The following is a 63,818-nucleotide window of genomic DNA, read 5'->3' on the forward strand; positions in this document are numbered from 1 at the left end:
CATGTCCGATAATTAAAAAGGTACTTTCAGAGTCCCGATAATTAAGGCGGAGGCTCGTGCACATATCTTTATTCGAAATGTTGAGACAAAAAAAAAAATTAATTTAATTTTGGATTAAGATATTTTAAATTTCAGCAACAGACCTAAGGTCCTTAAATAATTGAAGCTGCCTGTAAATATCATAAATTGTTTCTTCGCCATCTAAAGATTATAAATTATTATATTGCCAGGGATCAAGTTTTGGAATCAATATCAAATCATTATATTTTGGTGTTTTAGTAAAACAAATTAAATTTAAGGTGTGTTTCGCTCAGAAGAAGAGAATTTAAGATGTGTTTGGTTTAAAAAAAGAGAGAGGGATTTTAATAGAGGGGAGAAAATTTTTTAATATTATTTCGTTTCATTCAGGAAGAAAAATACTTTTATATGAACAACTTTGCTCTTATTTTATTTCAGTGGTTTTTTGAAACTTTGTATAATTGCATTGAATATTTTTAAGGTGCATGAATTAATCCTAGAAAAATGTGATCAGCCATGAATATCTTATTGAATTAATTGTAGGAGACAAGTAAACAACCAGATAACTTCTTAGAAGCTATTAGCCATAAAATATACTCCTCCAATTTTTAATGTAACCTTATTTTATAACACAAATTACATTATAAAATAGGTTTTATATTAAAAACAAAAAGAGTATGACACTATAATTTACGTGGAGACCACAATGTTACATCCCGACTACGGAAGACTCAAATGACATTTCGTCTTGTGGTTTTGTGAAATGGGCCTTTTACTAGTTGCATTGGATTATTTGGAAGTTTTGGATTTCTTGTTAGGTTTCTATGTAAGTTTAAACTCTGAGGATTGGACATTGGGCCATTTAATGGTTGAATTGGGCCCATTTTCATATAATTATACAGAACTAGTGAATGAGGAACTGTTTTTTTGTTCTATTTTGCCATCAGAATTAGTGAGCAATGTTCTTGTCATCGGCATATACTTTCACCGTCCTCATCCTTTGGCGTCAAATCAATGTCGCTAACGGAGGATCATCATCCTTGGTAGAGGGTTAACTAGTGAGCAATCAGTGGAAGCGTGGAAGTCAATAGATAGTACCAATCGCCTTCAGATGATTGGCACCAATTGCCTGGCGGCCTAATGATTCTTGAGTGAGTGAGAGATCATGAGTTTGATCTTCTTTGTAATCTCAGTATATAATACTCTTTATTCTCTAAATTTAAAAAAAAAAAAAGAGGAAGAAGGAAAAAAAGAAGAAGCAGAAAATAAGGATAGAGGTGTCTGATTGAAATATGGAATTGAAAGTCAATTTTCTAAGTCGGCGTATTCAACTACTATTTGCTCTCTTTTAGTGAGTGACTTTCTAATTTACTTTTTCAGGCAAATAAAAAAACAAGACTTTCTAATTTCCTTCTATTATACCAAATAGTCAAAAATATTCATATTGATTCTACCTCACGTTGACTCCCTTCTTCCACTTCCTCCCCCCAACTTCTTATGTACCAAACAAGACCCAAAGAAAAATAAGACAAAAAGAACCAGGTACTAAATTGCTAATGGCAAATCTTGGGTTTTACACGGAATACTTCCGTTAAGTGCAGGATGTGCTATATGTATGAGAGCATGTTCAGCATCATGTCGTGTGATATAAAACTGACAGTAAAGCGACTTTCATCTAACACATGATGCTCGAGATAACTTTTGAAAAAAATGAGTTTCAAGATCAAAAGTCAAATTTTGCTACTATTATCTCTTAACCTTTCTTTAAATTTAAACTTCCTAGAATTGATTTTTCAATACATCATTTAAATAATTTTATGCCAAACTGACTTTTTTTTTCCTTTTTTTTTAAATAAAAATTTATCTAGAAATAAATTATATTATACTATTCTGATCCTAAATATAATACTGATTTTGTAGTACAAATTACACTACAAAATGAGTTTCATATTTAAGACCGAAGAAGTACTAATTAACTTTCGCCCAAACTTTAATTTACAAAAGTCAATTACAATAAAAATCACTTTTTCCAACGTTAACCTTAAAAACTCGTAGTATGGCGGGGGGACGCTTTCCAAACATCAGACGTGGCAAATATGTTGTTTCGTGTGAAATGGCAACTCTGGGCCCAAAGTTTGTATTTATTTATTTTTTCCATTTTACTTACTCCAGTGTTTGGATCAGAACGAATCCGTTTTTAAGGGTTGGGCCAGTTTCTAACCAATTTAGCCGATCTATGACCAGTTCCTCTTTTTGTTTGATTCTGGGGGAATTTTGAGCCAGACAATAATCTAAATTCCTATCCAATTAGTTGACCAGCCAATTTTCCAAAGACTGGAGAGTAATTAATTTTATTTCTGCAAATATTAGAAAGTGGAGCACCTAGACACGGTCGCAAACCATGTTCATCACTGATCACACCATCGATTTAGGTCCAAACGGGGAAGTGGAAAAGGTGGGTAAAATAACAAAGTGACCCCTAAATTTGTATAGGCCGTCCCCACTGCACCAAATCCACCTGCTTTGTATAGAAATGATGTTACGCTATATCTATCAATTCTTGTTCAGAAAATGTTTCTTTGTTTTTCGCCCCTCATATATAAATGAAGAATGCTTCGTTTCTTCATGGGGAAGATTTATTAATCACGAATCCTCACAAAATTAAAAAAAAGAAATCTTGGTTGATTTCTGGGTGAAGAAATCTTATTCCATGCTAGAAAAAACATGCACGTTCGAAATCAATTATATGTTTTTTTTATTATACACATATATCCTCATATTGAAGGCTTGTTAGAGGTATTGTCAGGTGCGAAACATAGGTACATCTTTGTCAAACCAAAAGCAACCCATAAAAAAATACATTAATTCCTCATGACAGGCAAGGCCAAGAATTTGCTTAACGCAATGGAAAGCCTAATATACATGTGCGTTATAACAAACTTCCCAAAACTTCGTTGGAATCCCTCTAATTTGGATCAAGTAAAGTAGGCTGAATAAAATTATAAAAACAAGACCAAAAAGAGTTAGTTCAATTGATAAAGAATTAGCTCATAACTCACAAGATCGTGAGTTTAAATCTCATTGTCGATGTGAAGACGTTATTGATAGGCGATCTGTAAGTATTTCTGTAAGCGCTCTTTAAATATGGAGCTCCCAAAACCAAACTCACCTAAACTTTTTATCTCCAAAAGAAAAATTATTAAAACAAGAATGGAACTCAAAAGTCAAAACCTTACTTAAAGGAACCCCCCTCTTAGATAATCAAACTCTAATTCTACATTGGATAAGAAAAACAACTCTGATGCTACATCGTTTGAAGTCAATGAATCCTCCACAGGAAAAGTTTTCGTTATAAAATTCTGAAGTTAATTAAATTAAATTCAATTGATTTGTTGATTGAGCTAACTTGTATTATACGAGTATGAGATACCTTATGGCCCTACCCCCAAAAAAAAAAAAAAACATTACGGACCCGAGGTGGTATTGTACTATCAAATAGTATAGCTTCTCACCCATCCTCCATGGATTCACCACTAGGAACTATACCCTTTCACTTATAAGGGAGGGGTTCGATTTCTCGTCATGAGCTTAAGGAGGCATCTACCCAATATTGATATGAAAAAAATGATATTGTTTCCCTTAAATGATAAATTAATTGAAAATTCTAATTAGTCAAATAATTGTGTATAATAGAAGTATATTTGTTTGGGGGTGTTTATATGGAGATTTGGGAACCATATACAAATAAAAAAATTTCTTTTAACATCTGTTTAGTATGAGGAAAATGAAGAGGAGGGAAGGAGAGAGAAAATTTAGTGAGCTCATTTTAAAAAGTTGAAAAAGTAAGCTTAAAAGCTTTTAATTAATTTTTATTACTTTTTTATTTTATATATTCTTTTTATTAAAATTTCAAAACCCACTTCTCTAATTTTTTAAATCAAGTTCATTAAAATTCTTTCTCTCTTTCTTTTTCCTCCATTTCTCTCATATCTACTAATCATAGGGTTACAGATCTACGTATAATAATATTCCTCAGAATACGAAGTAGAAAGAGAATTTGTTTTTGTTATAAGTCGCTTCATCGAATTTGTTATATAAATCTATAATTTTATTCTTAATTTATTGCTTTGTAAATTGTTATTTTCTTGTGATGTACTCTTTTTTATTGTTATTATAAGAACCCACAAACTAATTTAGAAGCATTAATAAAAACAGTTAAAATTATTAAATTTGTCATCAAATTCAAGTAATTTTTAATATTATTTTTATTAACTACACTAATTTCTATCATCATATTAATTTTTATTCTTTAACTACTACTCCTTCCAGTTCAAAATATAAGATCAACTTTGTTGGAGGGACTTGATTTTGTTATAAGATAATATTCACTTTTTTTAAGCATTTAATGAGTTTTTTTTTTTAAATTTTACCCTCAATATATTCTCTTTTCTCTTTAATTCATTTGTTGCATCTTTTTACGTTATTTTCTTCATTAATAATGACATATTTGGAAAAAAATACATGCCTTATATATTTATTATTTTAAACTGATTTTAACTAATTTTTTAAAAAACGTAAATGCATATAATTTATCTTATATTTTAAATCGGATGGAGTATCATTAAATATAGACACACACATATATAATATTTAATGCTCAATGAAACTAGTAAAGGTATCAAAAACTTATTTTAAAAGGACTCTTATAATGAGAATCAAATAGAGTACTATATATACTAAATATGAATAAAGTTAAAAATTATTCATTAACTTTTAAAACAAAGTCACTGAGATTTAAAATTTCTTAGTTTCAATAAAACATATTAAAAATTTCTTATAAATAAGATCATACCAGTGTCAAATAAATTGACTGATGGAGGGTTGGATAAAGTGATAACAATGCAAAAACATGAAGATCTGTGAATAGAATTTAGTGTGCTTATATAATCATATGCTTTGCCGTTAAGTTCCATTCTGCTGCTATAATAAATAGGGAGAATTACAATCAAGTCCATGGAAGAAAAATAATTATCAAAAGGCCTCAATAACAACCTCAACAGCCTATAATGACAAGTCTTATAGTGAGAATGATAACCTATGGGATTTATTTTTCAATTGTTTTCTTTGTTTAGGATTTCATTGTAATTCTCCCTAATAATATCTGCATTAATTGCCCGCATCTTTTCTCATGAACTTGAAATATATTTGGGAAAAAGACAGAAAAATACTATCTTAACTTCATAATGACCAGAACATTCGCTAAATTTGTAAAATGCCATTTTGGTCACATGAGACCAAAATGGCATTATTATATCAAATGAAAAGACCAAATTGCCCTTCCTTTTAAATATTGTTTTTAAAGTATCATAGCCCCAATGGCTGGCCGGTCACCGGAGCTCCGGTGATCGGTCGACAATTGGTCACCGGAGCTATGTCGGTCGGAATTTTTTTTTTTTTGAAAATTTTTACAACTTCAGTATAACGGTTAACAACTTTTGTGACGCTATTAACAACTTCAGTATAATAGTTAACAACAGGTTTTCTAAAAAATTCAACAAGTTCCGGTGGCTAGAAATACATTTTTTGAAAAATTTTACAACTTCAATATAACAGTTAACAACTTTTGTAACGCTATTAACAACTTCAGTATAGCGATTAACAACAGGTTTTTTGGGGAAATTCAATAATTGGGCGCCGGAGCTCCGGCGGTTGGAAACAATTTTCTTGAAAATTTTTACAACTTCACTATAACGGTTAACAACTTTTGTAACGCTATTAACAACTTTGGTATAACAGTTAACAATAGGTTTTTTGGGAAATTCAACAAGCTCCGGTGTCCGGAAATAATTTTTTTGAAAATGTTTACAACTTCAGTATAACAGTTAACAACTTTTGTAATGCTATTAACAACTTTAGTATAACGGTTAACAACAGGTTTTTGGGAAAATTCAATAATTGGATGCGTGGAGTTCCGGTGGTCGGAAACAATTTTCTTGAAAATTTTTACAACTTCACTATAACGGTTAACAACTTTTGTAACGCTATTAACAACTTTGGTATAGCAGTTAACAACAAGTTTTTTGGGAAATTCAACAAGCTCCGGTGTCCGGAAATAATTTTTTTTAAAATTTTTTACAACTTCAATATAACGGTTAACAACTTTTGTAACGTTATTAACAACTTTAGTATAGCGGTTAACAACAGGTTTTTCAGAATATTCAAAAAATAACATTTTTACAACTTCAGTAATGCCGTTAACAAACTCAAAAACTTGTTGTTAACTGTTATATCAAAGTTATTAATAGATATACAAAAGTTGTTAACCATTATCCTAAAATTGTAAAAATTTAAAAAAAAAAGTAGTTGTTAAAGTTATAAAAATGCCATTTTTTTGAATTTTTAAGAAAACCATTTGTTAAATGCTATACTAAAGTTGTTGATAGAGTTACAGAACTTGTTAACGATATTATTGAAGTTGTAAGAATATTACTTTTTGAATTTTTTTAAAAACTTATTGTTAACTGCTATACTGAAATTGTTAATAACATTATAAAAATTGTTAACCGTTATACTAAAATTATAAAAATTTTCAAAAAAAAAATTGTTTCCAGTCGCCGGAGCTCTGGCGGCCAATTGTTGAATTTTTCCAAAAACTTGTTGTTAACCGTTATATTGAAATTGTTAATAGCATTATAAAAGTTGTTAATTATTATACTGAAATTGTAAAAATTTTTAAAAAAATTGTTTCCGACCGTCAAAGCTCCGACGACCAATTGTTGAATTTCTCCAAAAACCTGTTGTTAATCACTATACTAAAATTGTTAATAACATTACAAAAGTTGTTAACTATTATACTGAAGTTGTAAAACTTTTAAAAAAAATGCCGGAGCTCTGGCGACCAATTGCTAAATTTCTCGAAAAACTTGTTGTTAATCAGTATACTGAAGTTATTAATAATGTTACAAAAGTTGTTAACCATTATACTGAAATTGTAAAAATTTTCAAAAAAATTATTTCCGAATACCGAAACTTGTTGAATTTCCCAGAAAACCTGTTGTTAACTACTATACTAAAGTTGTTAATAGCGTTATAAAAGTTGTTAACCGTTATATTGAAGTTTTAAAATTTTCAAGAAAATTGTTTCCGACCACCGGAGCTTCGGCGTCCAATTATTGAATTTTCCCAAAAACCTATTGTTAACCGCTATACTGAAGTTGTAAAAATTTCCAAAAAATATATTTCCGGCTGCCGGAACTTGTTGAATTTTTCAGAAAACCTGTTGTTAAATGTTATATTGAAGTTGTTAATAGTGTCACAAAAGTTGTTAACCGTTATACTGAAGTTGTAAAAATTTTCAAAAAAAAATTTTTCTGACCGATGGAGCTTCAGTGACTAATTGTCTGCTAATCGCTGGAGCTCCAGCGATCGACCGGCCAGTGGGCTATGATACTTTAAAAACAATATTTAAAAAGAAGGGCAATTTGGTCTTTTCATTTGATATAATAATGCCAATTTGGTCTTATGTGACCAAAATGTCATTTTGCAAATTTAGCGGATGTTCTGGTCATTATGAAGTTAAAATAATATTTTTCTGTCTTTTTCCCAATATATTTTGCCTTCAGCTTTGATCAACTATCGCATCAAATCATACACACGCATGTGCATTAATATTTGTTTGTATTCATAGAGAATGGCAATCATGATTCGCTCATATAGAAGCCACAAGTTCACCAGGCAAAAAAATCAATTGATAGCATAATTAAAAAATGACTACTTTTAATAATTTTCTTAAGAATCAAAAGACAGTTTTTTTTTTCCTTGTATTCCCTCCCGTCTATAATATAAGTTACTTTAACTAATTAATCAAAATCAAAAAATGACAATTAACTCGTTAAATTTGTTTCAAATTAATTTTTTTTAATTTTACTCATATTAAATGAGATTGTAAAGAAAAAAAATATAAAAAATTACATCTAAACATTAATTATAGAGATAAAATTGCTAAATAAGTATTATTTACTCTGTAAGCGATTTATATTTTGGATCAGACTATTCTTCACTTCTTCTAGAAGCGATTTAAATTGTGAAAGGGAGGGAGTGTATGAAATCAAAGAGCGTATTGTGTTTAACATGCCAAAAAAACCGGATCCTCTCTATACCACAAAATGTGCTTCACCACACTCTAGGAGAGATGGGTGATTGGATTTGATGTTCATCTCTGCGAACATTATGTTCATTATTTTACTATATAACTATTTGATCATTCTCTCTCTCTATATATATAATGGGACTCATCAATTAAAAATAATCTCTCAACATGATTAGTTTGTAATAAAGTTGCAACCATGGTCCACCTTATCATGCTACTGGTTTCAACAGGGTCCTATTTAATATACTTGACAATTATAGTGCTCATCTACCAAATTTGCACTCGCCTTTCCACTACGCTACAACTTTAATATATAATTAGAAGTTGAGCACTTTCATATTCAATATGACAATATATATATATATATATATATATTGAACTTTTGGGATCTCCAATTCCATTATGAATTGGCTTATATAAGATTCATACAGGAACCTTAATTATCTGCGTGTATATAGCAGCAAAAGCACATGCTCTTGTGTGTGTTTGTGTGTTGCGGTTATCCATCCAAATTAATATTGAAGGAATTTAAGGGCACTAAAGACCCGATTTTTCCTATTTCTCAGATTTAACTCATTTCAAACCTAACCATGCGGACAGAAAATAACTTTAGGAAAATTATAATTTTTATTTTATAAATTCATTCAATTTTTTTTACCATTTCCCTTGTATATTCAATGCTTTTTAATTAGTCCCTATAATATAACAGTATCTTTTAGGTAAAAAAACATAGTAATTAGTTACGTCAGAGTTTTAACATGAAGAAAAACTACATACAAGGACATAACTACACATTATTTTTAATTTATAAAGACCAAAATAAAACTTAATCAAAACAATACAGATCACAAGTAAACTTTCCCTATAGCTTTACAGTTTTTTCAATAAACTGTATCACAATAAGAGGATTCAAATTCATTAGTAAGTGAACTTGTTCACGACTGAGAGAGCATTGCTAACCAAGTCTTTAGCTTTTGTGACTCTGCTTGAGATCGTCTTCTGCAGGGAAGCTCTCACGATCTTCTCTCCGAACCCGTCGGTGCAGGTCGTATAACCCGTAATGGCGGCGCTCATCCACGTCTTTATGTTACTCCACTCGAACGCCTCGTCGCCAGATTTGTCACCGCCGTTCAAGCCCTTGACGGACATGGCGGATTGCTTGACTCTGTAGAGGGAGCTATAAACGTTCTCGAGACAGTCCTTCATAACTAGGGTTTCGTTGTGAGTGAGATCCTTGACTTTGGAGAGCGATTTGAGGGCATAAGATGACTTGCTGGTTTCTTTCAGAGCAATATAAATGGAGGCTCTGGTGAGAATAAGAGGGCTTGTTTTGATCACAGAGGCATAAGGAGAGAGAAACTTGTAGCAATTTTTAGGGTATGTGGTGGAACTACAATACCCTTTAATGAAAATCTTGTAGGTATTTAGGGTTTTGGTGGAGATGGAGGAAGACGAAGAAGAAGATGATGAAGCAGCAATGGCTGTGTGTAAGGTTGACATGACTAATGAAAAGGAAAGAAGAATTGAGAAGAAAGTGCTGCGATATGAAGCCATGATTGCTTGTTTGTTTCTATATTATATTTTTGCTTTGGTTTGTTCGATGAGTGGCCCTTTATATAGGCAAATTGTGCACATGGGAGTTTGAGATTTAAAGCAATTGAATTAGGAAGGGGGGGGGGAATAGATTGGGAAAATAAAAGGGGAATTATATTTTCTTGGGGCCGAAAAGGGAATTAATTATGTTTTAATCCTTATTATGTTGCAATTTTAATTTTAATTTAATTCTAATAGTTTAAAAAAATTATAATTGAATCTTTTAGTTTGAATATGTTTTATTATTGTCGCTATCGCTTTATTTTTTATTCATATATATATATATATATATATATATCCTCTTTATCGACATAAATAATATCAAGGACACTTTCGTACTTATTGATGATTGACCTAATAATTAATACTAGTTTATTAATTTTTTTATGATTGCAAATATAACTGTCTTGTTTTAGGTCAGAAAACACCGTTGACTTCTTTTAAAATGTTCCTTTTTTGGTTAATTTAAAATATTTCTTTTGAATAACAAAACTCTAACTTTTATTTCTGAGCAAAAAAACGCCAACCTGAATAAAAGTTTCTCATATTTCTATAATTAATTAGGGCATGACTTGTATGATAACACAACCGAATTATGGTTATTATATTATAATCTATAAGTACGTAAGAAGCAGTTTGATTCCTTAATTAAATTATACATCTTCAAAATTTTATTAGAGATTCGTACAATTACTATACTTTAATTTTAATTGACAAATTTAATATTAAAGATGTACTAATAAGCTACATTATATCACTGGCCCTTTGAAGATCAATCCCCCAAAATATTAACTTAATTCGCAAGTTCCATATAATTATATTGGAATTTGCTGATTATGATGCTTCAATTCTACGTACAGCCAGCGTGAACCTCGAAATTGGTAGTGATTTGTAATTGAAATCTTTTATTTCTGATCTGTCATGTTTGAAGGCGGCAAGTGGCCTCTTTTTCATTTTGCGCATGGAGAGAGATAATGTCAGAGACCAATAAATGTTAGCCCAATTAGTAAGGATTAGTAAGGAGGTTACTCATATAATAATGCATAATATCATGAATTTAAATCCTACTATTAATATAAAGGTCTTGTGATGGGTGATTTATAAATAGCTCTATAAATGTTTTTTTATCTTGGAACCACACCTTAGTTCTGGTAAGTCTCTAGACCTAATTTCCTTTTAAAAAAAAACAGAAAATCTAAGAGGGGTGATTAATTATTGAGGTTGGATATGATGTTGCAAAAATACACTTTTATTCTTTTTATTTTATACAAGGTTTTATTTTAGTTTTTTAATTTTAAAAAATATTTCAAACTTTTAATTTTAATACAATTGATATAAATTTTTTTAACAATCATATTATTTTAAAAAATATATTTAATATGTCACTGCTAAAATTTAAAATTTCAATATTAGTATTGTTTTTGCTAACAATGCTAGAATTAAAAGATTGAAAAACACACTTTATAAAATTAAGAAATTAAAACAAAATTATATATATAGTTAAATGACTAAAAGTATACTCTTGTGCTTTAAATATTATGACTTAATTAAAAGTAGCTCTCTGACGTGTATCTGTTAGTTTCTTTTAACTCATGAAGTTCAAATTCTTAATACCCACTCCAATCCTATGGTTAAGCAACAATTCTCTATATAGGACTAGTTCTATATATAAGTAATAATTTTTATTTGTCTAAAAAATTTGATGCACTTTCTCTATTTTTACTTTGATCAATTACACGTTTTTCTAATATCTTTTTCTCCCTCATTCTTTTTCCTACTCACCATGCAAATAAATAATGATATATTTGAAAAAATTTATATTTCTTATACATTTATAGTTTTAACTAATTTTAATCTATGCGATTTGGTTAGTTGCTATTTATACGTAAGACTAGAGGGAATATTGAAAAAGACAAAATTACACTTTTAGTCATTTAACTTTATGCAATGCTGCATTTGCTTCTTTAATTTTATAAAGTAATTTTTAATTGGGAAAATCAGTGAAAAATACCCATTTGGAAATTTATTTGGGAATTGGTCCTTGCGAATTTTTTAGAAGCTGAGGTCCTTTAGTACAAATAAATTTAATAAGAAAAAAAGATCAAAATACCTTTTAATAAATTAGAAAGATGGAATATTAGTAAGAAACAATTGAGCGCGAACTTTTGCTCTCCCTTGCATCCTCCTAACCATCCATCGATTACAGTAGGTTTTGCCCAAACTCCAATCTATCGGTGAAGGTTGGAAGGTAAGTTGTTTCTATGCTCTTTCCATTTCAGTGCCAGGAGGAGATGGTTGTAGTTCTATTCATCATTGACCTAGCTTGCTTCAATGGTTTGTTGCTTTGTGCATTTGGCGACAAACTTGTAATTATGCATGTGGTTTTGTTAGCTCTTCCTGCCTCCTCCATTATCTTCCTATCATTAGATGCACTTTAATGATTGTTGCTTTATTCATTCTTGACATGATAATGCAGCTAATGAGAGTATAAATGAAAATGCCATCATCAAATATACTGTGGGATTTGGATTTTGTATCATATTGTAATAAAAACTGTCAAATTCTGAATATTTCACTCCATTGTATTATTCAATATGAGATGATTACAATATATAGGGTCTGGACGGTGATAATAATCCGGTTAGAATCATTCAGCAATAACTACAATTAATGACAGCATACAATCAGGGATATTATTCTCATGCATAATGATAGGCGGGTATCATGGGCTTTCTAACACTCCCCCTCAAGCTGGAGAGTAGATGTCAACCATCCCCAGCTTGCTTCGAAGCCCTTCAAACTTGACTCCGGCTAAAGGTTTGGTCATGATGTCAGCAATCTGATCAATCGAACGCACATAGCTTAAGCTGATGATACCACCTTCTACCTTTTCTTTGATAAAGTGCCGATCAATATCGACATGTTTTGTTCGGTCATGATACACTGGATTCTTTGTCATCTCAATACTAGCTTGGTTGTCACACCAGAGGTTTATTGGCCCTTCATAGGGAATTCTCAATTCCTTCAGGAGTCTGATCACCCACATTCCTTCACACACCCCTAGAGCTACAGCTCTTAGTTCAGCTTCAGCACTGCTTCTCGAGACTACGGTCTGTTTCTTGCTTCGCCAAGTCACAAGGTTTCCCCAAACATAGGTGCAGTAACCTGTGACAGATCTCCTGTTATCTATAGCTCTCCCATGGTCTGCATCAGTATAAACTTCTATGTTTCTTGTATTCCCCCTTTTAAAGAATATTCCCCTTCCAGGATTGAGTTTGAGGTAGGAAAGGATTCTGTACACAGCCTCCATATGTTCTTCTTGAGGTTGGTGCATGAATTGGCTTACCACCCCAACTGCATAACTAATGTCAAGTCGTGTATGGGTCAAGTAGATCAGTTTACCCACAAGTTTTCTGTATCTTTCTGAGTTAACTAGTACCCCTTCTGGTTTAACCTCCAGATTGCATGACTCTTCCATAGGTGTTCCATTCGGTTTAGCCCCAAGTATCCCTGTTTCATGGAGTAAATCAAGTGTGTATTTCTGTTGTGACACACTTATACCCTTTTTGGATCTAGCAACCTCCATTCCGAGAAAGTACCTCATTTGACCTAGGTCCTTCACTTGGAATTCCCTAGCCAGGGCTTTCTTGAGTTGAGAGATCGAAGCTTCGTCATCATCACCAGTTATGACTATATCATCCACATACACAATTAGGATCGTTACCTTTCCATCATTGTGTTTGACAAAAAGAGTGTGATCAGCTTGTCCTTGGTTGTAACCAAACCTTTTGATTGCTTTGGCAAACCTATCAAACCATGCCCGTGGAGACTGTTTCAGGCCATATAATGACTTCTTCAGTTTGCAAACTGAATTAGGTGGAGCTATTACTCCATCTGGAACTTCCATGTATACTTCCTCCTCTAAGTCTCCATTTAGGAAAGCATTCTTTACATCCAGTTGATGTAGGGACCAGTCAAGATTAGCAGCTAGGGATAAGAGTACTTGGATGGTATTGAACTTTGCCACGGGAGCAAACGTTTCTTGATAATCAATCCCATAAGTTTGAGTGTACCCTTTTGCAACTAATCTCCCTTTGTACTTGTTGATGCTTCCGTCAGGGTTGAATTTTGGTGTGAAGATCCACCTGCAACCCACTGCTTTCTTGTCCTTAGGAAGTGTGGTTATATCCCACGTGTTATTCTCCTTCAGGGCTTTCAACTCTTCATATGCTGCATGTTTCCAGTTAGGATCTTTCATGGCCTGTTGAAATGTTTCTGGAATTTTCACCTGTGAGCTATTCACCACAAAGGTTTGCATTCTAGCAGATAGATTGCCATAAGAGACAAATCGTTGTATAGGATGCTGAGTACAAGACCTTACCCCCTTTCTAAGTGCAATAGGCCATCCTAGTTCTTCAGGATCCAACTCCGGATTGGAATCATGTTGCTGCCTTGGAATGGAAGGAACCCTACTACTATGTCTTGTTCACTTGATTGAGATCTTGAGTGCTCTGTCACCCCTGCATCAATTTCAGCATTCGTTTCCATTGTGTGAGTATTGTTTGTGGGGGTTTTGGACTGTTCTGGTTGAGGTGTAGGCTTAGGGGTTTCCGGTTCAGGTTCATGGATTTCTTCGTGCGGTGTATAGAGTTCTGGAGGATTAGGAGGTGCGTTGGTCTCAGGTTCAGGGGTAATTAGCCATTCTACTCCACAATTCTCCCCCTGAATGGGTAATTTGGGATAGTATGCATCATCTTCATAGAAAACTGTGTCTTTGGAGATTATGAGTTTTCTGGTAGAGGGACAGTAACACTTATAGCCTTTGTGGGTTGAGGAATACCCAAGAAAAAGACATTTTTCGGCTCTAGCACCTAGTTTTTCCCCATCATGTTTATGGACAAAGACAACACACCCAAAGACCTTTTGTGGAATGGTATTGATGATAGGTGAGGCGGGGTAGGTTTCAAGGAGTTTTTGAATAGGGGTTTGGAAGTTGAGAACTTTGGAGGCCATTCGGTTAATAAGATAGGCCGCAGTGAGCACTGCATCTCCCCAAAACAGGCTCAGAACATTTCTTTCCATCATAATGGCTCGGGTTACTTCCAAAAGGTGCCTATTTTTCCGCTCGGCAACGCCATTTTGTTGTGGGGTATAGACACATGAGGTTTGGTGATGGATTCCCTGTTGCTCAAGAAATTCCCTAAAGGCTCCACTCACATACTCTTTGGCATTGTCACTCCTCAGTACTTTGATGGGAGTCTGGAATTGGGTTTTCACAAAGGAGTAAAAGTTTTTGAAAATTTGTAATGCTTCGGATTTCTCTTTCATAAGATAAACCCATGTAACCCGTGTATGATCATCGATGAATGTGATAAACCACCTTGTGCCTGTTCGGGTGTTGGTTCTGGTAGGTCCCCAAATATCGGTGTGGATCAATGTAAAAGGGTTAGTGGGTTTGTAAATATGCTTGGGAAAAGATGTGCGAGTTTGTTTGGCAATTTGACAAGTTTCACATTGGAAAGGAGAAGAATTTTTATTGAATAATGTTGGAAACACATGCTTCATATAATCAAAACTGGGGTGGCCTAATCTTTGATGCCACAACATTACATTTTTATTTCGAGAATTGGAGCTAACCATAGCCTTCCTTGCTCCTTTTGTCTTCATGTCCTTTCCTTCAAAGTAGTAGAGTCCATCCCATTCCTTAGCAGTCAAAATCTTCCTCCCCGAGATCGAATCCTGAAAAACACAGTTAACATCATCAAAGATCACCCGACACACTTGTCCTTTAGTCAGTTTGCTAACAGATATGAGATTGCAAGTGAGAGCAGGAACAAACAAAACATTATGAATTTCCAAATCATCAGAGAGGGCCACAGTGCCAACACCCTCAACTTTAGTATATAGTCCAGTTGCTACTTTTACTCGGAGGTTCTCATGGCAATATTTGAGAGTTTTGAAGAGGGATTTATTACCAGTCATGTGGTCTGTAGCACCAGAGTCAACAATCCATGTCTCATCACTAGTGACCATTGCATTAAGAGCAATAATAGAATTACCTGACTGAATCAAGTTTACGTTGGGAACCTTTTTTGATGAGTTTTGCCTTTCAAGCATCTTTCGGAGCAGTTGAAGTTCTTCTTTGGTTAAGCGATCTCCATCATCGCCTCTTTCCTCAGAGGAGGTGTGGTGGCTTTTCCATCTCGACGCTGTTGCTGTTTCCCATGGGTTGGCTTTCCATGTAGTTTCCAGCATTCATCTCTGGTGTGGCCTTTCTTGTTACAGTGATTGCACCACTTGTTCCCTTTTCTTTCAGAACTCTCTGATGTCTGGGGTCCCCTTGTGACTAAAGCTGAGCCATCAACTGGGGTTTGGTTACCCTGGGTGAGGTGTCTCCGACTTTCTTCGAACTTAACCATACTGAAGACTTCAAATAGGGATGGAAGGGGCTTTAGACCCATAATTCTGCCTCTTACTTCTTCAAAAGCATCATTCAGGCCCAACAGAAAATCATATGTTCGTCCCTTTTCAACTAGCTGTCTGTAGTAATTAGCATCATCAATATTCTTCCAAGGATGCACTTCAAAGAGATCCAATTGCTGCCATATCTTTGTCAGAGTACTGTAATACTGTGTTACAGTCAAGCTTCCTTGCTTCAGTTCTTTGAGTTGCCTCCTTAGGTCCAACAAAGCAGCAGTGTTGTCCAATGTAGAGTAAGTGCGCTTAGTTGCATCCCAAATCTCCTTGGCTGTGCTTGCAAGAAGATATCCCTCACTGATTTCGAGAGTCATTGAGTTACATAGCCAAGACATCACCTGATTATTTTCAGCGAACCAGGTGTCAAAATTGGGATCATTGTATGCCGGTTGTTTTGCTTCTCCATTGATATATTTCTCCTTATGCTTCCCACGTAGATACATCAATACACTCTGGGACCATTGGAGATAGTTGCTGCCATTTAGTTTGTGAGCCACCATCATAGGTTGCTGTTCAGTGGCGGTTGTCAAATCTGGCATCGGATCAGAAGTTTTAGAGGGGGCTACTGCTGAAGGAGTACCTTGAGTATTTGAGGATGTGCTAGACGTAAAAGCCATTGGAATGGTGCCTCTTGTGACAGGCATATTGCAAACAGACCCAAAAAGTGGTGGAAAGTCTGAAGGATTCATCTTCTGGACGAAGTACTGTACTGGGATGGTTCTAGCGACGGCGCGTGGGCTTCACGCGCGGCGGTTTGTGACGGCGCGTGGGATTCACGCGCAAAGGCTTGAGACGGCGCATGAGCTTCACGCGTTGCTCCGTTGGACGCCGGCTTCTGGGGACGCGCCGATCGGAGGATTCCGGTGAGGATTGGAGGGGTGGTGTCGGTCACGTCCTTCTCTGACCTTCAGATCTGAGGACGCCAGCATTTCTCTCTCTCCCTCACTCTCTCTCCTCGCTCTCTCTATTTACAGCAAGGGTTTGGGATGGATCCAACCCCATTGCTCTGATACCATGTCAAATTCTGAATATTTCACTCCATTGTATTATTCAATATGAGATGATTACAATATATAGGGTCCGGACGGTGATAATAATCCGGTTAGAATCATTCAGCAATAACTACAATTAATGACAGCATACAATCAGGGATATTATTCTCATGCATAATGATAGGCGGGTATCATGGGCTTTCTAACACTTCTCTAATTTTATAACAGTAGTCTATGAAGGAAGAAGCATGAGGAGATGAGTTTTGGTTTAATTTTATAAAACACTAGAATTTTATCAAAATTTGGTATTTAATTAATGATAAAGGCAAGCATTGTAGTCACAATGTAAATGAAATCAAAGTTTCCTTTGTTTTATCTAATACATGAGTTCAAATACTAGTTAACAACATAGTCAGCAAATAGATAAGAAGCATAATAGTTCAAAGTTTCCTTTGTTTTATGTAATACATGTTTTAAACTATTTTAGTTGAAAATGAAAAGTTATAAATAGATGGTTATGGGTTAAAAATATGTAGTACTTTGGTTAGGTTATAACTGCTTTTTATAAGCTATTATAATTTGAAAGAGCCAAATGAAGCATCCAATTTTGGTAGTTTGGCTTCAAAATACTTTGGTAGTTTTGTTGGTTTTATCCAAATTTTGCATTGGCATTAAAGTAGTCTTGGCTTTTTCAAAATATGGTTGAACTCATACTGTAACTCTATTGAATATCGCGTAATTTATATGGTTAAGCATATTGTAAAGTTTTGTTTATTTGACACTGAAGCTATATTATTGTAGGTGTAATGTGATGAGTAGATTGCTTAAAGAAATATATTGCTTCTTTCACATAGGTGGCAAGATTGTCATTATTGAAGGGAAGATTCATCATATTGGTGGGAGAGCAAATAGAGGAATGATAAAAGAAGGAATGTCACTTAATGAGCTTAGAAGAACAATATCTTCATGTGTTGGTGTTCAAGATAAAGGATATCAGTTGAAACATATATTATCAGAATTAGATCAAAGCATTGTTATGGGCATAGAAGATGATGAAAAAGTGCAACAACTAGTACGATTTAATGATAAATGTGCACATTTGTATATAGTTGAAGATGTAAGTGAGCTGGTAAATGAAGGACAACCTATGATAATTTCACAATGGTAAGTTACATGAAAGTTTAAAAGTATTTTGAATTGGTTGGGAAGAATTGGTTATTAATTGACAATAAATGTTGATGCAGGTTAGAGACCTTAGAAGGATCATATAGATCATCTATTATTAAGTGTACATCAAGAAAGATATCAGAAGACATGTCGTGTTTAATTGAAAGTACACCTACACCATGCTTGACCATGGTTCTGAGAAGTAGAAGAACTTGCTTTACGGTCCTCCTTAGAAGTTTGCAAATGCCATTGAATTCAAAGAAGCACTTTGGCAAACAAGTTCGTGTACAAGTTTATGAAAAATTGTGTAAGTAAGATGATTGTAAGGTGCAAAGTAGATGGGTGTCCATGGAAGATTACCTCATATCAAGTGGGGGAGAAGGAGCCAAACTTATTGCATGTCTGCAAGTTTGAGAAAAAAACATAATTACTTAGCAAAGGACAATCTAATCATACATCACAAATTAGCCTCAAACTTGGTTCTTCTATAATCAAAGATGGTTTGGGAAGTTCTTTAGATAAACCATCTAATAAGATGAGATGTGAGATTTATCCATAATATTGTTTATCTATATCTTATGATCAAGCATAGAGAGATAAAGAGAAGACACTGGTAGAGATACAAGAAGCACCAAAGCAATCACATATGTTAATTCCTTGGTATTGTCAAAGACTAATGGAAGCGGACTTGAAAACAATGACAAAATAGGAAGGGTGCCTTAACAATAAGTTCATCAAGTTTTTTAATTGCATATGGATGTTGTATAGAATGATTCTTGGGAGGATATTGGCCTGTTTTGTTTGTTGATGGAATTCACCTCAATGGGCCATATTAAGGGACCATGTTATCTGCATCAATGCTTAATGCTGATAATTAGCTTTATCCTATTGCATATGCTATTGTGGGAGGGGAGAACAATGATGATTGGACATGGTTTATATATAATATAAAAGATATAGTAAGGTTTGTTGAAGTGGTGATTGTATTAGACAGAAACATTGCAATAACACATGCTATCCAATCTGTGTTTGGGGGTAATAAACATGCCTACTGCTATCGGCATGTGAAAGAGAACTTCAGTTCAAAATATTCAAAGGCTTATAGAGACCCAAGAAGAAATACACTAAGTAGAAAGGATAATACTTTGAAGATCTTAAATGTGATTGCTTATGCTAGAGTTGATCGTGACTCTGAAAGAGTAATGGCCAATATGCAATGTTTTAGTCCTCAATTGTCAAGCTGGCTTGAAGATCATGGTGATATTAATCGTTGGGCATTGTCACCGTTCTCATTTAGGAGATAGGAGAATATAACAACTAATTTGACCAAACCATATAATGCATGGCTTGTGAAAGAAAGAAAACATCAAGTCTTTACAATGATGAATGAGTATAAAGAGAAGCTACCAAAAAAAAAATATTTGCTAGCAAGAATGCAATAAAATTTTGGATTAATGAAGTTGGACCTAACATAGAAGCAAAGTTGAAGGAAAATGTGTTGTATGCTGAGACAATGGAGGTTATTCAACATTCTGCCCATACTTTTCAAATATTAATAGGACAAGTTCGTGTTGCTATAAATCTTGCATTAAGAGAATGTGCTTGTTGTGCTTGGCAAATATCTAGTATACCATGTCCACATGCATGTTCATGCATTAAACATGTGAATAGTAATGTTTATAGATACATTAAAGAACACTACTTGAATGCAACACAAGAAAAGATATATAATAAGATAATAACTTCAAGTAATATGCATGACATGCCAAAGTTGAATGAGTTGCAATATAGTGATTATGAGAATGAGCCTTTCTTGTGGCAATTAATCACAAGTCGTCACTTTCTTTTTGTTCTTCGACCGTCACATTAGCAATAAGGGCCATGACTTGTAATGGTACTTGCTTAGTGGTTTCATGTAGGGTACAGTCAATGTTAATGTCAATAAGATGTAAATAGAATAATTACTTCCAGCAATACAACTGACACAATTATTTATCTATGCTCTAGGGCAACAACAATACAGTTCTAACCTTCTGACAAAGAATCCCAAAAAGTCTATGATGGTTTTGATTACCTTCTAATGGGTTTGTTCTTTATGTACAATAGTGACACAATCACTCCTTGTTGGTAGGTCGACCTACCAACTTTATTTTTGACAAAAGGTGAATATATTACAGGTTTTATTACCCTCAATTGCTAATGAATGTGCTTTTTATGCCTTCCAGTTAGTTTCTACCATTAGGGGAGAGCCTTTTTTCATGATATTGCTTCTTTTCTTACCTTTAGACTTAACCCGAACATGACTTTCACTTTTATTATGGTTAAATACAATATTGACCATGACCTTACTATCTCTTCACATATCTTGTCCCGGTCCTCATTCCATTTTTAACAATTTAGTTGCAATACTTTAACCAATCCTTGTCATAATGCGACAATACATTTCTCTAATTTTCTGCAACAATGATTAGAGGCATCACATTAAGTTGTAGCAGTAGATATACATTAAAAACCATAATAAATTGTTTAATTTGCAAGTTCTCAAATAATTAAAAAGAACGAGAACAATTGCAAAACTATAGTACTTATTAATAAAACTAAGCAAGCAAGCAATAAAAAGTGGCTATAATGCTTGTAAGCTCCTAAATTTACAAGGTGCCACATTCATGTTGAAAGTTTAATGAAAAGAACAAGCACATCAAAAGTTTAAGTAAGTCAAGATAAATTACTTCATTAATGTACGAAATAGATAACTACAAGCAACTAATACTAATTAATTTTCTAATTTACTCCTATTACTAGATCTACTTATAGGTTCCTTAAAGATCATGACCTTTGGAAAATCAAGTATGCATTCAATGTCACTTTTAGGTGGATTGTACTCTGGGTTTGGGGGAGGTCCTGCATAGTCTGGGATTGTTGTGACATGTGACAATAGAATCCGTTTCTCTCTCTCCTTCTCTAGCCTAATAATTTTATAGATCTTCTCATCATTCTAATATTGTGGTGCATATTCAATTGATGAAACACATTCACCATCCAATAGAAACATTTGAAATAGCATTATTTGTCACCAAACACAAGATATTAATGAAATAAGATAATCATAATTTTCAAAACACTAAATTATAATACTTACCATAAAAAAATGTAACCACTGACATATTTGCTTCCCACTCCGTTGTTTAATGCATTCTTGTATTGTCTAACCTCCTTTATTCATTCATTAACCAAAAGATTGCATCAATTATAAGAACCTAAATCTATCGTATCATAACAAATCATCCTCAATAATTGTGGGCTCACATTTCCATTTGCAGGACATAATAATGTCCCCAAGGTGTATAGAACCAACCTTAGCTCAAACATATCTTCTTCTTTTCTTGAAATGGTTGGTTTTTTCATGTTAGAGAACCTTTTGACCTTAAACTTCTCCCTCAATCTTTTATATAATTCACTTTCTATATTAGCTTCATTTAAGACCTCCCTTTCTTAATTTGGCATTACTAGAAAAAAGCCTTTTAATGGCAGTTAAAATGAGTTTTCCATAGCAGTTTTAGAAGTAATGTGAATTCCGTCGATGTTGTAAGGAGAATAAAACATAGCGGTTTAAAACTGCCATGAAAAATAACTTTCCACAACGGTTTTTAATTAAAAGACTGTGGAAAGTAAACTTTCCATGGCAGTTTTACTGACCAAACTGCCGTGGAAAGACTATTTTTAATGGCGATTATACAAATAACCGCCATTAAAAATCCCAATTTTTTTTAATACTGCGTTAATTTCTTTTACAACCTCCTTGCAATTTACAGACCCAAATCAACCAGCAGAGACAGAAGAATATGTAGAACCATTTCAAGATGTTTATTCTAACACTAATACCCAATTCTTATTCAATCACCTAATATATCAACAAATACTCAACTAGTTAATAATCAAACAGTGAACTAAAATGTGATGAATGACTTGACTATTTCACATTTTCAAAATTCTCTGGCAATGTTGTTAACAAAGTATCCCTCATCAAGTTAATTTCCTCCATGTCATATGGCACACTATCTTGAAATGCCTGTAAATTAAAAATAACATAATCAGTAGTCAACTTGATCAAAAATGTGAAAAGAATTGAAGAATTGCATGCAATATAACGTATATTTACCTCGTGTAATTTCTCAGTCACTCTTATCTCAATGATATCATTCATATAGCAGATGATATAATATCCACATTCAATGCTCTCAAATTAACAATAGTACTAACAAAATGATATATAAAATTGAATATCTAACTTTGATTATCTAAAAAAAATTATAAATATTAACTTTGATTATTGAAAAGATTTGTAAGCATATATTTAGACAACAAACTTGTGGGAGAATCCATCTTGGTGGTTGCCTATTTTTCTGCTTGGCCACAATATTGAAACTATGAAAAGCCCTATCAGTAATTCAAAAAAACGTAATATTAGAGCATGTTTTTATAAACTTTACACGTAATAAATATATAAACATAAACTAACATGTCAATGACATCTCTGGTTTCTTCTTGTGGACCTTCACAGAGGAATCGAACCAGTAAACTTTGTTATCATAGGGGGCACAAACAATCAAGGTCCAATAATAACTGCAAAATATGAACCATACTAATTATAATCCTATATATATATATAACTTATATATATCTCAAATACAATAATATACTTACCCTTTCATGTAAGGTGTAAAATGTAATTTTTTTTTCATCTGAGTCATTGTAGTCATCATGTAGATCAACCTCACTTCTATAGTATTGACTATTTTCTACACCTTTTGAGGACACAAAAAGATATTTGTGTCCTCAAGTCCTTTCTACTGACAGACTCGAGTAATGCCTATTGTTCAAATAAGAAATATTAGGACACACATAAGTATAACATAAAATAAGAAAATAATATTGTAACTTACAAAATAGCCAACTACATGAAGATTATATCTAGCTTCTCAAAATTGAGGAACTAAACGAGGTCCTTCTTGTCAATGGTGAAGTCGTATGTTACATTTGAATCTACAATCCCAACGGCATCTTGAAACTAAAGGGGTTCTTTATGTTTGCCACCATGGAATGAAGAAGCACAAAACTTCCATATATAACCCCAACCTGATCAGGAAGAGGCTGGAGGGCAGGATCTGATACGCTCTTTGCAACCTTCTTTGCTGTCGCCTTCTTCTTTGGTACTGGCTTTCCAACAAGTCTCTTTGGTCACAAAATGAAATTTCCTTTAGCTTAAGCCAGTAGTCAAACTTTATCAGCAGGGTTGGGTACTAGTGTACCACCTTGAACACTACGGATCCTATCCACTGTCACCCTCACTTGATCCTTCGAAACTTTCTTGCTGTAAATTGTTGTGCCCGAGAATGCTCAACCATTAGCCACATAAAGAGATGAATCTGTAAGGTTTACATATAGAACACACGACATTCCTTTGTCTTGGGCAAGGTTAGGGCTAGGGTCAAGGTCAGACACTGTCAGCTGTTGTATTTGATTATTACTGCCCTTCCCACTTTTAATTATAAGTGAACCCTAAAACATAGAAAGAAATTACTTAAGTCACGTTAAATAAGTTTAAATGGATGAAATGAACCTTGAAAAGATTTAAGAAGATGTGTCATTATTACTTGTGACAGTTCATACACTTAGGGCATCTGGAATCCGGTCGTGCCCATCATTGTCATAGCTTGTTGAAACTTGGCATCAAACTCCTCATGCATCTTTTGCATCTCCGCCTTCTGTTCTTAACTGAGTTGAGCTCAAACTCTCTCCGTTTCTTCTTGTAATCGCTGGGCAAGCTCCTCTATAGATACCATGTTAGCGGAGGATAATCCAGTGCTTCTTTGTGAACTAGGGCCAAAGAACTGTTTAATGCCAATCCCTTTAAGGGCCCCTCTAACTCTATCAAGATGGTCAGCCTTTCCAATCACAGTAACGAAGATATCTATCCATCCATGAGGAATGAATGTACCTTGGGATAATTGCTCCTCAAGTGTATCCTGTAACATTAAAGCAACAAATTCAATTTAAGATAATTGAAAAAAGTAATTAATGAAGCATAACGCATAAATATTACTTACAATCCTCTCAATAATAGTAGAAGTCTCTAGAGTGATATTCTGACCCCTTTTAACCCTCACCACCTTCCATTTTTCTTAGCGAGAAGGATGCTCGATGAGTGGAATGACCCCAGTAGGATCTGAAGCAGTAGCCATCTGTGCATTCTTTTTCCACTCCTCCATCATACTTCTTTCCAACCCACTATGCCCTACACGAGACATGGTATGTAGGTATACATTCTGCTCAGATATTTGCTTGTTCTTCCTACTCAGTGCCTATGATAATGAAACAAATTCAACAAAGTTAGTTTAGTTAAATAAAATATAAATTGATTAAAAAGTAAGTTTAAAGAAACCAAACCTAAAATGTAGGGTCTTCCTGTTGCTTCACAAACCTCTCCCATGCCTCGTCACTAATAAAGGAGTATCGATCCTTAGGATGCTCACCCTTTCTTTTTTCACGGAGATAGTCCCTTGTAAGCATGGATTTAAAATCCCTCCACTATTCATCAGGTTGCTTTAATAGACGATGTTTTATTTCCTCAGTTGCGGGAATATCAAATGTTAGCTGTAATACAATACAATATAGTTATAAGTAAATAATCAATTATAATTGAAACAAATAGAGAAAAAAATTCGTAATGTACCAAAATATCCTCCCAAATGTTGTTCTTCAAATCTTCGTCTACTATCCTCTAATTAGGAATGTTAATCCCAATCTTACTGCATGCTAGATAACCTATATAACTAGTAAACAAAGCCCTTTCAGGACCTATAGCTTTCAAATCATCATCAAACTCTACTATAATCATCATGGGTTGTGTGCTCTCATCACATAAAGCCAACTTCTTCATACAGGTTGGCCCTCTACTCCTCACTACTACAAAATTAGGAATATTTGACTGTTATTTTTTTTAAAAGAAGGCGTCAAATATTCTCAAAGCAACTAAGAATATTTGACGTTCTTCATGAAGAACCGTCAAATAAGGTTACAAAAGTATCAAATAAGGTGGCTTTATGTAATGTTATATAATTATTTTCAATTATTTGTTTTTATTTATTATGATACACAACATAATCATTGAATAATAACAAGAGAATAATATTAAATCAAAAAATTATATTTATAGGATTTAAAATCCAATACATTATATATAAACATTATACAATTTGAAAGAAATTAATTACTTGAGCACTCAATATTCTCTCATAAATTTTTTGATTTCTAAAATAAAATTCTATTAGTAAAAAATCCCTAAAAACTAGTTCTTGATTAAACACCATAATCCAAGCTCCATACCTTGCATATGCGTCCATAGCTGTAATACTTAATATAAAAGCAAAAATTGTGATGCCCCCCAAGAAATCAGACTTTTGTTGCCTCAAACTGCCTGAAAGAGATAAATTGGATGCATGAGGAAAGAAGCATTACAATAAGTTGAAATACTTAAAAAATAAGTTTTGTACTAGATTTAAATTGGTCTTTTTCTAAACTTAACTATCAATTCTTCAATTTCTTTATTTATTTTGTATTTGCCTAAATACATGCATGATTAATAGACAAAGAAATACAATGCAGGACAAAACTATAGAACATGGTATAAAAGCAAACTAATAATGCCAAAGGGACAAGAATAAAATACTAACATCACACATAATACCTTTTTTTTTTAAAACCAGCATCAAACACAATACCTAGGGGATGTTTGGATAAAACCAAACTATAGTTTGGAGAATAGCTTCTGGAGAATAGATTTTGGGAAGAATAGATTTTGTGAAAAATAGATTTTGTGAAAAAGTGATTCTGAGAAGTGAGAGTGTTTGGATAGTTGTTACCAGAAGCACTTTTTACATTTATAAATTACTAAAAAGGGCATAAGTTAATATGATAATTATATAAGGGATAGATTTTATAATATATTTTAATTTGAAGGAATAAAATTGTTAATAAAATAATTTTTACTAACATAATTAATAATATATAAGATACTATAATTAATAAATAATTAATATGTATACATATATCTATAAATTATAAGATTAAATATGTTTATAGAAAAATGATTATTTTTTTCTAACAGAAAAATATTTATATGCTTTAAATATTTTCTGGTAAAAAAAATTGAAAAAACAATAAATAACAACGTACTACCTCTTTTTTAGTCCCAAAAAAAAAACAATATACTACCTTTGAACAGTGAAGGACCGCATATACTACCTCTGAACAGTGAAGGACCGAAGGGGTATATATGTCTAGTCAAAATGCTCCTCTCTAAAACTAGCTGACGCTCTCCCATTTTTTTCCCAAAAGCATATGCAAAATGCTTCTCACAAAACCATGGTTTTTGGGCCAAAACTAGGGTTTTAGCCCAAAACCATGGTTATTGATTTCTGATGGGTGTTTGGGCAAATTTTTCCTAAACCATGGTTTGGGATGATACCCAAACACCCCCTAGACTACAACAAGTGCTATCAGTACTAGCATGTTCCTCAATATTTGTTTGGTGTTTTCAGGCATAGAGAACTAATTTTCAATTGTAAGCAGAGTCTATAAGGATCAAGGGGAGGTGTATTATTTAGAATTATTTGAATTTGCTCTCTCTTTTATTTGCCTCTGAATTTTATGCTTTAATTTCTATTTTTGATTAGAACAACCTGCGTGTATAATAGTATAGGGGTACATGTTAATGGTGACATTCATGGAGTCAAAAATGATGAATTGATGAAGATAGAGACATCAAAGATCAGTAATACCAAGAAAATTAGCTATGTCATTCTTCATAGTCCACAAATACACATAAAAGCCAATAAGAGATGCATGGAGTTTTGTTTGGGGGGTCTCACTTGATTACCAATATAATATTTTGTTTATACACAGAAGGCAAGTGCTATAAGTTCTACAACATGTCTAATTCCAGGCACAGTAGAATTAGTTCTCTGCATTTTCATAATTATCTGGAATAAGTTACAATATTTTAAATATTATTATTGTAACAAATGAAGCAAGAAAATTCATCGCTAGAAGTCATACTATAATCGTTGGATGATAACAAAATGATACACTTACAAACTTACTACTTCCCCGTAAACCTCTGCAACTTCATTCCTGCATCAGTATAATTCTACTACAACATAACCGCCTAATATAAATGCCAGTATAGTCCATGAAGAAGAATAAATTCCATAGCTATTCAAGAAGTGTATCTTGATCCGTCATCAAGATAAAATATATTTAACAAATGCATCTTCAAATGACATTAATAAGTTTTTATCTAAATTTCTTGTTCTTCAAACTAACAGAGCATAAGTTTGTATCCAAGAAAGCATAGATTATGAACAATCAAGAATTAAAGATCACAAAACATTTACTCTGAGAGCCCTATTGATTATTAATCCAAGAATTAGAACAAAAAGATCCTCACTTACAAGTAAAATACTATAACATCAGCGAGAACCAACAAATTGTCAGGCAAGTTCAGATTTCTATGTAGACAAGACCAAGAACGATCCTCACTCATAGGGACCTCTACCATTCGAACAGGTAGCATCAAAAGCCTATGGTTACGTTTTGCTTAATCATAGACTCCAAGCACAGACACTCAATATATTAAGCAAACGATCAATATCTACACTAAACAAGCCCAAGAAACTAAAAAAAAAAAATTATACAAAGGACTCAATCCTAAGCAAATTTAAAGAAAAAAATAACAAAAAATTGCTTACTGAGTAACATAAAAAGTAAAAAATAATGCTTATCAACAAAGTGATTTAAGAGCATAAGCAAACCTAGATCTGAAAAATGAAATCAACAAACAAAGAAATATAAAAAGAAATAAACTTATAGACGCAAGCACTGTAATGAGATTGAAATCTATGGGTCACTCTTGGCAGTAGATCAAAATCGCAAGCAAAGCTTCTTCTTCCACACCTAACAGATCTAGATCACGAAACTTTTTGTTTAAAGGAGAAAACATAGATTTGATAGTCAGGAGTCTTCAAAAGATGAACTTCTCACTTGATGATGATAATGGAGCGAATGCCAGTGATAAAGGAGAGGGAAGGAGTAACAGAGTGGCTAAACGATTGGCAAGGAAAGAAGAAAGGGGCGGAGGTTGGATCTGAAGGAGGAAGGAGGCGAGGCAAGGAGAAGTAAGAGCATACTAAGGGTTCTCAAAAAGCTTTGACCGATTAAGATATAAAATATTGAGTGCAAAATTATATTTGATGGTTGGTTATAAAAACTGTTAAACACTCCTTATTTTATTTAACTGTTTCTTAAAAAAAACCGTCAAGTAAATTTCTAATTTTTAAAAAATAAAAAATAAAAAAATTATTTGACAGTTTTTACATTTAACTGTCAAATATTTTTACAGTTAGTATAATAACATCAAATATTTATTTTTTTTAAACTCCGCCTTATCTTATTTGACGTTAATCTCTATAACCGTCGAATATTGAGCGTCAAATATTCCTAATTTTGTAGTAGTGCCTTTTCTTGCTAGTAAAGGAGCTGTTGTCACCAGAACCCTATTGACCAGAGCCGTTCATTTCTTGTTGAAAGAACAACTAATAAATGTAAGAATAAGAAACATCAAGTAAATTTAACATAAAACATCAAGTATATTTAACAAAAAACATCACATTATGAATAGATGATAAATATGAAATGAATTTAATAAGAAACATCAAATAATTTATTTAGGCCTTACAACAATTATCCTCCCAAATTCCTTCACAATGATCATCTCTAACAGCGTAGTCATCATCTACCAAATCTAATTAAGCTGTTTTAGGTTGGGTAGCTGTGAAAGGTGGGGTTTCGTCAAGATTAAACTCTGACTCACTGTCATCTCCACCAATTCCTTGTCTCTTACCTTGGAGCACGATAGACAATTTTTTCTTTGCAAGATCGGTAACATAAAACACTTGTTTTACTTGACTTGTTAAAATAAATGGCTCATCTTCATATCCAACCCTCTCAAGATCAATTGAAACAAATCCAAATTCTTCATCTACTTGCACAATATTACTATTAACCCACTTACATTTAAAGATGGGAACTTTAAACTTGGTATAGCTAACCTCCTATATATCTTCTATTACCCCATAATAGGACATTGATGTCAACATCAGGTTTCTATCTTTTGAACTAACAAAATGTATAGCCTCAACTACTATTATCACCCCACTATTCTGCATAGTACTCTTATCATCTTGGATTTTTGTGTAAAATGAATAACCATTTATGTCATATTCGCCCCAACACACAACCTCAAAATGAGGCCTTACAGCTAGCCTCTGTATTGTCTCAAAAGGATTGCCATCCTTTAACACTTTTGCTTGAACCACTCTGCAAATGACTTGTTATGCTCATTAGCTAGTTGCATATCATTCTTTCTTGGATTCAAGTTCTTCAGCATATTCTTGTGAGCATCTAAGTAAGGCAAAACTTCATTCTTGTTGTTGAAAATATATAGCTATGCCTGCATTACAACTTCACGAGACATGGACCTCACTATGGCATTTTGTGTTCCCTTGCTTCTCTCCTAATCATGTTAAGATCAAGGCAGTCCAACTGGCTTTACCCTATTAAGACATGTGTCACAAAACTCAACCGCCTCCTTAGCTACATACCTCTCAACAATTGATGCCTTAGGCTAATGAGGATTTTTAGAGTACCTTTTTAGGATTTTCATGTATCTCTCAAATGGATACATCCACCTTAACTACACAGGGCCATAAAGTCTTATCTCTCACACAAGCTGAGCTATCAAGTGGACTATAATGTCAAAAAATGATGGAGGAAAGTGCATTTCCAATCAAGAGAAGATCACATAAGCTTTATTTTCTAATTCATCTAACTCAACAGAATCAATGACTTGCTGAAAATAGTATTGAAAAACATACAAAGTCTCGTAATAGTGCTTCTCACATCATTTTTCATAATACCTCGAATAGCAATTGGAAGTAATTGTTGATCAACACGTGACAATCATGAGACTTCATCCCCGTTATCTTCAAATTTTACATTGAAACAAGTTTTCTCAAATTAAAAGAATAACCTTATGGCACCTTAATGCTATTCAAAAAATCACAGAAACTTGTTTTCTAATAATGTGTACGCAGCTAGATGTAAATAAGCCCTTTTTACCCTTTGTTTCTTGTGGGTGGAGGATTTTTCTTATTCTGATTTTGACTGAGTCCCATCTTGTATTGATTTCATCCTTAGTCTTTCTACTTATATGTAAAAGTGTACCAATAAGGCTCTTATACACATTTTTCTCTACATGCAACACATCTAGATTATGCCTCACATCAAGACTTTGCCAATACAGAAGATCAAAAAAGATAGATCTTATTTTTCATATATTCATCTCATTGACAGTCTTCTTTTTTTTTTTTACCGAAGACCACATTAACTACCTCTACCCGTTGATAAACTTCTTCTCTAGTTAATGGTATTGGAGCCATTTGATATTCTTATGAGCCGTTAAATGCCTTCTTCAACCTACAGTAAGAGTGGTGTCGACTAAAAAACCTTCTATCATCAAAGTAGACCCTCTTCCTTTCATGTTTAAGTTGCATATAGTAAGTACCTTCTTCGCATGTCAGACATACTTTATGCCCCTTAACACTATATCCTAACAAATTTTTATAAGCGAGAAAGTCATTTATCATGGTGAAGATCATGGCATGTAAATTGAAAGTCTTTTGTTTATCTGCATCAAACACATCAACACTTTCCTCCCATAATTTCTTCAGGTCCTCAATCAAAGGTGTCAAATACACATCGATATCATTTTCCAGCTGTTTTGGCCCTGAGATCATCAAAGATAACATGATATACTTTCTTTTCATACATAACCAAGGAGACAAATTGTAAATTACGAGAAGCACCAGCCAAGTACTATATGTGCTACTAAAATTACCATATGGATTAATTCTGTCCTTACAAAGCCCTAACCGAAGGTTGAAACATTCTTGTTTTAACCCTCAAAGTACGTGTTTAGAAGTGTTATAATTCAAGCAATTTACAAAACAAGCGTGTAGATTTCTTGGGTTACTGTTCACCGGTTAAATTCTAGATTTTTAGTCCAATTTGGAAAATTCATAACTAAATATAGAAAAATTGTATTGAGGTGGTTTAAAATTTTATTTGAATCTCTTTCAATTCTCTATAAGAAAAAAAATATGAAACTGGACTTATCCTTGCCTAATTCGTATAGTTTATTCCTTAAACTTTACTGTTTATTTAGTCAAAACTGTACGTTCTAGTTTCTCTGTCCTAATTTTGACCAAGCATAACTCTTAGCACACACATCCATTTTAGGTGATGTACCACTTTTTTTAAAGCTCAGGATGTTTACTTTAACCATACCAAATTTTATGACTTAAATCATACATGTGATAGGTCAAAATGGAGCTGGAATCTGACTGCTCCAGGACCTAAGTTTTATCTATTAGACAATTCTTGCTTTAATTCTTTTTATTGTTTTGGCATGCATAGCTTGGCTTTATTCTTTCCCATTCATTCTATAAACATTCTAAATAAATACGTTACATCATTGGCATTCATATACGTAATTTACGCAATAAGAGAATCATACATTAACCAATAGCTTCATTCATTAGCGTGAATAATTCTCCACTTTCTTCTCCTTCCTTCTTATGCTCTCCTTCATACAATCATTGTCCATCATACTTGACCTAAATGGTTGGTTAGAGAGGGGTGAGATTTAGAAGAATCTCAGTAGCAAACAATAACCACCCAAATATACATGGCAAGCTTGGCATTCATAACATGCTTGTAACTTAGCATCTTTATAACATAATGACATGTTTAGAAATCATCATGCATTAATCATAAAACACATAGGCCTATGACACATTTAAAACATATTCACAATCACAATACATGAGTTCATAAAACCATATAAACACAGAACATGTCATACATGCAAGCAAATACCAAGCACATAAGAATAAGGTAGAGTTTGCTACCTTGTGTCTTTAAACTTTCTCTTTACTTCCTCTTGCTCCCTTTGCTACCAACCATTAAGATTGCTTGCTCAAACTTTTCCATTCATCTTCCTCAATGTCTCATGACCCTAAATACATCAACATATTATTTCCATTTATTCATTAGAGCCATGGTAATCAATAATATCAATACTTTGTTTTCTCTGAACTATATTAACTTCTCACTTTTGAGCTTGATTTACAATCTTTCTAAAATTAATTTCACATGCTATTCCCACACAATTTTGCATGTAGAATCCATTTCAAAGCTCAAAATAATCAAAATCAAACTCCTTTCCTATGAACCAGCCTTGATTGAATAGTATACCTTTAGGGTCCAAAATTTTCATTTTCAATTCCAATGCTTTCAAACTTGTTTTCTCACCTTTACCCCACACAATTTTTCATTTTAAACACATTGGAAGCATTAAAATCATCAAAATCACATCCTAGGAACAAAAACCAGGTCTGGCCGAAATATTTTCTCAAGTTACACAATCATGAAATTCAACCAATTTTAGTATAAAACCACTTGATTCGTGTTCCTTTCGAGCCTTTGAACATTATTCTAACATCAATTTCATCTTCCCCTTAACTTAGACATTTCATGAAGCATGTCCCTCTAGAGTTTCAAGCTTCAAAAATTATTAAAATCCATAACCAAGCTCAATAACAACAAGAGTAGTGAAAACTACATCAAAAACCATGAACATACCTTCTTTTAGAGCTTGATCTTGCGTGGGACCACTTCGTCTTTCTTTCTCTCTCTTCTTTCTCTCTCTAGAAACCATTTTGCCAGAGCTTCCCCAAGGTTTCCTCTAGGTTGGACGAAAATGAGGGAGGGGAGGGAGTATTTATAGAAAATAAGACTGAATCTGGACCGTTGATCTTAAAAATGTGTGGCTTGATCTGGACCATCCATTTTCTCTTTTAATCTTGTGGTGACAAGTGCCCCATGACATCATGATTACATCATCTTGATGACATCATGCTTGTATCATCAATCCACATGCTTTTAATCCAACCGTCCAAGTGTCTTGCATCCGACTGTACATGTGTCTTGCATCCAGCCGCACACGTAATACCTTCTTTTCCTATCTAATCGTACACTTGTCTCCTCCATATTTCTTCATCATTTTGGCATTAAAATAGGAATTAAATTAATATAAAATTCGTGCAAAATACAACCTTTAGGTATTCCTCCACCTATCTTGCTATTTTGCACCGTATTGGGTACTTTTTCGGGTCCTGACTTTTCGGGACCACTAGGATATGTTATGGCACCATTTTCTCATCTTAAATAAATCCACATGGCATTATATAACATGCTAAAAGAGGGAGTGGTGCTCTTCCCTTGTTCTTCCATTAAAATAATTAATCATATTTATTTTGGAGTGAACTTAACTGAATTCTTTCTATTAGTCTACAACTCCAAAAATTTGTCTCTAGGTACCAATATTATCTATTCATCACAGGGAATTCCTCTAATTTTTCTTAAGTCAAAATTCAATCTCTAGATATTTGACTTTGACTTTTCCCGGATAGTGTATAAATAGGCTGGAAATTCTATTAAAGCCAACCTCTTTGCTTTTTTGAGACGGAATTATTTTTAAAACCTGTGATAATTTGTCAAGTATTTTTTTCTCATTTTCTTCCAATTATCTAAGGCCTCCCTATACTTTAAATAATTTATTTTTGAAAATATTCCAAATCAATCAAAACCCTGGGAATTCCACAATTTCCTTCTAGGGGCATTTTCATCATTTTCAGCCTCATACAGGCCTCTAAACCTTATTCTCATTTTTCTAGAATTTTTTTGAAGTGTTCAGGCTTTAACCTACCATTTCCCATTTTTAGGGATTTTTCTGGGATTTTCGAGTATAATTTTTATTTTTGCCCTTACTAGCCCAAAACTTTGTAAAATTACGATTTTGCCTCTGGTTTGGCTTAACTTCAAAATTCACCTCATTGAGGCCTTTAACATAACTATTGACCTACATTCATCTATATTTCTCATTCTTGGACCTCGAGACTTTACTAGAGTCTCTAACTTTCTCTTTCCTCAGTCTTAGAAAACTTTTCCTTTGCGAGTTAGTCCCTGGGAATCCTTTTATCCTTCTAGGGAATCTCTGGGACCTCTGCCAAAAAAGGTCTGGTAGCCTGCCTATTTCAGGCTAATTTCGGTACTTCTAGGCCCAAAATTCGGGATGTGACAAAGGTTTCTTGGCTCACTACCAAATTGAGAAAATTTTTGATCTATTACTTTCCATTGAGGAGAATTTGCTGGGTGACGAAGTTTTTCATCACATATTTTCTCATTGAAATGCCATCTCAAGTTCTTTGCTTCTGTGGCATTAGCAAATAAACGCTTAAATCGTGGTATTATTAGAAATACCATAGAACCTTCAAAAGAGGACCTTTAATCATCTCCTTATAATCACCATCGCCTTTTTTAACTTTGTATCTTGAAGTCTCACATTTAGAGCACTTATTCAATCCTTCATACTCATTTCTGAACAATATACAGTTATTAGGGCACGCATGTATCTTCTCATATTCCAAACCCATCAGACACAAAATTTTCTTTGCCTCATACATTCGTTTTGGAAGTGAATTCCCTTTTGAAAGAATATCACTTAATAGTTCAAGCAATTCCGTGAAACTAGCATCGATCCAACCATTTCTTGCCTTTAAGTTCCTCAATTTTAACACAATTGTCAACCTTGTGTAATCATCTTTACACCCTCACTACACAAGGTTTCACATGTGGGAGAAAACTGTGTAAAAGACTCAGACCTTATGTCACGAAACATATATGAAATTCTATCACCAAAGTCATCATTCACAACCTTCTCCTTTCCAAACAGTGTAGTTTTTTTAATTTCTCTATGTCATATCCAATTTGTATACCTCAAATTTATTTCATCACAGATAAGATGCTCTCTTATCCTAGGAATACTCTGCCAACTATTGTTTAAGCATTTGACAAAAGAACAACAATACAATCCATCTTTTACTAGGGGCATTTCTCTGAGCAAACTCAAGAAACCTTTCAACCCCATGCTCATATTCTTTGTTAATTCTCTTAGCTTTCATCCAACTATGATCCATTGTTCTACAAAGTCAATAAGCATAGTTGTACTGTCAAGCTCAATTTTAACTCCCTAATTCAAATATTCAAATAAATAAAATAATTAAGTGTTAGTCAATAAATTAAAATTGACTAACACTTAATTACAAATTAAAAAGAATGTCTTTTTTATTTTATAAAAAATTTGACAAAATTTCTCCTTAAATATAACAAATCCCAAATTATTTAAAAAATAGACAAATCAATCAATCAACCAAACCAACAATGTAATAAACAAAGACAGGATAAATGTGAAGAGATATAACAAACAAAACAAAATTAATAATTCAATCTTAAACCAATTCAATGAATAAAGATTCTTAAAGCTAAAACTTCTGAATCTAAAACGGGAATACAAATATTATCCATTTGCCATGAAATTTTAAACAACACTTTACCACCAATCAAAGTGCATAACGAAAAAGAAATTTGACAAAACACTGAACAGATTATTTACTAGTAAATTCTCAAGTTTATTACAAAAATATACCAAAAATTCAAAATCAAATATCAAAAACTTAAGAACTAATCAACTTTGAACATTTAGACATGTTTCTAATGCCATGTATAGGAAGGAATTGAGGTCTTCTAACTCCAAATGGCACCAACCAATATCTCAAGCACATAAAAAACTCAAAATAAACAATGCAAGATATCCAAAATGTAAAACTAATCAACCCATTTGAAATACAATAGTTTTTTATTGTTAAAACATCTAAGAAACTAAGAAAAAAATGAAAAGAATGAAAGAAGATGAAACTCACTCAGTGGAGACGACTCAAATGCGAGAAGATGCAACAGTGGTGGGGCAAGACAGGAGAAAACAACTGCAAGTGAAATGGAGGACTTTTAATAGCGGTAGATAAGGGGGATTGGTCGGTATTGCAGTTCGGTGGTGGTGAGAGAGAGGGGGACCACGACGCACTGATATGAAAAATAGAACGTGCGATAGGGTTAAGTTTAAATCTTTCCATAGCGGTTTTCTTAATAACCACCGTGGAAAGTTAACGGTCACAACACTTATTTATAAAAATGTCACCATCTTTTTTTCCATAGCATTTTTCAATCTAGCCGTCATTGTTTTGCGTCATTATATGTCTTTTTTATAGTAGTATGGTAAGCCCATTATATTTGTACATCCTTCCCTTCTATCTTTCGCACACAATTCCTAATACATATTAAACATGTAATGGGGTCAATTGCTCTAATCAATTCGCCTTAAAGTGCATGATGTATCTTTGTACAAGTAAACTATAATATCTGACGAAAGCCAGTTTCATTAGTCGTGGCCCTCAACCTTTCATTCTCTCTCACATGCTCTGCTACTTCTACACATTGTTTTTGTGAGTATCATGTTTGCAACTCTCTTTCTTTAATGAATGAGGAACCTGCATTATAATCTAGGGATCTGCGTTACAATCTCTTTTCTCCTTTTCTTTGCTTATATATCCACTCCTCTTTTCCTTTTATAACTTCTTCCATGCCTTTCTAGCATTTTCATCTAACTTTTGTATGTTAAACTTGCCTTTCCTTTTTTTGTTTGACCAATAATCTTTCTTAAACATATGCAGTCCAGTGACCCTATTCCTTGCTTTCTTCTTTTCTTTCCCTTTAACCATGCTTCCCTCCAAATTTATGTAATCTCAAGATATATCTATAGACTAAATCATTGGAAATATCCATTGGACATAAAACCTATGTCAAATAAAACACAATATAAATATTAGAACTAATGATTAAATAATAAAACAATTAAAGTTTAAGAAGGAACTAGCTACTAGCTTTACAATTTATCCACAGCCTTTCTTTAATCTTTTTAGGTTTTAGATTTGGAGTTTATCTTGATAAGAACAAGCTCAAATATACCTGTGTATTACACAAACATATAATGCCAGTCCCAAAATAAAGACAAAACAAGCAAAATATAATCAACAATGTGCAGACAAATTAGAGGTGAAGTCTTTCTCTAACCAGTCTTTATTGATTCTTTCATCATTCTAATCTCACGTTGCAGCAAGAAAAAACAAAAATTTAATTTGGTAACAAATAGTAAACTGTTTCAGTTTCTATTAGTTATATAAATAGATATATATATATATATATAGATATGTATTCATCTAATGGCAAAAAGCACCTTCAAGTTTAAAGAAGCGCATATATATATATATATATATATATATATATATATCACTAATTTGTGCATTCTTCGAATAAACAATATTAAGCTAGTAGATAATGACTTCAGCAAAATTATTAAAACAGTCAGATCCCCCATGGACCCAAAAGATTTAAAACCCACCAATATTACTCTCTTTAACAATATATGATTCACTACCAGTCTGTGTTTCTTAAGGTAGAGAGGGGGAAAACTAAATGGAAATTACTGCAACAATACGAAGACAAGAAATCAAGAGTTTGCAAAAAATTATTGAAGCACCCTTCCCTTGCTGAATGGAAGTGAAAGAGAATGGCAATATGCTGAAGGATTACCAAGTTTCCGTCTATCTACTCACCGACTCAAATATGGCGAACTTTGTCACTTACTGTCGTCTCTACAGTGGCAATGAATCAAACCAAACTCCTTCTCTCCCTTACCTAGCCGTGCAGTCGCTTGATTCCTGTTCATTCGTGTGTGGCTTGCACTGATTTCTCTCTTCGACTTCGTCTTTCTTTTAAATTTTAGTTTAAGAAAATATAGTAATTTCATCTAAATATTTAATCTTCCTTAAGGACCTCAGCCTCTCACAAATTTGCAAGGACCAATTCCCAAATAAATTTTCAAATGGGTATTTTTCACCAATTTTCCCTTTTTAATTCTTTTAACCCTATCATTGTTAACAAAAATGCTTATATTGAAATTATTAAAATGTTGACAAAACATTCTCAAATAAACAAACACTATTATTTTTAATTTTACTTTTTAAAATAATAATGATTGCTACAAAAAAAATTATCATTTAAAGTTAATGGCATAAGAATGAGAAAATAAAAAATATATTTTCTAAAAAAATTAAATATTGTATAAAGTTAAAAGACAAACTACACTTTTTTTCTATAAAAATTGAGCCCTATTTTTAGCACCACTGTCACAAAACTACTTTTTCACATTAGTTATTATTAATGTTAGCTTATGTACGATGGTTCTCAGAAAAAGGACGTAAATACTAGGGATTTAAAACTTGACTGATCGTATGTTGTTTCAGAAGACCGACGATTTCGGTTTCCCCAAAACAACAATGTTGAAAGTGGCACTTTTAACGCTGAAAGCACCACTTTCAACATGTAACTTCACCCTTTATATATAAATATATATATAATATTAGTGTAAAATACTCTAACTATCCTTCTGTTTTGCCTTAATTACACGAACCTCCCTTCTATTTTGGTAACATATATTTTAGTCCAAACCATTAACACTGTTAAGGAATATTCTGAAAAGATTTTTTATATGCATTTTTAGTGAAAAAATATTAGAATAAACCTTGTTTCCTACTTTACCCCTCATTATATTAAATATGTAGTTTATCTTTTAATATTAATATTTATTAATAATCTATTTAATATTTTACTAAATTGAATAAATTAAGACATAACTTTATAATTTTATTGAAAATACATATATACAATTGCAAAACATTTTTTTGCTAATATATATTTAAAAAATTACATCACAAGTAAGTTTAAATAAATAGACAAGATTTATTGTAAAATAAAAATTTGTATTTATAAAATTAATAAAATTTAAAATATATTAATCAATTCAATAATATAACAAAAATATTAAAATATTTATTAAAATTATTTTTTAATTTCAAATAAAGATGTATGATATGTCATTAACTAATAATTATTAAGTAACATTTGTATTAAGAAGGGGCAATTTGGTCAAAATAATAGGTTAATCCTATAATTTAACTGTTAACTAATGAATGGGTAGATGAGAGTTGAATCTCAAAACTAGAAAGGAGATTTGTGCAATCTATATTTTGATTTTAAGGGAGGTTCATATAAATTTTCAAAATAAAAGGGAGGTCTTTGTAATTTAGGTTAAAGAGAGGGGAGGTTGATGTATTTTACTCATATAATTAATAAATTAATAATTTTTTGTCAGAGTTTAATAAATTAATAATTTTTTGTGAGAGTTTAATAAATTAATAATAAGTATAATGCTCACCCCCAAAATCTTGAAAGTTGGCTGGCCATTAATGCTCGGATTTGAGCCCTTTCATGTTCAATTATATAATAAGCTTTTGGGACCTCCAATATCATTATGACTTGCAGATGATGTATAGTAAGAATGATACATAAACCCTAATTATCTGCGTATATATAGCAGCAGGCACATGCACAAAATTAAGGATAATCAAATCAAATACATGCTTAGATCAGTTATATACTTGCATGTGTACAGCATACATATCATTTTCCCCTATTTCTCAGATTTTGAATCATTTCCTTCAGGCTGTTTGGATTAGCCTTTTAAAAGTGATTTTACGGAGTATGAGGTAAGTACGTGAGAGGAGTTTTATTTCAGCTTAAATGAAAGTACTTTTTGTTTATGGGTGTTTGCAAACATAAGTTTTAGGAAAATTATAATTTTTTATTCTTATAATTCACTTAAGTTTTAGTTTCTTCCTTATATTTTAATATTCTTTGATTAAACCACATCAATAAATATTGTTATATTATATTAATCTTATTTTGGAATATTTTTCTTGAATACAAATCTACATATTTAGCTGATCAACATAATTCAATAGAAACTATAAGGATCACAAATATATTTTTCCTTTGAAAAAATTAATCTATAGGTCCTTATAGTTTATCTTAATTTTAATTTATTGATTTTATGAAATTTGATTTATAGAAATGCATGAATGTTAAGACGGCACGTTAAATAAAATGAAAGAAATTTCATAAAATTTATGAAATTCTATAAATTAAAATTAATGAATTTTACATTTTCAAATAATGAATGCCTATCATGGATCAAAAGCCCAATTCAAACAAAGTAAACAATAGGGACCTGATTCAAAATTGATGTAAACTATAAGGAATTGCAGATCCCTTTCCCTAAAGTTTACAATTTTGTAATCAAGTGTATTGCAAAAGGATTCAAACTCATATCTTACATAAATTAGTCGCATTTAAACTGAATCCTGTGCAACTTTAATAATAATCATAAGAGAGAAAAGGATTGATCCACAAATGAGCGTGACATAATAGCAAATATTTCTCTTATTTACACCCTTTACCAAAACCGATTGCCTTACAAAAAATCGGTAAACTTGTTGACAACTGAAAGAGCACTGCTAACCATGTTTTCAGATTTTGAGACACTGCTTGTGATCTTCTTCTGCAACAAAGATCTTATCTTCATCTCATCAAACTCGTCGGTGCAGGTGGTATAACTTGTAATGGCAGCACTCATCCATGTCTTTATGTTACTCCACTCGAAGGCCTCATCGGAGGCGTTAGCACCGGTCAAGCCCTTGACGGCGATGGCCGATTGCTTAACTTCATCAAGTGAATCGTCAATATTCTCAAGACAATCCTCAATGACTAGGGTTTCATTGCGAGTAAGACCCTTGGCTTTGGTCAGCGATTTGAGTGCATTATGTGACTTGCTGGCTTGTTTCAGAGCAATATAAATGGAGGACTTGGTGAGAACAAAAGGACTTGTTTTGATCACTGAGGCATAAGGAGAGAGATACTTGTAGCAATTTTCAGGGTACGTAGTGGAATTACAGTACTCTTTTATGAAAGCTTTGTAGGTTTTTAGGGTATTGGTGGAGGCTGAAGAAGAAGAAGATGATGAAGCAGCAATGGCTTTGTGGGAGATTGAGGCGATTAATGAAAAGGAAAGAAGGATTGAGAAGAAAGTGTTGTGATGCGAACTAGGAATTGATGAAGCCATATTTAATTTTTTTTGATTGTGGACGTGAAAGAATGGTCCTTTTTATAGACAAATATGTGCACATGGGAGTTTTGAAATTTGAAGCAAGTGCAAAAACTATAATTAGTTAACTATATGCCCGTATAATTGAACAGAATATTGTCAAAATTTGATTAAGTAAGGACTAAATTAAGAAATTTGCAAATCATAAGAGCTCAGCTTCATTAACTTTTAAATTATAAGGACTAACCAACAGGGTTGAGTCTAGTGAAAGGAAATAATTTTTCACAACGTGACAAACCAATATTTAAATTTTTATTGAGAGAAGTGCCCATATTTTGTATATGATAATATTTTAAATAAGCATTTAATAGGAGGATATCTATACTCAACAAAAAAAAATTGAGAACGGAATAGAAATTATAGTGAATGAGATAATAAGAGGAAAAGAACATGATTTTGTTGAAAATGAATGGAAAGTTTAACCCTCTGGAAATAATATGAAGCTAAGCAATGCTAATTCCTTACAAAACGGAGATGGCACATGGAGATTTCTTAAAAAGCATGTCTAAATGCTCATAAAATAAAATCAAATCCAGATGCTCTGATCATTAATTATTTTGACTTTTAGTTTTCTGTGAACGTGATGGGTTGGCACATGATCTCCAAATTCACAATGTGGCAAGCATAAAAAATATATAATGATGAAAGAATATGTTAGAATAAATATATTAAAAAAACTCATTGTAACAGTATGTTAGTTTATGATATAATGAGTTGGTATCTTTTAGCCTAGACTAGACTTCATTCATTAATAGCGCCACTCCAAAACGAACTCAATTCAAATTAATTAAAGGAATAGTTGTTAAAAACATACAATCATAATTGGAATTTTTTCTTAAACTACAATTACAATGAAAAATATGGTTACCAACTTACCATTTAATAATCAATGGGATTGTTTGGAAAAGAATTGGAAATTTGTGAGACAAATTAACGTTTTGATTGAGATCTTATATTTTGAATCAAAACAAATCCCTCAACTAACTTCTATAATTAGAATTGGAGGGAATATTTAACTTTATTTTGTTTTTTGCTAACGAATGTTCAACTTCATTTGATAATATATATATATATATATTTGTTTTAGGAAAAAAAAATCCAGAGTATATCCATTGACTTATGATCTATATATGCTTCTTTATGCCTACAGAGGACTTACACTTGAACCCAAACTGTCCCAAACCTACTTTTTATAATGGCTCCATCTTCACCTCTCTGGTACGCCTCCCATCTCCAAGTTGGTGCCGAACATGATTGTTTGAGTCACTTTTTAGATTTTTTTTTTTTAATGAATCTGAATCTACTCAGATTTATTCTTTCATAAAATAAAAAAAGATATTTTAAACACATATATTTGAAATACCTATTACTCCTTTGATATTTAATGTAAGACTTATTTAACTAATTTGATTAGATTAAGGAAGTTAGGTAAGTTACTTAGTTGTAAAAAATATGACATTTTTTTTAAAACACTATAACTGTCTTCTTAAATATCCTCCTTACCTTCCTACTTGATTATAGTTGAGAGAATATGAATAGAGATAATTTAGACAAAATTGATAAATATAAGAAATATGTCTTAAATTTAGGATCAAGATCAACTTAACAATTAGATTTTATAGTAAAGACTGAAAGCTAAGAGTTTTTTTTTTTTTTTTGCCAACAAAGTTGAAATATCTATCTAACTCTATATAAACACAACTAACAGCAAACTAAAAGCTCTTTTTTGGGGTGTACTGAAAATGATGGTCAAATTTTACATTGGCGCCAAACTCGTCAAAGCTAGCTTTGCAAAGTACTATAAAATCATAAACTTGACATCACATCTTAACCAAACATTTGGAATATATATTGTTACACTGCTATAGTTCCGATATAATATGTTTCCTATATTGAATCTAGTACAATATTATCAAGCATATAAAATTCCTTAGCTTCTTAGAATAACCAACTTTAAATTTTCACCTCAAATATATACTCCTCTCAATCTTCACAATTCTCGGTGCCAAACTTGTTGAAATTAAATTTGCAAAGTATTATATCTATATATATATATGTTCAAGATCTTAAAGTCAAAATTTGAAATCATTAAAATGCCAATATTCAACATCCATATATAATTCCTATCTAATTCTATTTCCTTTCCTCATGTGGGGACTTTTCCTCTCACATATGCTTATTTCTACATATTATTAGGCTATTTCTCCCCTCCCCTCTCCAAGTAAACTGTTGGGGTCCTTAATGAGACCCCATCAGTTTACTATTTTAGCACTATGAAAAAAAATTGATTTGTGATGGCGATTGAAATTCAAAAGTCAGTGTTAAAAAACTATTTTAGCAGAAAATTTTGGCCATCAAAAGGTCACCACCTTAACACTGTTAAAAAAAACTACCATGTATATTGTTAAACCGCACACTAATACATGATTCCATATTATTTTTGTTAAAAAATGGAACAAATAGTTTTCGTGTTAGTACATCTTTACCGATTTTATATTTTTATTTTTATTTTAAAATAACAATGCAACATAGCGATTCCGTTAGATATGTATAAATTGTTATATTTCTGTTCTGTAAATAGTCACAGGCTCCCTTGTCTATATATATCATATTTTTTCATTAATGAGACGTTAAGTCGTTCTTTGACATTCGGTTTCAATAACAATAATTCTTAAAAGTGTATTGATAAATTCTTACATTATATTTTCAATTTAATTACTTTTATTCATGATTTGTGTTATTTTAATTAAGAAAATATTTTAAATTAAGAAATATTTTATTTCATTTAGCTTTTTGAAAGACAAAAAAAGTCAAGTATATGTTTTTTTTTTCCCTGGGGGCAAAGTCGTGTGTGGGTGTGTGTTTGTATATGTGTTCTTAAGAAGCCTTCTTGGGTAAGGGTTAGGAGGACCTAGCCTTGTATGTGGTGGCCTCCCTCAATTTTTATCCCCTTAGTTATATACATTCTAAGGGGTATCAACTACTCCCTCCATTCTTTTCTATTGAAAAAAAAAACTATTAAAATTACATTGTTTAAAATATTAGTTAAATTTAGTTAAAAGTAATAAATATGTAAAATATATACATTTTTTTATTATATCCTTATTTATAAAGAGAGTACATGAGAGATAGAGTAGGAACTTATTGCAAAGAGATAAAAAGTGGCATATATATAACATGGGTGAAAATGGAAATGTGAATTTAAAATTTTAGACAAAAAGATTGGTTTCTTATATTTAGAAACACCACTATAAAAGAGATTGTTTCTTTGAAAATGAGAGAGATTGTTTCGCTGAAAAAGAAATGGAGAGAGTATTTTTGAAGATGAGAATTATAATACAAACATTAATTCTGACAACAAATAACTTGAAAATTAATCATGAACTGATCTTATTTTTCATCTCCAAACAGCACAAGACTAATTAAATAATATATACCAAATAAAGAAAATCCCTTAAGAAACAAAAACAACAAAGAGAAGCCCACACATAACAAGAGGAATGTAAATAAGAAACACTTATGCATTATAGATACCTTATGGAATGTTGCCAATAAGGCCCGAAAAAAAGTCATCAAACCCATCATCAGTGCAAGTCTTTGACTTCATATCTGAAACAAATTTCCTCCTTTACTGAAGCATATGTTTGCATTAATACTTGAGATTGTTGATAAAATACAAAGAATTACTGGTCATCCTCTGCACGTTCAACACACTGTTTCTGACTTTGTCTCTCACAGAAGCATCCACGTTCTCTTCATCCAACCCATCGAAACAAGTCTCATGATCAGTGATGGCGGAACTCACATAGGTCTTAATCGTGCTCATCTGAAACTCCTTATCATAAGAATCTTCCAAATTGTTCATATCATCCAAAGATTCCTGAATCTCATCAACAGAACTTCTCACGTTGTCTAGACAGTCTTTCAAAACCTTCGCAGCTGTCTCTGATGTACTGTCCTTCCTTAAAAGCTTCGATATCACTGAATAAGTTTTCTTAGACTCTTTTAGCACGAGAGCCAAAGAGGAATTACAAAGAATAAAAGGATCTGCTTTGATCTTTGAAGCGTACTGGTATAAGGATTGGTAGCAGATAGAAGGGTACGTGGAGGTATTGCAGGAAGTGAAAACGAAGGATTTGTAGTAGTTGTTTTTGTTCATGGTGTTCTTCTGAGAACTACTCACAGTTTGGTTTGAAGAAGGATTTGTGCTCTTCTGGGAATAGTAAGAAGGATTATTGATGGTGGAATTGTTGCAGGCTGAAGCTTGCTGAGAAAGAAGAGTGAAGAAGAGAAGAAGATGAAATGAGAGAATTGTGAAAGTGTTGCCTTCCATGTTCTCTGCACTAAGTCAACACTTTCTTTTTCTTCTGATGTCGATGACCACTCAGTCTAATTCTCAGATTTATATAGACAAACCTCCGGTGGTTTTTCTTTTTCTTTTTTCTTTTTTCTTTTTTCTTTCCTTTTTCCCCCCTTTATTCAATCAGTCATGAATAAAATATTGAGAAAATGAAGTTGTCAATTATATTTTTAAAAGAACATCATGGAGAAATTAATGTATTTTTTTAATAATTTTTTTTCATATTCAATGAATCATGTATAAATTATTGAGGAAGTGTGAAGTTGTCAATTATAGGGTTATAAGAATTTCATAGACATAATTAATGGTATGTTCATAAGGACAAAATGATTAAACTCAAATAATTATTAAGGCTCATATAATTAAGGAGGCATCACAAATATTCTGGGAGGTTAGAAAATAGTTGGCATGTATGTGTTCTGATGGATACAAATCTTCTCTAGGGATAGCTCATGTGCAATCCTATACTTGTGATTCTCAAGTTACTTGATAACAACTAAAGAAGAAATCCAAATGATTTTTCTAGACCAAGATATCTTTTGCTGGAGTAAACTGAACTCGAATGACTTTCTTTAGGAGACAAATCCCCATCACTTGTACCAACACAATTCGTTATAAATAAAATTTTTATAGTTAGCTATTATACATTTAGGAGAGGATATATAATATACTACCTCTACGCTCTTAATATAAGAGCTAGATAAGGGGTTCCTTTTGGTCATAAATATGATATTTCAATCTACTATTGTCTGTTGAGTTTATGATTTTCTCTTCAAAGTAATCTATATAGTAATTGCACATGTTAAGGGGTTCAAATTTCATCAACAAGTAATTTCAATGCACATGATTAATAAGGATATTTTAGAAAAGATAATAATAATTTTTTATAAATAGCAATTGAACTAACTTTTTTAATATTTGTAGATGTAGATTAGTTATTTAACTATTATATTAACGATCAGATATGTAGCACAAAAAAAATGTGACTGTATGTTAACTTTTTTTTAATTAAATTTTGAATGAAGAATATGAAACTACTCTTATGCGAGTATGAAAGTTTTGAATAAAAATAAACATATTTTCAATTGAAAATAATTTAGAAAATAATGAAATTGAGTTTGAGAACATCGTGCAAGATGACCATAATTAGTGATTCATGTTGCTACGTGGAAAAGTCAAAATGAAGAGCTCAACAATTCATCGTATTTAGTACCTTGTTTAGACTTTTATAGTTTGACTTTCTTCATTTATTTAATTGATTTAATAACTTCCAATACCAAAATTAGTTAAGGGGCCCGTGGAAACAAAGGGGTGTTGACGTTGATTCATTAATAACATGTAATATATTCGAAATTTTTTTAAAAAAATAATGAATTGAAGAAAAAAAACAGTAAATTCAACAAATTCATCTATTTTGTTATTCATCGTCAATATATCGTCATTGTATGTGTATATATAAACCATAAATAGTGTGAATCATATTTCAAATTTTGTACTAGCTGGTGCTTTCTATAAAACTATCTAACTAAATTAAAAATATTAAAAAATTATAAATTTAAAAAATAAAATGAATTAAAGTATTATACTACCTCCTTTCGTAATTATAAGACCTCGTTTATAATATATAAATAAAGTTTTATAATTAGGACCAGAGGTAGTATTTAGAATGAAATCCAACTCCCAACTAGAAGGAAGTATAATAATTATACTCCTTTTGGTCTTCACCAACTAAATCGGTCTCATACATTCAATGAAATGTGAGAAATAAACTGTAATACTATTTATAATTTTTTTAATCGTATGATTTGTATTAAAATTTATATGACACATTGATGTATTAATTTTCAATACCATCAAAATAAATAGGAGCATATTTTCGGAACTGGTTTTGGTGTTCTTCCTAAAAGAAGAGCATCCAAAGCTTATTCTATCTAAACTATCCAGATCTGATTTAAATAGTCCACATGAGATATTTTTAATAAATTTTTTTTTAATAAAGTATTAATTAAGAAATTATTTTTATTTTAAATTTACGGTCTAAATGGGATGAGAAAGATAAGCACCCAAACTGGTTCGTGACTCAGTATGATATTGTTTTTTTTTTTTTTTGTTCTTTCCGCGAGGTTTAGGTTCAATGCAGACGATTGTATGGTGTAAGATAAATTTATATGGACTGAAAGGAATTTTCGATTTTGGTAAGAGGATAGCGAAGACTAAAACGAATCGATTCTAAAATATTTCCTTTTGTCTTATTTATAAAATCCTATTTATTGATCACTAACACCTTTTAAAAAATATTTCTTATCTCTTTCTTTTTATCTCGGCTCTCCTCCGGCCTATTTTTTTAATATAAATTTAGAGTCTTTTCAAGTCGAACATTAAGATTAAAACCTAAAACCCTCCCAGTAAGTGGGTTTTTTAAAATTTAAAGTTGCGTTCTCTTCCCATTAAACTATACTCATCAAAAGGTAATGTTAATAAGTTGTAAAATATTTTTGGCATTTCATTAATTCAAACTAACTTCTTTAATTTTAAAGAAAACAGTTAATACGGTTTTGTAAAAAGAATTCGGGGAGTGCTATATTATCAAATCATTATATGCTCCCTCATGAGGCAATTTTTTAAAATTATCATGTCAAAAAGTACAAGGCATTTTAGTAAAATTCAAAAATAACTTAATCAGGGTTTAATTAATAAATTTTTTCTAATTGACTTAATCAGGGTTTAATTAATAATTTTTTTCTAATTGATACACTATACTAAATAAAAATATACATGAAAATTGTATAATTATATAAATTAATTAAAAATTTATTATTTTTTCAATTAAAGGGACATATTACTAACTTCCTAAAATTATAAGATTGATTTCATAATTTCTCACTTATAATAAAACTTTTATGTAGCAGGAATCACATAGCACTAGCATATCCATTACCGCGTTATGGAGTAAAATATTTTTTGGGAAAAGCACAAAAAAAGACCTCATAATTGAAAAATTACAAAATTAGGACTCATGACAATATTAGTATGGGTTTTGACAACAATTTTTCTGAACGGGTCCTTGTATACAATTTTTCTATTTCAGTGATTTTTTTGTCAATTTTTCTAAATTTTTCTTCAAAATTTTTACTCAAGAGTGTTGGACCCCAAAAATGTTTTAAATGTAAATTTACTCTGAAATCTTAAAATGCTAGTAATATTATTTTCTAACAATAAAAACTAATATTGAGTATTAAAAAAATGATGTTGATCATTAACATTTTTAATGGCACGAGTAACATTACTATAATTTTAAAATTTTAGGACAAACCTACACCCAAAAAACTTCGAAGTCCCATTTGATACTAATCATAAAAAATTAAAGAGTAAGAATTGTGATTGAGATTGAGATTGAGATTAAAAAAAAAACATATTAAAAAAGTGTTTAATATGAGAAATTCCTTATTATTTGAGATTGAGTAAATCTATATATATGGAATTGAAAAATACCATGAGATGAGGCAGTATTTTCCAATCCCGATTACATAAGATTGCATAATTCCATATAATAAGAAATTACTCATACTAAGTACTCCTAATGACTTTTCTCAATTCTAATTCTAATTCTTATTTTTTATTTTTAGTACTTCCTATCAAATCAGACCTAGGTGTCCAACATTCAAAATGAAAATTTTAAGAAAAAAATGACAAAAGAAAAGTTGAAAATTACAAAATATCAAATAAAGAATGTCAACAAAAATTTGTTGTCATTTATCAATTCAGTATTGTCAATACCAAATAAAATATTGTTACTAAACTTGATTTGAAATTGGATAATTTTCAACTTTTTTTTAAAAAATCATTTTTCCAAATTGATTATCCAAACAGCTAAGGCTGAAAAAGGCTGGGAAGCAGCACGTGGCTGACCTACATAGAATGCCACGTGTCAGATAGAGGGGCATATGATCATTAAAAAAAGTCAATTACTTGTGAGAACGTGCGAAGCAAAATCACATGACAGCCTACTTCAGAACTTCTTAGCGTGAAATGTTGCAGGATGATAGGCGCTGTCGTGGGGACCAATGATGACGTGGACTCTTCGCTACAGCTATCTTCTGCGCCGTCTGCACTCTCTGATTCGCTGTACCGACAGTTATTGACCACAAAAGGTGCGCCACCTCATCTTCATGAAACTTGAAGATATAATCACAACATTTTTTTATATATATAACTACTATTTGGTTATTTAACTACATCATATTCTAATGTTATGGAGCCCAGCTGCAAAAAACTCTTTAAAAATGTCTTCCGTTTTCTCATGGATTTGATCATTTGAGCTCAAAATCTCTTGCTTAAGTGGCTAAAGTATTTTTTTAGTAGCACTAAATATTTTAGATTAAAGTTTGGTGCATCTAACCTCCTAAATTATTTCTTTATATAACATTTAGTATTTTAAAGTTATTTTTAATGCATTTAATATCTTAAAGAATTTTTTAGTAACATCTAATAGTATCCTAAAAAAATACTGAATACTACTCGAAAAATATTTTAGAACACTAAATTCACCAAAAATTACTTTACTATGTACTACTGCAAAAATGCTTTAAGCCTTTGGATGTAGATGTGCAAGAAACTGCATTAGAATCCTGAGTGTTACTAATAAAATACTATAAGAGCTACGAGTAAAATGCTTTAGAAAAAATTAATTAATTGCGTTTTACAGTTTCACCGAGTTATCAATTCAATATCTATACTTTGAAAACTTATAATTCAATTTTTATAGTTTAAAATATAAAGAACTCAAGCCTTTTCTCATTTACTACTAAGGGGTTAAAAAATGCTGAAATGGATCCACATTATTATTGCCAAGAATGAATTAATTAAATTTGCCAATGCTTTATCTCAAATTCAAATTTCAAAATATAAATGACAGGTTTATATTTTACGTTGGATTATTAATATATTAATAGATGAATTTAAATTTTCTAATTAATTACAGCGAGTCTCCTTAGCAGAATCACTAAGACTAAGTTCCGGATGTTATACGATTTCACTAAGTGAGGCCATTATCACAATCTCTAACTACAAGAGTCACGTTAGGACTGCAACCTCATGACATCATAACTAAATTCAAATCATCTGAGTAGGGAGATTACTCCTCATAGATTGTGGTTAGATTCTTTTTGATGCACAAAATTCTTTATAAAAGGCAAGTGTAGAGCATACTAGAATATCTGGAAGCACAGATAATATTATAGAATCAAGCTTTCAGAAAGGAAGGAGGATTTAGAAGGAATTAATCGGAATGATAACCATGGTGATAATTTATCAATTAAATTTTCAGTACTCTTATTGTCAAATCGGTAGGAATTATCATGTACATTAACCTCAAAAATTTTTGTATGATGTAGATACTACATATTATTTTATGTCTCTATAAACTAATGGCCTATTTGGTTGGATTACAGGAATGAGGATTACATGTAATCATGATGCAAAAGTCTGATTCAATTGTTTGGTTGGGTTTTGTAATGTAAAGAAGATTACATCTTGATATCTTGATTCCCTTAAAAACTTGCATCTGAATTACGTAAATAGATCCTATAAATAAGGATTACAGGAAGAGAAAAATGCATCATTACTCTTGAAAAATCAGAAACTACTTGGACCCTTCTCCTCCATCTACAATGCCAATTCCCCCATACTTCACCTTGACAATACCACAACCCCCGGAACCTCGTCCTCAACCCCATTCTCCCACTTTCCACCCACTCATTGTCATTTTTCTTTTCTTTTTTTTTTTTAAGGACAAGTGACACATTTTTTTTTCTAGGCCTAACTTCTTCACGTATCCACATACCTTTAACCCCAAGATTAAAACGCCTCAAAAATCATTCAACTTGGAGATCTATTTATCATCAAATCCATTCCTAACCGATCACTTCCTTACTCCTCCTTATTTTTTCGATTTGCAAGAATTTTTTTCATTATTACTTTTTTGCAAAGATTTCTGATTTATGAATCTGCGGTGAGGAAGAAGTACAAGATAGAGGAAGGAGGGAGGCTTTTTTTTTTGGCAAGAATATTTTTGTCTTTTTAATTTTATCTGTAATTAAGTAAATATAAAAAATATATTTTATTACCCCATTCCTAATATTGTACCAAACAAACTTATTGTAACCATTATTGTATTACATTACATTTTCACCCAATACATTACATTACATTTCCTACCATTCAGTGAACCAAACGGGCCATAAATAATTATTTTGAATTTAATGATCTGATTAAGAAAAATGATATTTTTAATAAGATATCAAAAAGTGTACAAGTACGTTTAAGAAACTTATACTAAATTTAATTTTATCATATAATATGAATTTGGAATTATATCAAAATATGAAAATATTTTTTAAGATTACGAAAGTATTCAATTTTTTTAATTCTCTTCGAAACATCCAATTCTAAGATCTTCTAATATGCTTTATTCAAAAATTTTAATGGAAAAGAAAAATAAAATTTCAGCCTTTTTAGGGGCATAAATAAAAAGTCAACGGCTCTTAATTCATGAATGAAGTGAACTTTAATTTGACTCCGTTCTATTGAATTAAAATATATTAAGAAGGATATGCTTGATCTCTACAAATAATCTAATTCAAGCAATGACTGTTGAAAAAGGATAATTAGCACTAAACGTAGACCACAGTACAGCAAAATTTAAAGCATCATGCCAAAAAGAAAAGGTTCCAAAACGTTTTGATAAGCTATTAAGCTCACATTTTTATAGAAATGAAAATAAAACAATCAGGCTTAAATTTAGAAAACAAGAAAACAATTAATAATGTGAGTCGTTTACATGTATGAAAAGTTATTTGGAAAGTTATTTGGCAGACGAGGACTCCAGCATGAACCAAACTTTTCACATATATTGAATTTGTTCAGGAATTATATTGCTTTGAAAGAATGTTCTAAATAAAACGTTTTCCTGAATTTTTTGTTTCTTTTGTGTTTATTTTTCCAAATTTGGATCCTCAAGGTGTTGGGTTTAGATTAGTTAAGGACTAATTCGTGGAAGTATTTGGAAGAATGGGCTTTGACATTGAGGTGGTCTATATATAACTTTACTTCATTCACAGGTTGAGTTGAAACCAACAATTTGGTCTAGTAAATTGGGTTAGTTTCTGATAACCTGGTGAATTAAAATTCAAATTTTCAATAGGAGAGATATTCATATTTAATATTTGATAGTGTTTCGAATAAAATTATCTTTAATAGAAGGGTACTTATACCTAGGGAAAAAAAAACGATTGAGTTGAATAAACAAACAAACAGAGTGCATTTGGACCATCGTTGTTGTTTCCATTTTGTTTTTTTGTTTTTGTTTTAACTCCTTTAATTTCATAACCTACTATATTTTTTTTAAAACGAAAGTTCTTGATTTTATTTAGAAGCATAAGAATGGTATGGTATTGAAGAGCCTATTTGGTTGGATTTATTAGGTGTTTGCATATAATCCTGATTCATTAGGTGTTTGCATTGGTTGCAATATTTAAGTATGAATATGAATACACAATGTATACATGTTTTTTTTTTTTTTTTCATTCGACAAAATCTCACTACATCATAAAACCCTTCCAAAACCCACTTAGGCTTATTTAGAATAACTTATAAGGAACTTTTTAATCATAACATATGAAATATGAGTTAAGTATATGATGAGACTTTTGTCTCGACTTATGTAAATGTGCTTTTAAGTGTTTATTTTTAAAGGGGGCAGGGAGTTTGGGTACCCTTTACAATCAATTAAAAAAAGTATTTTCATATAAGTTGAGATAAAATTTATCTTATATAATTACTTTATATATCACAAAATTACTTCTAAAGAGTTAATTCAAATACTCTTTTGATTGTGGACCCAAACAAGTCCCTAAAGATCTAGGTAGAGATGGATATTAGAGAGGCGGAGTAGGTTTGAGATGATTATTTGAAAATTCATGTCTCAACCTCAATTGAACAGTTTTGAGAGTCAGATCAATTTGTAGGCATAAGATTGTGGAACGATTAGTGTTAAAGTTGAAGAGATATACTGTAAATTCACTTCAATTCCTTGCTTTCCTATGTGATCAAGAAGAGGAAAGGAACAACCGCCTTCTTTCGATCTATCTTTCCGAGAAAATTCTTTAAGCTTTTGGTTTTAAATAATGAATAATAATGGAAAGGATGCCAGTGGTACTTTCTTTTTTTTTTAATTGAAAAGTGACGTCATTACAGAACCAACAAATTAAAACAGAACAAGTAAACTCTCGTCATCCTCCTTCCCTACTTAGAAAGGGTGGGGGGTGATCGAAAACACAAAACGGTGTGTCCAAACTATGAGCAGCTTTGGCTAGGAAGTTCACACTAGACATTATAATTCACAGTGAAAATCCCATTTCCTAATGCTTCAAAAAAAAATTTCACTGAACTCAGGCCCTTTTACGTATTTGACAAAATTCTTGCTCATAATAATGTGATGTGTATGCTCATGGGGTCACAAAATATGTCATTAATAAACATTATCGTCAATTTTTATATATGTCTCCAAAAAGTATAAAATAATTATCAAGAGCAATTATTTAAAAGCCTAAACAACTACTCATCGTCTGTTTCACCATTCATTACTATCAGATTCCTCATTATCTTGCCTGCCCATCATCATCCTCATCCTCATGGCCATGAGTCTCAATTATAAGAGTATGCTTGGTATGAGGGGAGGGAAGAGGAAAAATTTTAATAAGCTTGATTTAAAACATTAAAGAAGTGGAGTTACAAGCTTTTAATTAATTTTTATTGTTCTTTTATGTTACATTTTCTCTTTATTAAAATTTTAACACCCCATTTTTTTTAATTTTTCAAATCTAGCTCATTAAAATTTTTTATCCCTCCTCTCCTTTCTATTTCCCTTATACCAAACACAGGGTAAGAACATGATTTGTGAAAACTGATGGAGCCATGGGGGCTCTAAATTTGGCCATCATCTTTGAAAACTTTTGGTTTTATTCCAACTTATTAGATTTTTTTTTTTGGCCAAAGAAAAAGGTATTGCATTATTAATGGAAACTAAACCATACAACCATCATCTATCCACAAATAACCATCTAACAATATGTAAATCTCTCTCTTGAAAAGTGAAACCAAAGAGAGAAATATAAAAAAATAACAGTAAGAGGAAAGAACAACCTTATTTCTATATTTGAAGTCATAACACACTCTTAGGACAAGAGTGCAAGAAGCTTCTTGGAAATCCTCCAACTTTAGAGCATCCCAACACAAAGCAATTCAAAGTAAGCCAAATATATCGTCTCAACTTCTGCTGCCTTTGCAAAACATCATCTCATAGATCAAGTTTCACATATTTAAGCCAAGACATCTCACACATTGAATTCATAATTTCCAATCCATACTCAACCATCCCACTCCTGTTCTTCATCAGTAACTAGAGACAATCGTATTTAGACAAAGCAACCCAAAAGTTAGAACCAAATAAAGCAATAGTGACATAAAGATGAGCAAACATCAGAATAATTAATAGAAAGGCTTCTAAGGACAGTTCTTTTTTTTGGCCAAACTTCTAAGGACAGTTGAAACTCAATATTTTAATAGCTAAATTCTAATGTTTCACAAACCAAGAAAGTGGTTAGAGAGGTGGTAATTCTTTAATTAATTTGCTCCACAAAAGAGTCCAACCTCTTTATCATTAAAGTTAGCTAATACAACATGTGTAGCTTTCAAGCTCTTTCTTAAAGCAAGAGAAAAGGAAAATCTCCGGAAGACTACGTCAATATCTCCATTGAGATCACATAACAAATATATAATCTCCTCACATATAGCCATAGCAATACTTACTAGGGCTATTCATGAGACAGGACGGGCCCGTTTTAGTCCTGTCTTGATGAACAAGATGGAACAAAACTGTCCCGTGTCTCGTCTCGTCCTAGTGCTGCCTGGTCTTAATTGGGACGGGTCTGGACTAGGACATCCCATTTTGCTTTTTTTTTTTTTTTTTTTTTTAAAAAGTTAAACATTTTTACTTTATGGTTAGGCTATTGCAATGGATTTCATTTCTTCTTCTTCTAATTTTAGTTCTTTGGGCTTAACCCTTTTAAAAGCATCTTTTTGTTTTCTGTTTTACTTTTTTGGGCTTAGTTATCTTAAATAAAAGCCCAAATAAATAATAATTAGTAACAATAATGCCAAAATTCATTTTCACCATTTCAAAAATCATAAGCAACTATAAAAACTATAAATAAATGATAACAATTCAACTACAAATATGTTAAAAGCTATAAATATGAACATTTTGTATGGCACATGCCTTAAACATTTTGTGTTTTTAATATTTAGTAATTATAATAAGATTAAAAAAAAAATATTACTATCGGGATGGGACTGGGATGAGACGACCTCGTCCCGTGTCCTGTCCTGTTCTGATTTGTCTCGTCCTGTATCCTATCTTGTTTTGGTTCTTTTTTTTGTCCCGTCCCGCTCCAATATGGTCGGGACTAGGATGGGCCAATCGGGACGGGATTATTTTGAGCACCCCTAATACTTACTACCGCAGAAAATATTTTTTACATTGATTATAACGGGCTTTTCATGTCGCGATCGGTTGTAGGAGGGTTCTACAAACGAGTGATATATATATATATATATATATATAGTTTGTTTCCAAAATTCATGTTGTTAAATAAATGACAAAAAAATGCCTTTTATGTTGGTTAAAATATATATAGCCCATCCAGAATGACGTTTTGTTTTTTTAAATCACAATTATTCATCTTCCATTATCAAAAACAGCGCAACGAACAAGAATAACTAGATTAATTATTTGAATTACAGAAACACCATATAAAAAAAGTAGAATCAAATATAAAATGTAAAAACACGATCACATGTTTGCTTGATCTACATGGCAATATCTGTCCATTTTATGCTTATTCATTGCCACATCATTCTCCGTTAATATAAAGTAATGGCGTCTAATAGATGTTGTAGTAACCAAAGGACTGATGCCTTTAAACCTCATCCTGCTAGACCAACTGGGCATTGGTACTGCTACTACGTAGGCTCAAACCGGATTAGTCGACCGTCCAGGGTGCTCATAAAAATAAAAAAGGACAGATGCCTTTATCGATGTGAACTCTGAGGAGGAAATAAAACGAAAGAAAAGTATAATCACCTGATTTAAAATGAGGATAAAATGCAAATTTGTTTTAAAAATTTAAAATCATAAGAATTTTTTCATCACTATTTTAATGGTAGGCATTAGTTTTTTTAGTGGTAAGGAGTAAAATTATTATAATTTTAAATTTTAGGTACAAATTTGCACAAAAAAATTCTGAGTGCCTAACGCCTTTGAGTGAAAACTTTTAAAATAAATTTACACTTTAACCCTTCAAAATTTAATAAAACTATAAAAATTTACAAATTAGTTTTTTCAAAAAAAAAAATACAAAAAAAGCCAAGAAAAATGAGTGCATGCTTGGGCGGGGACCAAATGTGTATACGTGTGAGCGTGTGGGGAGGAGTTCCGGAGGGGCCGGCCAGGGAGGGAATGGTCACCCCGCCATTAACAACCCTTTATTCTCACATGTCATGAGGTGGCAAATTTACATGTCAGAGTCACCAGATCTTAGCACAATAATGCCACCATCCTCCCTCAACATCATAAAATTATTGACTTTCCGAAATTATTAAAAAAAAAAAGCTAAAAAAAAAAATTGATAAAAAACAAGATTGTCACCAAAACCGACTAAATACTCGTATGCATGACGACAAAAAGTCATTGTCTAACTAAATTATCAGTTGAAATGATAAGCTGTTTTATTTTTGTAAGGAAAAGAAGATAAATTTAAATTTTGAGAAGACTACTTCTTAGAAACATTTTAACCTTAATGATTCTAACCTGACAAAAATTAGCTTGGAACTCTTTTCTTATCTGAATCTTAAAGAAAGGATTCTACCCTATTCTGGAACCCTCTACCGAGCTTAACCCTGCCCCCATTTCCAGGGGTCAAAGAAATGTCTCCACCTGCTGGCAACAGTCTTTCTTTGGAATTATACTGAACGGGTCGGTCCTCCCCTCCCTTTTGAGTCAGTATCTAGTATTTTTGCAAGATAAAAATGCAATGAAACGTGCATAAAATGTATCATTCTCTTTTAGTTGGAAAATTAAATGCTATGGGTTGAAGATGAGACCTTGTCTTGTCATTAAAGCTAGCTAACACAACATGTGTAGCTTTCATTGCATCAACATGGGACTTAAATTCAATCTCTGGAAGACTACATCAATATCTCCATGACATCGCGTAACCATACAAAATTAAGTCATTCAATATTCAACCACAACAGAACAATCCATCCCCTAACATTTTTTCCAACATAATCTCCTCACATATAGCCATTGCAATACTCACTACTACTGCAGAAAAAAACTTTTTAAATTGATTATAATGGGCTTTACATGTCGATCAGTTGTAGGAGGGTTGTAAAAATGAGTGACATACTCTCTCCGTTTTTTTTTCAAAAATAAATAACAACTATCATTCTTCTTTTATCCATTATAAGCAACATTTATAATTTGTCTTAAATTTTTATAGCAAATTTTTTATTTTGCCTCCATTAATTACTTATAATACTCAATATATTTATTATCTCATTTTCTAAACCATCATCTCTCTCCATCACACATTCTCTCTTTTTTATAATTCTCTTTATTATAATAATTTTCTTATTTTCTTTCTTATACTCTCTCCCCTATATAAACAAAGGTATTTTGGAGAAAGAATTTTCAATTTTTACCTACTTATTGTCTTTAACTAATTTGAACAAACTTTTTTATTTATGTGATAGAGTCTAATGTTACTTATAAAAAGGAACAGATGGAGTAGTTTGTTTCCAAAATTCATGTTGTGAAATAAGTGACATATAAAATGCTTTTTATGTCGGTTAAAATATAGCCAATCCAGAATGACCTTTTTTTTTTTTTTTTTAAATTACCATTATTCATCTTCCATTATCAAAAACAGTGCAACGAAAGGGGGTGTTTGGATGAAATCAAACCATGGTTTAAAAAATAGTTTCTGGAGAATAGATTCTAAGGAGAATAGATTTTGTGAAGAATAAATTTTGTGAAAAAAGTGATTTTGATAAAGTGAGAGTGTTTAGATAGTTGTTATCAGAAGTACTTTATATATTTACAAATTACTAAAAAAGGCATAAGTTAATATAATAATTACATAAAAGATAGATTTTATAATATATTTTAATTTGAAGGAATAAAATTGTTAATAATATATTTTTTACCAACATAATTAATAATATATACTAATTAATTGTTAATATGTGTATTAATTAATTGTTAATAATTTTACATATATTTATAAAGTATAAGATTAAATATGTTTTTAAAAAAATAAAAAAGATTCAACAGAAAAATATTATTTTAAGAGGAGGAAGACTGGTCAAAAAATAAAAAGAATTAGGGAGGAGAAAGAAGGAGAAGTGTGAGGCGTGAAGATTACAGTGATGGGGCTCCTCGCTTTCGCTGACAATGTCATCGTTCAAAAAGCAAAAAATTTTCACTTATGACAAAACCATGGTTTTGATAGGCAGACCATGGTTTCAAAAAATTAAAAGGTGTTTGGGTGTTTTTAGGGGCAAATCTTGATTTGAGTTCCAAAAGTGTTTTTCTAAGGTTTGCCAAACACCCCTGAAGCACCATATTAAAAAAAAAAAAAGGAACCAACTATAAAATGTAAAAACACAATCACATGTTTGCTTAATCTACGTGGTAATATCTGTCCATCTTGGGCATTCAGTGCCGCACCATTCTCCGTTAATATAAAGTAAAGGCGTCTAATAGATGTAGTAGTAACAAAAGGACTGACGCCTTTAAATGTCATCCTGCTAGAACGTCTGGGCATTGGTAGTCCCGGTCTACTACTACCTCTATCCTAATTATAATAGCTAGTTGATTAATTTGAGGAGATTAAGAAAAGAAGTTTAGTTATTTGTAATAAATAAGTATTGTCTTTTCTAAAATATCCTTGCTAATCAAGTGTATTGGTTAGAATTACCATTGTTAGAAGGACTACCTTGAAAAAAAATATATAAATATGAGAGACAAAGTATATTGAGATCTTATATTTATGACTAAAATAAAAAATAAGGTTTTAAATTAAGGACCGGAGATAGTACTATTCAATGGCCTCTGCAGTACTCAAACCGGATTAGTCGACAGTTTGGGCTAGAGATACCGAAGTGCTCAAATAAAAAGGAAGAAAAGTACAATGACCTGATTTAAAATAAAGAGAAGATACAAATTTGATCTGTAAACTTAAAATCATAGCAATTTTTTTTTCATACCATTAAAGATATTAATAGTTATTATCACTTTTAATTGTCAAAACATTAGTTTTTTAACAATAAGAGACAAAATTTCTATAATTTTAAACTTGTGATAAATTTGCATTTAAAAAAATTCTAATATCTAACGTCCTAAAGTGAAAACTTTCAACACATATTTGTATTTTAACTGTTCAAAATTTTATAAATTATAAGAATTTACAAATTTACATTAGTTTAAAAAAATACAAAAAAAACTAAGAAAAAAAGAGTGCATGCTTGTGTAGGGAACAAATGTGTATACGTGTGAGCGTGTGGGGAGGAGTTTGACAGACGGGGCGGAGCGGGGATGGTCACCCTGCCATTAACAACCCTTTATCCTCACATGTCATTAGGTGGCAAATTTACATGTCAGAGTCACTAGATCTTATCATAACACTACCCCATCCTCCCTCAACATCATAAAAATATTGACCTTACGCAATGATAAAAATCAAGATTGTCGCCCAAATAAAGACTAAAAATTTGTATGCACAGTGATAAAAAGTCATTCTTAACCAACAAGCTGTTAGTTGATACAATAAACGTTTCATTCTTAAGGATGAGAACACAAGCTCGAATTTTGCAAAGAACACTTATTAGAAGTTTTAACTTTAATTTATGCTTCTAGCCTGAAATATAAATTAATTTAAACTTATATCGTAATCAATTGAATTTGATTTAAGATATTTGACTGAGTTAAATATCATAATCTTACTTAGAAATATGATTGAAATATTTTTTCAATCTAGTCAAATAATCCGACCCATCAAAACTAGACCCAAACCAAAAAAATGCAACCACATACTCAACCATCCCACTCTCATTCTTCATCAGTAACTAGAGACAACCGACACTACAAAAAACACAGCTAATTAGCAACAGAAAAAATTTCGTCGCTAATTTGCAACGGAATTTGTGACGGAAAAAATTTCGTCGCTAATTTCTGACGGAATTGAGATGGAAATTTTATCACTATATTTTTTCGACGGATTAGCGATGGATTAGAGATGGAATTTCTGTCCTCGCTAATCCGTCAAAAAAATCCGTCAATAAATATTTAGCGATGGAATTAGCAACAACGGAATTTTTTCCGTCAGAAATTTCTGTCGCTAATTCCATCGCTAAATTGTTTGTCGCATAAGTTTTTGTCACTAATTCCATCGCTAATTATCTATCTCTATCTATCGCATCTATCCGTCACAATCCGTCACTAATTTTAAATTTTGTTATTTTAAATTATAATCTTACAAAAATTTATATAATAAAATTAAGAATAGAATGATGATTAAAAACATTTTAATTATTTAAAAAATAAATGGATATATTTGTGAAGTTGGTGTTAATGAAGATATCGTCATCATTCATGTCATCATTATGTATATATACTGAAAATAGAAAGACAATTCCTTAGAAAACTTGTTTATATTTGTTAAAATAAATTTCTCTGATTATTAATAATAATTAAAAAATATAATAAGAAGATTAATAACTTTCTTATACAAACTAATTTAAGAAAGAAATAATTTTTATCATATGTAAAATATATTGAAATATATAATATATGATAGAAATTCAAAACCAAAAAATGAATTTATATGAATGCAAATTAATATTGAAGTGAATTTTGAATTTTATAATTAAAAAATAAAATTTAATCACGATATAATTAATACCCATGATATAGATTGATTTTAGTCTTCAATACAAAACAAATGGTATAGATAAAGAATTTTAGAAAATAAATTACATAGATAGATATATACAAGTAGGAGAATTTATTTATCATAACCTATTCAAATCATTTAATTTTTTATATAGAATAATTTATTAGATTTTATTATAGTAGTTATTTTTTGAATAACAAGATTTTTTGACTAATTGTAACTGATTTTCTTCAAATATATAAAACACATATAGATAATATAATATAATGTAATTAATACATATATAATTAAATTGTATATCTTATCAATGTTAATTAAAACATAATTTAAAATTATTTATAAAAAAAAATTATTATATTTATTTAAAAATCAAAATTAGTGTCATTAGAAATTAAAATTATATTAAAAATATTTTTTTAAAAAAATAAAACATTATAAAAAAATAGTAAACACATATTTAAAAATCATTTTTTCATTAAAATGTTATGATTAAAATATCTATAGTATATTTTGTTTTTAGTTTTAATCTATATATATGTTATATATAATTGTTGTGTAAAATAATATTATATATATATATATATTTAATTTTACATAATAAGTCAACAGGTCACTCAGCAGCTCAATTGGTAAAGCCCCACCTGCGCATAGAGAAAGTCCTGAGATCAAGCCATGAAGAATCACTTTGAGGAGGAAATATGTGGTAGCGACACGTGGCGCACACGTGGCAGGCAAAGGTGAGGTGGCAACGACACGTGAGGTTGGTCCCCAGTGATGATGTGACAATTGGTAGAGGTGCCACGTGGCATTTTATTTTATTTTTTAAAAATCAAGTTAGCGACGGATTAGTGACGGAATTTTGCTGTACGATACAAGTATATACTTTGGGGGCTTGGATGTCTTTGTCAAATAGACTCCTAAATATTACTCTTTTAGGAATGCTAATTAATGCAAAAAACTTTTTCTCTCCCTATTATTTTGTTGACATTTACAAAAAAAGAAGAAGAAGAAGGATAATCATTAAAAAATAACAATTATAAAGAAAATGTGTTAGAGGCTCATAGCGTCACTCTTTTCAAATTAATTACTTATCAAGTCATATACCTTTATTATTATCAGTCCTGAATATGATTTTATTTTTAATTCAATTTGATCTACAAACTAGATCTTACATTAAGAATTGAATGCAGTATTATTTTGGGAAAATGGCATTAAGATCTCACAGAAGAGAAAATACTGTAAAAAGGTCCCTAAAAATCCGCTAATTACTTAGGAGTCCCAAAGGGACTTTGTTGCAATAAAATGAATCATGAAAAGACTACGTTGTCCCTACTGAAATGAAATCTAATTTTAAACCCCATTCCTATTTGCACATCGTTAACTCACTCTCCTCTCAAAAACTAGCGCTAAATCAACCCTCATCAAAAGCATGAAACCTCAAATCTATTCACCTTCACCATAATCATTGAAGATTGTCTAGGTATAGGGCATTATTGAAGCTATTTGTGGTCGAAACAAAGCTGTTGTTGTCAGCATCTGTATGTTCATCGTATTCTTTTTTACAATAATGTGTTCCCCTTGTTTCTTTTACAAATTTTTTTGGGTTTAAAATGTTACATTGGGACCTTTGGGTTGGTGATTTAGGTTGGGGTTTCATTAAGGTGGGTAGGATGATGATGGATGCTTTGTTTTGGTTACATTGTGGGTGGTTTTGTTTGCTTTGTTTTTAGCATAGTTTAGTGTGAAGGCTAAAGAATGAAAGTTTTTTTGTGTGAGTAGAAACCTTTTCTATGAA

At 31.6% G+C, this 63,818-nt stretch overlaps 3 protein-coding genes across 3 annotated transcripts; all 3 read right to left on the bottom strand.

Moving 5' to 3' along the window:
• Window positions 1-8,918: 8,918 nt before the first annotated feature.
• LOC114756937 (21 kDa protein-like) lies at window positions 8,919-9,750 on the bottom strand. Its single transcript, XM_028945909.1, has one exon. The coding sequence runs from the start codon at window positions 9,719-9,721 to the stop codon at window positions 9,086-9,088; it is 636 nt and encodes a 211-aa protein (XP_028801742.1). The 5' UTR covers window positions 9,722-9,750; the 3' UTR covers window positions 8,919-9,085.
• A 31,150-nt stretch (window positions 9,751-40,900) lies between these two features.
• LOC114756920 (21 kDa protein-like) lies at window positions 40,901-41,548 on the bottom strand. The gene has a single exon (XM_028945887.1). It carries the CDS (start codon window positions 41,546-41,548, stop codon window positions 40,901-40,903), a length of 648 nt encoding a protein of 215 aa, XP_028801720.1.
• A 3,691-nt stretch (window positions 41,549-45,239) lies between these two features.
• On the bottom strand, window positions 45,240-45,923 carry LOC114756921 (pectinesterase inhibitor 4-like). The gene has a single exon (XM_028945888.1). The coding sequence runs from the start codon at window positions 45,921-45,923 to the stop codon at window positions 45,240-45,242; it is 684 nt and encodes a 227-aa protein (XP_028801721.1).
• Between the last annotated feature and the right edge of the window lie 17,895 nt (window positions 45,924-63,818).

Source organism: Neltuma alba, unplaced genomic scaffold (genome assembly GCF_004799145.2).
Source record: "Neltuma alba isolate B1F8T4 unplaced genomic scaffold, ASM479914v2 tig00010544_pilon, whole genome shotgun sequence".
Taxonomy (NCBI): domain Eukaryota; kingdom Viridiplantae; phylum Streptophyta; class Magnoliopsida; order Fabales; family Fabaceae; genus Neltuma; species Neltuma alba.

Bases quoted from the DNA above. Each gene is read 5' to 3' on its own strand.
- LOC114756921 (XM_028945888.1), bottom strand. From the start codon at position 45,923: ATGGAAGGCAACACTTTCACAATTCTCTCATTTCATCTTCTTCTCTTC.
- LOC114756937 (XM_028945909.1), bottom strand. From the start codon at position 9,721: ATGGCTTCATATCGCAGCACTTTCTTCTCAATTCTTCTTTCCTTTTCA.
- LOC114756920 (XM_028945887.1), bottom strand. From the start codon at position 41,548: ATGGCTTCATCAATTCCTAGTTCGCATCACAACACTTTCTTCTCAATC.